Below are 72,089 nucleotides of genomic sequence, written 5' to 3'. Positions count from 1 at the left end.
GGAGGGTCTTGGAATGCAGAAACAGAAAAACCAGACCCTTATCGTCCTTCCCTCCCCCATGTTGTAACTATTAATGGATTTCAGGTCCTTCTGAGCAGTATAACCTGTCTCCCCTCCTACCCTGTAGGGAGAAGGTATTTGCCTTACTCTTCCCCTGCCCCACACCCAGTATATGTGCCTCATCCAATCAGCAAATGACCCGCAAGACCCCTATCCCACTCCTTGTTCCCTAGGTATAAAAGTGGGCTAAGGATCCCTGTTCAACGTTGGTTCTCCCTTGAGCTGGCCCGCTGTTCTAATAGCGTTCCCCACTCTAATAAACTTTATTTCCCTCTCATTGTCTCATGTCTGGAAATTCTTTTCCAATCCACGCCCGGACCATGACACATATGTTAATTCCAAACTCCTAATTTATAATTTAAGCATTTTATAGCAATCTTTAGAAAGAAATTCATTGACTCTTTATTTTCAGTTTTGAATAGTTAAAAGTTCCACAGTGAAGGTAGAAGTAGCAATAAAATTACTTCAAGATAAATAATATAATGGGGTGTGAAAATTTCTTAAATTAGGTAATAGTGAACTCTACCACATTTAATATTCTTACTGAGCATCCAGTATCTGAAAATTGGAGGCAATCAGAAATTAGTACCCTCTTCTTTGAAATTATATGTTTTTTACACCTAAGAACTAAATCTTTTAGTGTACTTGACCACCTTGTCCCAATATTAATTGTTTCTATGAAGAGATACATTTTTCTTTCTCTCTAACCACAGAGTCGGACACGACTGAAGCGACTTAGCAGCAGCAGCAGCAGCAACCATAATAAAACCCACTCATACTCCAGAAATCAGTTTAGATTTGAACAGCCTGAATGTAGTGATATCCTCTTACATAAAGCCTGCATCTCCCTGTCATTTGCCATCCATCATCTACTAAGGTAATTAATATATGAGCATATATTCAGCACCTGCTATATAGCAGGCAATGGATAGGAGACAGCAAACTTTTGCTGCAAAGGGCCAGATAGTAAATACTTTAAGCTCTGCAAGCCATATGATCTTTCTTACACCTCTTCGACTTTGTTCTTGTCTTATAAAATCAGCCAAAGGTAACATGCAAATGAATGAATATGGCTGTGTTCCAATAAAATTTTATTAATGAAAACAGGTGGTGGGTTGGATTTGTCCAATGTGATGCAGTTTACCGATCCCTAGAAAACACAGTCAACACTTAATGGTATATAGTAAGCAAATATAATCATAAGAATAAAAATTATAATGGGGAAATTTTTTAAGATGAGAAAAATACAAAGCTTTTAGAAGTTGGTTGCAAGTCCTAGACATCCGGTTAAGGGAAACATCTGGAAAATAGGGAGTGGGGAGGAGAAATAGTTGATCAGTTTATAGGAATTTCATGGTTTTCTTCAAAATTTAAAATCAATATATCAGTATTATATACTTTATGTTTTAAGAACAAAGTATGAAACATTCATTTTTGTTTTATAAAAAATTAACCCCAACATATAATGCAATATGTTCTATATCAGAAATATTAAATGAAAAGTCAGACTTTTCAGAAAAAAAGTTTATTTATATTTATAAAACTTGGAAAAGTAGTTGGCCATCTAAAATAGTTAAAAAATGATATTTCTGTGAGGTGAAGTTTATATCAACTAACTTTATTGTGGTAGTCATTCCACAATATGTAAATCTATCAAATCATCTCATTGTGCACCTTAAACTTACACAATGCTATCTGTCAGTTATATCTCAATAAAGCTAGCACAATATTTTCTGTAGGAGAAATAGGTTATTCTTAAATTGCTTTTTTCTACAAGGCATTTCAGGAATAATTTTTAGGTCAAAAGTCTCTGATAGTGTACTAGAAAATTAAATACATAAAGTTTAATTGAAAATGTTCTTTCCCCAAAATTCAACTATCTCCAAAACATTTATTAATACAAATAACCCAGGATTATAAGATTTGATGCAGATTTGAACACTGTGATAACATAATATTGTTGCAGGGAGGAAGGCAATTCTGACTCCATGTTGGAAACTATTCCTTTGACTTGCTTTTATTATTATAATCATACTCAACGGCTTGCCTGGAGGATGCTGCGCCTCTGCTTGACTGTAAACTAAAGTGCCTTTGTTCAGCCCCTGGAGAGATTGTTTGTCCCCGTCCACCTGTGAATAGAAGAGATTGGCAACCCTTTCTGAAGGCTGGACATTCCCTTGGAGATGTTTTGCAAGACTGAAGACCCTTTTACTTTACTTCCCCACTGTATCTCCCTCTCTGTTCTGCCTTTTGACTTGAGTTTCGCATTGCTTCTTTCTCTCTAATCTGTAAAAGAACCTGGCAACCAGACACCAAGAAGATGGTTATTTTGAGGCGCTAGCCTGCTAGCTTCTCAGTCTGCCAGCTCCCTGATGAAAGTCTCTTCCTTGTCTCAGCACTTCATCTCTTGGATTCATTGGCCTATCGTGCAGTGAGCAGAGCGAGCTTGGACTCGGTAACAATATGCCCAATGGGAAGAGAAGAGAGCAAGGGTAAAATATCATTCATTCTTTATATCATTATTTTTACTAAACCCTTCTGAGCAAATGTTGATTGGCAGTGAACTATATAAAAATGTAAAAGTGATGCGAAGCATCGCATAGTGTTGAGTTTCCAAGGAGCAGCTCTTAAATGTGTTAAAATGAATTATAATCAGTCTGATCAAGCTTATTAAGTACATGAAGAATCTCAGGTGGGAAAATCATCTAATTCAAACTTAAATACTGAAGTTAGATTTTAGGGATAAGAAGCTAAGAATTTATCACACAATGCCAATGCATTGAAAATAATCATTGAATACCTACTCTTGGCCATGCACTAAGCTAGAGACACAGGAGTGAAGAAGTAAGCTATGAGTATCTGTGCTCTTCTGAAGTTCACAGGCTATTAGGACACATAATTTTTAAAATAAGTGATTATGCAAATAATTATTTGCAATTGTGATAAATGCTTTCAAATGCAACATTATGGACAAATGAGACTGAGAGACTTGCCTTATTCTAGAGATGAAGGGGAAGTTAAAACCTGTACTGTTTGAGGTAAGAGAAGGGTAACATAATAGTCATATGAGGTTAAAATAAAAATATTGCTCAGAAATCAGGAGACTCTGCATGTCTGTCCAATGAAAATTCTCTTTGAGATGATGAATTTGGCCAGGGCTTATCTCTCCTACTCTGTGAACTTATGAAATGGAGACTTTGTCCTCAAATCTGATTCACTATAGTATGCACTTAGAAGATACTCTTAGAAAATCTGAAAATGAATGACTTTTTTGTTTTAATTCTGTTCAGGTTGTTAACCAAAATTTCAGAAATAGAGAACGGATTGGAATTTTAAAAACATGTTTATTTGGAGCTTGTTAGGACTGCAGCCTAGGAGACACAGATTGAAGATGCACTTGAATTCTGTTCCGCTCGACTATAACATGGGGGAGGCTTATAAAGGCAAAATCCACAAGGTTACAGTTATTTACATAAGTTGTTTATCAAGAATTATAATTAGAGCTGGCAAGAAGTAAGAGTGCTTGTTAAGTAATGGTTGGTTGGGGGTCTGAAATGGTTGCTTAGTTACAAGCAGAGACCTTGAGACCACAAGGTTGCAGCTGCCTGGTGATGTCCTTGATTCTGGTACAGTTCAAAGAAAATTCAAGTTCTCACTGTGCAGAGACATGTCTGAAACCAGATCCTTAATGTCTACCCAACTCCAGTTTTGAATGCCTTAGCTGTGATTAACTCCATTATAATTTGTCACCGAGTTGATAATTAGGTACAGTTGCCCTTACTGCTTCAGACTCTTCATTAATCACTATTGGTTTTCTTGAAGCTGCTTACCTGAAAACAAAATAAAACTAAATAGCACTATCTTAGGCCTCACTTAAGGTGATAAAATGTGTAATTGGGTTGTATGAGGGGGACATGATATTGCTTACTGGAAGACTGCATTTTCTGACCTGAATTCAAATCAGTAATTATTCTTCCCAGCAACTTGGGGTTAAAATGTCACAGTTCACTGTGCACTGACAAAGACAACCTCTTGACTAAATGTAGAACATTTGCTTAAGAAAACTGGCAATTGTAATTTTTTTCTCTGTCTCTTTGAGCTGTAAGTGTTCTACAACCTGGGAATGTCTTTTTCAAAGACCTGGGAGCCTTTGAAATGTAATTATCAGAAATGTTTCGCAAATTCTGTGATAGCTGAAGACTAGCTAAAATAAGTACCAGTTAGCAAAGGTGCATGCCTGCTTCATTCAGTCCTGTCTGACTCTGTGCGACCCCATGGACGTAGCCCATCAGACTCCTCTGTCCATGGGATTTTTCTGGTCAAGAATACTGGAGTGGGTAACCATTTCCTCCTTAAGGGGATCTTCTCAACCCACGTAACGAACCTGAATCTCCTGTGTCTCCTGCACTGGCAGGAGGGTTCTTTACCACTGTGCCACCTGGGAAGCCCCACACAGATATCCTAATCACACTGACGCACCTCCCTCCTACATCCTCCAGTATTTTTTCATTAGCTCACCCTAACCTGTAATATCTTTCTGCTTTTTTCTTCAGTGAAGCTGATTTACATCTCTCTCTTCTATTGCAATTTGTTCTTGTTCAGGTGCTAAGTCATGTCCGACTCTTTGCGACCCTATTGCGATTGTCTTTAATATATTCTCCTTTAGCCGTTTACTGATCTGGTGCAATTTTTCTTTTACAGCATAGAGAATGCTGTTTTCTTCCAATTTTATGTGGAATAAGATCAGATATTACAGCTACACTAAGGACCACAATCTGGGTTAAAACAAACATATGAGAGGAATGCAGTAATTTTTTTTTTAAGAGAGAAATTACATGGACTTTATGATTACAGTCTATTCTTAGTAAACTCAGTTTTTACACACACACACACACACACACACACATATATATATATATCCCAGTGCAAATAGTATGATGTGGGCCCAAGACGGATTTGACACAGAAGAAGAAAACTATTGCTTAACTATTTTCCTAATTCATTGTTTGTGAAAGAAATGGAAATTGATGTTTTGAATTCATGGTAGATCTTTTATGGGCTGTTGAGCACATATGCACAAGCACGCTGGAACATGTCTTGTGCAAAGAGGATGTTTAGCAGCATCCCTGGCCTTTATTCCCTAGATGACAGAAGCACCTATACTCTAGTTATGACACCAAAAATGTCTTCAGTCATTGCTAGATGTCCTCTGGGGCTTTAAAGAACATCCACCTAAGCACTACCTTTATTATCCTTTGTAGAACTCTGTCTCCAAGACCACCAAGCTCAATTAAGGAGGATCACTGACATGTCCCCTGGGCTGGATATCTGAATATTTGTCTGTGAAGTAAGAGGAGGAGAGAAAATAGTACAGGGGGGGAAAAGGGAAGAGGAGAACTAATTCCATTACAGATACAAGAATAGATTAATTTAAAAATTAGATACCTTGAGTTCTTGCACTTTTAACTTTCCAAAATGACCTCGTCTATATTTACTAATGTGTTTGATTACTTAGAATTGCCACCCATTTAAAGAGTTTCTAACTTCATATTATTTTGGCACATTTAAGAAGTATTTAAATAGCATTCTTAAATCTCACCCCTGCAAAACAAGAATAGAAATAAAAATACGGTCTAAATCTGTCAAGGATCAGAGTCACATTTCCTACCTCAAATGGAAGCAAATTAGCTCAGTACAGGTGATGAAGGCATGCATATGACAGCAGCTAGGGACGGGGAGGAAGCCATCGTCTCTGGATACAGATATTCTAGAAGTAGCAGTCATACAGAAACAATCTTAGAAAGAAGTGTCTCTGGATTCAGAAGATGTGAATTCTAGTTCCTGATCTGGCATATTCAAGCGGTGTGACCTTGGGCAATTACACTCCTTCATCCTGAATGTTCTCATTTAATTGTACAAAGACATACCCTGTTTTGAAGTACTTTACCTTTGATTTGGCACTGAGAATGAAATGAAATGCTGTGAATGTTTGGTTTGTAGCAGTTTTTTGAACACAGCTAAATGGGTCTCTCTTTACAAAACTTGCGGATATAGTCTGGGCTGCAATACTTATATTCATAATGAAGGCCTACAGCAATATAGTAATTACCTGTACTTTTCCGGAATATATAGTACGTATAGTAACTACCTGTACTTTTCCAGAATATATAGTACGTACTCATTTTCAGTACTATTTCTCATTTTTTCAGAAAATTTCTATCCCAGTATACCAAATCAGAAGTGATTGCACAAACTACCATTTATCAGTGCACTAGTTTCTTTATTTTTATTTTTTTAGCTAAAGTATAAAATATCTCTGGTAGCTTTGTTTGTTTGTTTTGGGCCCTGCTGCAAGGCATGTGAGATCTTAGTTCCCTGACCACCCCCCTGCATTGGGAGTGCAGAGTCTTAATCACAGACCACCAGGGAAGTCCCTGGTAGTTTTTTTAATAAAACATTTGAAGCCATTTTGGAAACAAATCAGCATGTGTTTACTAATAACCTAAGCAAACATTTCATTGTGTTTATTCCTATTGAGTGTACCAAGATGCCTCTATGTTTTATTGATACTCAGATATAGATCTACATATGATAATAAGGAGAATATAATTCAGTTTAACAATTGCCAAATGCCTCTTATTTGCAAGTGATTGTTAATAAAACAATATAAAGCCTGTCAACATTTTATTTAAAAGATTTTATAATTCTTGGTACAGATATATAAATATGTCCTAGACTTAAAATTAGTCATTCCTCTATTTCCAGAACAAAATATATGGTAGGAAAATACTCATAACTAAAGCCAAAAGGAGATTTTCACCCTGTGGCAAGTTGAGAAATACCGTTTTGAAAATTGTGGTGCTTTTAAATAAAAGCAAGAATATTGAATGTGTTAATTAACTTGACTATAGTAATCATTTCACTATATACATGTATGTCAAACGTTGTACACCTTAAATATATGAAATTTCTATTAAAAAAACAAGAATGCTATTTTTGAAGAGGGAATAGCAGTTATACAAATGTGATAATTTTAAATAAAATCAAGAACTCAGGTTTTGGAGGAGTAGGCAAGTACATCAAATTGTTACTCACAATAGTAAAACATGCTATTGAAATAAAATATATGTCTTGAATTTTCAAAATGTAAGTAACTTTTTTTTTAAATGTGGAAAAATAAGTTTTTGTAACTTCCATTTCAAAAATCACACTGTTTTTTCATTGTTAATGTTGACATCATATATAAGGTGATGATCTCCATGAATGATTTTTTGAAAGGAGTGGAGATCAACTAGGCAGAATAGTTGGCCTAATTATTGTCTTCATTTATTTGGATAAAAAAAAAAGTTTGACTTGATTAAATGTACTACTCAAACACACAAACTGAGATTTTTAATAAACAATGTTAAAAAATGAAAATTTTCCCTTAGTGTCAATATTTGTTAGTGTTATAAGAATTTAGAAGTCCTAATATATAAATATTTTGATAATTAGATAATTTAAATTTAATAAACCACATCTATAATGAGATAGTTTTTGAGATTTGACATAATTAAGAATAGTTTTATTTCAATGCTATTGGAAGACAATAAATATTTGGATCAATAAATGTTTATCAGCTTCAGAAAGTTCTTTCATATGTTGTGAGGACAGAAAAGAGCTCTAGAATATGAAGTTACTTGAATTGTGGGAGTTTTACAGAACAGCTGTTAATAATAATTGTAAGGGGACTTTCTAGACATGTAGGGGGGATCAGTTAGGAGTATGTGCTTTGCTGTGAATAGAAGTCCAAAAGAAATCTACAGATTTCAACCAAATGACACAAATTCTATTTCTTCCCCCAGGCATGGGTAAAGGAGGAAATGTGTGATGGTGATTTAGTCACCAAGTCATGTCAGACTCTTTTGTGACCCCATAGGCAGGTTCCTGCCAGGCTGAGGAACTATAAGATAAATAACTGACACTTAACTGAGTAGCAAGAATACTGAAGTGGTTTGCCATTCTCTTCTCCAGTGGACCATGTTTTGTCAGAACTCTCCACCATGACACGTCCAATAGCACTCACTTCACACTGTAGCAAAGTAATGCTCAAAATTCTCCAAGCTAGGCTTCAACAGTATATGAACTGAGAACTTCCAGCTGTTAAAGCTGGATTTAGAAAAGGCAGAGGAACCAGAGATCAAATTGCCAACATCCATTGGATCATAGAAAAAGAAAGAGAATTCCAGAAAAACATTGACTTCTGCTTCATTGACTATGCTAAAGCCTTGGACTGTGTGGATTACAGCAAACTGTGGAAAATTCTTCAAGAGATGGGAATACCAGACCGCCTGACCTGCCTCCTAAGAAACCTGTGTGCAGGTCAAGAAGCAACAGTTAGAACTGGACATGGAACAACAGACGGGTTCCAAATTTTGAAAGGAGTATGTCAAGGCCGTATATTGTCACCCTGTTTATTTAATTTATATGCAGAGTACATCATGCAAAATGCTGGGCTGAATGATGCACAAGCTGGAATCAAGATTGATGGGGGAAATGCAGATTACAGCACCCTTATGGCAGAAAACAAAGAGGAACTAAAGAGCCTCTTGATGAAAGTGAAAGAGGAGAGTGAAAAAGCTGGCTTAAAACTCAACATTCAGAAAACTAAGATCATGGCATCTGGTCCATCACTTCATGGCAAATAGATGAGGAAACAGTGGAAACAGTGTCAGACTTTATTTTCTTGGGCTCCAAAATCACTGCAGATGGTGACTGCAGCCATGAAATTAGGATGCTTGCTCCTTGGAAGGAAAGCTATGACCAACCTAGACAGCGTACTCAAAAGCAGAGACATTACTTTGCCAACAAAGGTCCATCTGGTCAAAGCTATGGTTTTTCCAGTAGTCATGTATGGATGTGAGAGTTGGGCCATAAAGAAACCTGAGCACAGAAGAATTGATGGTTTTGAACTGCAGTGTTGGAGAAGACTCTTGAGAGTCCCTTGGACTGCGAGGAGATCCATTCAGTCAATCCTAAAAGAAACCAGTCCTGAATATTCATTGAAAGGACTGATGCTGAAGCTGAAGCACCAATACTTCGGCCATCTGATGCGAAGAACTGACTCATTGGAAAAGACCCTGATGCTGAGAAAGACTGAAGGTAGGAGGAAAAGGGGATGACAGAGGATGGGATGGTTGGATGGCATCACCATCTCGATGGACCTGAATTGGAGCAAGCTCCAAGAATTGGTGTTGGACAGGGAAGCCTGGCATGCTGCAGTCCATGGAGTTGCAGAGTCAGACAAGACTGAGCAACTGAACTGATACTGAACTGAATAGCCGCTTTCTGTCAAAGGCTTCAGAAGTAATTTACACACATTGACTTATTTAAAATTTAAGTGTGATTTGCTTTTTGAACTTGTAATCAAATCAAATGGTTGCATTCTCAAATGACTGTACCAGCGGAAACCTAATTTGTTTCTTGAGTTGAATAGCCCTTCTCTTAATAAGAAGTCGAGATCTTCAACTGCTTTGCTCCCTCTTACACAGCACATATGACCTTGTGCTTGGTGGCCTTTCATGTCAGCAGATTTGTCTAGAATCATCACAAAACATCAGTGAGTTTTTAATAAAGTTTGACCTTCAAAGGGATGTTGCAAGAATTTCAGTCCTTTCCTCCTATGCGACTCATTGGCTCTCAGGCACATTTATCCATCTCCTCTCAGTAAACAGGATCTGCAACCAAGGGATATTAAGAGGGGCCTTTGATGCTAGGGTAATTATACTACATCTTCCAAGGCTAGAGGTGCCTCCTTTCTTCATATTTGCATAATTAAAATGGGGCATGAATAAAAAAGGGAAGGTAAAGAATAGGACAACAAAGCTCCGTCTAGTCAAGGCTATGGTTTTTCCAGTGGTCATGTATGGATGTGAGACTTGGACTCTAAAGAAAGCTGAGTGCCGAAGAACTGATGCTTTTGAACTCTGGTGTTGGATAAGACTCTTGAGAGTCCCTTGGACTGCAAGGAGATCCAACTAGTCCATTCTGAAGGAGATCAGCCCTGGGATTTCTTTGGAAGGAATGATGCTAAAGCTGAAACTCCAGTACTTTGGCCACCTCATGTGAAGAGTTGACTCATTGGAAAAGACTCTGATGCTGGGAGGGATTGGGGGCAGGAGGAGAAGGGGACGACAGAGGATGAGATGGCTGGATGGCATCACCGACTCGATGGACATGAGTTTGGGTGAACTCTGGAAGTTGGTGATGGACAGGGAGGCCTGGTGTGCTGCAATTCATGGAGTCACAAAGAGTCGGACACGACTGAGTGACTGAACTGAACTGAACTGAACTGAAAGAATGGGAAGGTGAAGGAAAGAGATAAAGAAGAAGAAGGAAAAGAAGGACAAAGAACTCAAAGATCAACTGTTATATAGAAGGATTTTGCAGTCTTTTCTTTAATAATGCTCAGGTACACTTTAAATGTAACACAGCCCAGCAAGCTGGATCAAGTTCTGTCAGTTTCCAATATTCTTAAGGCTATATATAAGGGTATACAGTGAAGAAAAGTGTTACGTTCCCTGACATTAGGCACTATGCCCTTTTAGTAACAATAAAAGTGATATTTAGTGAATTCTTCTCAGAATCACTCAGAATCACTACTCACTACCTCTAAAAAATATGCTGTTTTTTGTTTGTATGCTATTGATTTAAAAATAGATGGCACGTGATATACAAGAGAAAGATAAAGGAAATGGAAAATTATTTTTTTCTGTATCAATGGAAATACACGGAACCTATAAACATTTAAAAGGCAAAGATAAATGCTGCAAGGAAACATGTATCGGTAATGATCAGAAAACCAAAATACCTTCTATTCAAGTGAAAGTGAAAGTCACTCAGTCATGTCTGACTCTTTGTGACACCATGGACTATACAGGCCATGGAATTCTCCAGGCCAGAATACTGTAGTGGGTAGCCTTTCCCTTCTCCAGGGGATCTTCCCAACCCAGGGTTCGAACCCACGTCTCCCACATTGCAGGCAGATTCTTTACCAACTGAGCCACAAGGGAAGGCCTATTCAAGAGATAGAGGCTAATAGAACCAATTGGAATGACTGATACAGTAAAGATGAGGAGGCAAAAATTTAGAATTACTACCCCTGGGGTAGAAATTGCAGAGAACACAGTCACTTATGCTATGCTCAATTGATTGATTTCAAGAGAATAGTTAGTCAAATGATTTGGGACTATTTGACATCTGCAAAATCTCTTCACTCCAACACTTAGATTAGTATTTTATTGAGAAACTTGGAGAAGGTGTATATATACCAGGGGATGAGAACTGTGGAAAGATATCTTAGTATTCTATCACAAGGCCTTTAGTCTATAGGTCAATAATTTTTCTCCTGGAGGAACTCTTACAAATATTCCAAAAAACCCATGTGGGAAATGTTCATAAAATGGACAAAATGGAAACAACCTTACTGTATTAATTATTAACAAGGTAATGGGTATATGGAATGTGTTATTTTCATAAAATGTAAAAGGTGGAATTAAGCCAAATACTGAATCTCAGAAATATGTTGAAGAAATTTGCCAGTTATAGCAGAATTTATGAGGTAGGATATCATGTACAACAGATACTGCATGCAAAACATATCATATATATGTTAGGGGTATCAAAGCAAGTAACTCTTACAAATAGTTAACAAAAACCTAATACAGATAAGGACACAGGCAGGAATTTCACAGAATAGGAAACTTGAATTTAATATAAAAATATATTCTTACTAGAAATTTGGAAAACACAAATTGATACAATTAGATACCGTTTCACTCCCCTCTGAAGGCCCAAAACTATAAAGTGTGGAAGGCCTAGTATTGGTTGAGAACACTAATGGACATGCATATTGATGAAACTACTTTGGTTCAACAGTTGAAAAATGAATGCAATCCACAGTTCAACAGGTTAAAGAATAAATATCATATCATGATATCAATTGACACATAAGGCATGTGACAAAATCCAATATCTATTCATGATGAAAAGTTTCAGCAGACTGACAATAGAGTGGAACTTCTTCAATTAAAGAACATCTACAAAAAAAATCTAAGCTAAAGTCACCTTTAATGGTGAAAGACAGTATTTCCCCCTAATATGAAGAACCAGACAAGGATGCCCACTCTCACCATTCTTAATCGACATAGAACTGGGTGTTCTGACCACTGAAACAAGACATCATAATGATGATAAAGATAAGTAATAAATAAAAGGCATATAGATTGGTTGGAAAGGAAGAAATAAAGTTTTCACTATTTGCAGATGACATTCTTGTCTATATGGCAAATACCAATGAATCTACAAGGAAATAAAACCTAGAACTAATGAGTGAGATTAGCAATCTTGTAGAATACAAAATTAATGCATAAAAATCAATTGCATATGTATATATTAGCTATCAACATGAAGAAAATTAAAATTTAAAAACAGTATCATTTACAGTTACAAAGTAAATGAAGTATTTAGGTATAAATCTAGCAAATCACATACAGAATATGTATGCTTAAAATATCTGTGAGAAGTCTGCATCTATCCTGATCAATAGCCCCAGAATGCCTGGGCAGATAAAATGCCAGTCTCATTGTTACCACTGTGATTCCTCCTTGTTAGGGTCTCCTTTGCTGAGTGAATGGGAGAGTATTTGTGTGTTTCATAATAGCCATGATCCCCTTGATAGGTGTTTGCATATTTCTTAGTGCAGCGTGTGTGTGTGTATGAAGCTTAATGAAACATGTTATCTTTTTGAAGTTTAGCAACAGCCAACTATAGGTGCTGCTTCAGTTTTTATTTTTGCATGGTGATTGCAGAATGACCAGCATACCAGACATTAAGGTTGTTTAGATGAGACAGAGTGGAGAAATGCTCAATGTCTTCACAAAATAGTTACAATATCTTATTAATAAAATAAACCAAAGAAGACTTAAATAAATGGAGATACATACTGTCTTCAAGGATTAGAGGACTCAAATAGTGAAGATGTCAGTTCTCCCCAAATTGATCTACATATTTAGTGTATTTTTTTGTAGATATAGAAAGGCTTATGTTAAAATTTATATAGAAAGGCATAAGCCTTTGAATAAGTAGAATAATTAAAAAGAATAAAATGAGACGAGTCTTTCTACCCCAAATTAGCACCTATCATATAACTACAGTAATCAAGACAGTGTTGTATTATCAGAGGGATAGAATAGAGAACCCAGGGGTAGTTCACATAATATACCCAACCGATTTTTTTTTTTCCAAAGGTGCAAAAGCAATTTAATGGAAGAAACATAACCTTTTCAACAAATAGTGCTATAGCAGACAGACATCCCAGGGCAAAAAAAAAAATAACAACAAAGAATCTTGATGTAAACCTCACACCTTACATAAAATTTAACTTAAACACTGATACTGAAATGTTAAAAGAAAACTATAAAACTTTTTTAAATAGGGAAAAAATCTTTGGAATCTAAGGCTAGATAAGTGTTAGTTTAGACCAAAACCATGTTCCATAAAAGAAGACTGATAAATTGGATCTCATCAAAATTAAAAACTTTTGCTCTGTGAAAGATCCTATTCAGAGGATGAAAACACAAGCTATCCAACAAAGGACGAATATCTAAAATACTATACATACTATATAAAGAGCTCACAAAACTCAAGAGCAAAAAATCAGTAGATCCAATCATAAAATGGGCAAAAAGATAACAAGTGACATTTCACTGAGGAGGATATATGGATGGCACATAGTTACATGAAAAAATGTTCACCTCATTAACCATTAGGGGATTGCAAATCAAAACCACAATGAGCTATCCCTACACAACTGTCAGAATGGCTAAAATAAAAAATAATGACAATATCAAATGCTGGTGAGGTTGTGGAGAAGCTAGATCACTCGTAAATTGTTGGTGGGGATGTAAAATTGGTACAGCCATTTTGAAAAACAGTTTGATAGTTCCTTACAAAATTAAACATGTGATTACTGTACAACCCAGCAGTAAATCTCCCAGAGCAGTGAAAACATGTTTACATGAAAACCTGTACACTGATTGTCCATCGCAGCTTTATTTGTGATGGCCAAAAGTAGAAACAACCCAGATGTCCCTCAATGAGTGAATAGTTAAACAAACTGTGGTAATCCATATCGTGGAACACTATTCAGAGTGAAAAATAATGAAATATTGATATACAAAACAACTCCAGGGAATTATGCTGATTAACAAAAATCAATCCCCCAAAGATTACAAACTGTTTTATTCCATTTATATAACATTCTGGAAATTGCAAAGTTATGGAAATGAGGATGAGACTGGACAGGGAGGTGGTAGCTATAAAAGTCATCATGAGGGATCCCTGTGGTGATAAAATTATCCTTGACTTTATTAATTTCAGTATTTTGTTTGATAGAGCAGCAATGTTTCACAAGTTTTACCATTGAGGAAAACTGGGTAAAAAGTACATAGGATCTCTCTGTATTGTTTCTTATAGCTACAGATGAACCTATAATTATCTCAAAATAAAAATTTTAATGTAAAAAATAAGTGTAATTAATGGTTAAAATTTCATGCTCTAGATGCAGATTTATCTGGTTCAAATCTGGAGACTACATCCTGTCATCTTGGGTAAGTTCATGTATTTTCTTTGTATCTTAATTTTCTCATGTTTAAAATAGAAATAATGGTGGTGAATTAGTTGAAGGGGATTAAGAAGTATGAACTTCCAGTTATAAAATAAGTCATGAGAATGTAATGTACAGTATAGAGAATATAGTCAGTAACATGATATTTTGTGTGCTGACAGACAGTAACTAGACTCATAGTGGTGAACATTTTTTGGGGTGGTGAACATTTTGTAATGCATTAAAATATCAAATCACTATTTTGTACACCTGAAACTAATATAATACTGTAAGTTAACTTAACTTCATTAAATAAATAAAATAGGAAAAAAAATTTTTTTGATGGAGCAAAGGTGTTCTATTCAACATTGTGCAGGTATTTATACTGTCTTACAAGATAGCTATTTTCAGCAGAGATAAAATCAAAACTTACAAGTTATCAAGGAAACATGAGGTCATCCATATGAAAGAGAGAGGGTTGTAAATAATCACTTTTATCATATGGTTCATAAAAAGGAAGAGGGTACTTATCACAGTATAGAAAAACTAACGCAGGAAATGCCTGGATTCCTCAGCACCCAGAGAGGCTTGCCTCTCCTCTAGGAACAAGGAATTCCTGACAGATCCAAAACAGCACACAGGAAGCCTCCTGTTAAATGCTTCCTGACAATTCCCCCTATTTTATTATATTTGTATAAAAAAGGTCCTGACCAAATGAGTTTGGTTAGTATTAACCAACCTTATAGAAAGGTGACAGTATACAACAAATATGTATGTATGTTCATGCTTATGAAAAATTTAAAAACTTGCATGGGATGGATACATACCAACTGCAATATGAGGGCTACTGTTGAAGGTAAAAAGGGTAAGGAGATGAAAGGTAAAACTTTAGTTGTGCATATTTTATGTCTTTAGAAAATAAAGCTGCTGCTGCTGCTAAGTCGCTTCAGTCGTGTCCAACTCTGTGCGACCCCATAGACGGCAGCCCTCCAGGCTCCCCCGTCCCTGGGATTCTCCAGGCAAGAACACTGGAGTGGGTTGCCATTTCCTTCTCTGATGCATGAAAGTGAAAAGTGAAAGTGAAGTCTCTCAGTCGTGTCTGACTCTTCTCGACCCCGTGGACTGCAGCCTGCCAGGCTCCTCCGTCCATGGGATTTTCCAGGCAAGAGTACTGGAGTGGGGTGCCATTGCCTTCTCCGAGAAAATAAAGCAAGTAAATATATTTTATCTTTGTCATATGTTTTATACTGTGTATCTATTTTAAACTATTCTATATTATACTTGTTTTAGAAGGACATTCTATTATATAATTTAGAAATAACACATTTGGTGAATTCATTACATAATTAAGTCTTCAACATTTTCTAGAAATAAACTCTTTTCAGTGAATTCTCTTGATTTTCAATTACTTTATAACAGGGTATACTAAACTAATTTTGCTTTTTATTAATGACTGAAGAAAATATTATGAAATTGATTTATTTTATTGTGCTAAAAGTTAATAATATTCCCTGGTATTATTAAATTTTTCAGAGTTTAAATTATTCCCTGAATTCTCCCAATTGTAATGTTTTGACACAGTTGTTGATATTTCTGGTTTCTTTATTCTTGTCAACTGTCACTCTCGATAAGAGTCTTCTCCCATTTCCCTTTCATCTACACATATAATGTTCTCACTATCAGAGCAAGATATTAAAGTTGATAGGAAATGAACAGATCAACAATCCTACTTAATATTTTAGACATCGTTCTAAGTTAATAACCTCATTACAACTGCATATATCTTTCATTTGCCCACCTCCACACCCCAGCGAAAAGTGTTGCATAGGATGAGTTACACTTACTCTCTCACTTTTTAGACACTGATGTCACTAACTACTATGTCTGTGACTCTAATCAATATTATTAAAATCTGTTCCAAGTCTAGCTAAGTTACAGGGTACCATTTATTAAAATATGTTTTAGTCTTTAATGTTTATTTTTTCAGATAATTGGATAAGAACTCTGGCCTTAAATAAATGATAATCTAGTCATATTAGCCCATATATAATGTGCTAATATATTAATGATATCATTGTCCTTTTTGACCCAACTCACTCTTGCATAAACGATATTTATGGAGCTTCTGATATAGGCTAGGCATTATCTAGTTACTGAATGTGCAAAAATGATTGACATAATCCCTAATATTCAGATATTTCCCATTTTGGACATTATTATAAACTTTTTATTTTAAATTGATAATTTTAAAAATGGAAAGTTACAATTATGTTTATTGTTTGACTTAAAATGCTGAAATTGGTACAACATATCTCATAAGGAAGTAAATCTTAGATGACAAATTCTGATTAATTCAGAATACTCTAAAAGAAAGGACTATGTAAGAAAAATTTATTTAAGATCAAGCTATGCCTAATCTATTGTCTGAGGTACAAGAACCTCTCCTTATGAATAATAAGTAGTAAAAAGAAGAAAGATTTATAAATATAACAGCTTGTCATGTTTGTTACAGGAAATATTATTTACTTATTAAATATTTCTTTGAGAAATGTAAATTCTCAAAGTAAACATGTTTGTAAGTCATGTTTGTTACAGGAAATATTATTTACTTATTAAATATTTCTTTGAGAAATGTAAATTCATGCCTTAGGACTGACCTTATTTTAATTTGATCCACCACTGTTTCTATCTAAATCTGTCTATTCTCTCTCTGTCTCTCATATAGCTCCTTCTGCTAGTCAGAAAAGCTCAGTCCCCTGAGTCTCTTTGTTCCATTTGCAGACTTGCAAACCATAAGTAAATAAAGCATGCAACCAATAAACTTCTGCTCAAAACCAGTGTGAAGATGTGTTCTTCCACACTGTCTTATTCAGTTTGTTCTGCTGTAACAAAAAATACCTTAAATTGGATGTCTTAAACAACACACATTTCTTTCTTACACTCTTGGAGGATGGAAGTCTGAGATTATGGTACCAGTATGTTTGGGTTCTGGGGAACCTGACTTCTTTTTTTTTTTTCACATGATGGAAAGAGAGCTTAAAGAGTTCACTGGGGTCTCCATTATAAGTACACTAATCTCACTCATGAGAGATCCACTCTCATAACCTAATTACCTCCCAGAGGTCCCACAATGTAATACCATTACCTTGGGGGTTAGGACTTCAGCGTATGAATTTTAGGAAGACACAGACATTCAGTTCATTGCACATGTGTACTAGTAGAAGAAACAGAAGAGGCTTGAAAAATTTTATTATAATGTGGTAAGTGCTATGCTAGAGGGATTTTTGTGTTTGAAGTAGTCCTATGGTGGCTCAGATGGTAAAGAATCTGCCTGCAGTGCAAGAGACCTGGGTTCAATCCCTGAGTTGGGAAGATTCCCTGGAAAAGAGAATGGCTACCGTCTCCAGAATTCTTGCATGGAGCATTCCATGGACAGAGGAGCCTGGTAGGCTACAGTCCATGGGGTCACAAAGAGTCAGACACGACTGAGCAATAAAAAAGATAGGTTAACAAAAGGAGTGTATTTAATCAGACCTCCAGGAGTTCTAGAAGTTTATCTGGAAGAAATGATTCTTGAGTTGGGTCTCAAAAGTTGATATAATGAATTAGTCAGGAAAAAGATGATAGAAAGGTTTGTAAGAAGAGGAAACTTAGGAGAAATGACATAGAGTTATGTAGCTGCTGCATATCAAGATCTAAAGCAGTCCAGTATTATTTCTGTTGTACAAACTGAGTTCTGAGAAATAGTGAGAAATAAAGCTGGAGAGGTTACCTAAGACTTTTAGACTACCTAAGACTTTTTAACATCTTGGCAAATGCTTTAATATCAATGAAGAAGAACCACTGAAGTTCTTTAAGCATAAAAGTGGATTGACTAAGTTGAATTCTCTGTAAGTCACTTAGAAAGTGGAATGGGAAATGATTTGAAAAGTATCAAGCTAGAAGAAGAGATCATTTTGTGAGCTAAATCCAATCTAGAGTTAATGAAGGCCTGACTAGGAAAATAGCATTTGAAGATGAGAGGGTGGATTCAAAATATTTTTGTAATGATATTGACAGAATTTGGCAATTAGTAAGAAATAAGAGGGTGCTTCCCAGGTGGTACAAGTGGTAAAGAACCTTCCTGCCTATGCAAGAGAGATGTAAGAGATCCGGGTTCAATCCCTGGGTAAGGAAGATCCCCTGCATGGCAACCCACTCCAGTATGCTTGCCTGAATCCCATGGACAGAGGAGCCTGGTGGGCTACGGTTCATAGGATTGCAAAGAGTCAGACACAACTAAAGTGAGCTAGCATACATCCACTCACTCATGGAGTAAGAGAGACAGAATAGTTGTATTGGTTATTCAGTGCCACACAACAAAGTACACCCAAACTTAGCAGCTAGAAAGAACAATAACATTTATTATTTCACATAGTTCCTGTGGGTGAGGATTCTGGAGCTGCTTTACCTACATGGTTCTGGCTTGGGTCTTCTCATGTGGTTACAGTCATGATGTCAGCTAGTGCTGAGAATCAGCTGGCCTGTCCAAGATATCTCACTCAGATGTTGATGGCAAGAAGCCTGTGCCTTACTGGCTCCTGGCAGGAGGACTCATTTCTTTGCCAATGAACATCTCCATAGGGTTACCTGAGTATCCTCATGAAATGGCAGTTGGCTTTCCCTAACAGCCAGTTATCCAAGAAAAGGGAAAATATATAAGCTGAAAACATTTTGTGTTTGAAGTCAAACACAGTCATTTGTGCAATATCCTTTTGGTTGCATAGGTGCAAAATGACTACACATGGGCATGAATAACATGAGGCAAGACTCATTGTAGACACAGTGGTCAGTTATAGACCCCACATTTTTGTCTTCCATGTTTGGTTGGATTATAGTGACATCTACAAGATAAACAATAGAAGAGGAGCAGAGTTATTGTGGTTGGTTGTTTTGTTTGGTGTGTGTGTGTATGTGTGTGTTTCCAGAGAGTTAAAAGGTAACAGGTTCATTTTTGGAAATTATCAGTAATGCTAGATAATATGCTTCTGAAGTACATTAATATGCTACTGATGGAGAAGTAGATTTGACAACTATCATCATTTATTTTTTTTAAGTTTTTATTTTATATTGGAGCATACCCAATTAACAATGTTTTGGTAGTTTCAGGTGGACAGCAAAAGGACTTAGCCATAAATATACATGTATCCATTCTCCCGCAAACTACCCTCCCAAACAAGCTGCCACATAACATTGAACAAAGTTCCCTGTGCTGTACAGGAGGTTCTTGTTGGTTATCGATTTTAAATATAGCAATGTGTACATGTCCATCCCAAACTCCCTAACTATCTCTTCCCTCCATCCTCTCCTCCCTGCAACCATAAGTTTGGAGAACAATCAGCATTTAAATGGTACTTTATATTTTGAGATTAAGAAAGTTCATCCAAGCAGAGGATAAAAATGAGATGAAAGGAAATAACTTCATTTTTAAATGTGCAAAGGAGTAGAAGGTCATGAAAGGGATTAAACAAGATGATCAGAGAGGTAGAAATAATAAAGGTTAGCACTGTAGAAATAAAGGAAACAAATAGTTTAAGAAAGTGAATAGTCAGAAATGTCAAACAAAGCAGAAAAATCCAGTGAACTAAAATATGCCCATTGTATTTAACAACACTTTTGCCATTCATTATGTTGCCAGAGCAATTTCCTGTGGGAGCATGGAAGCAGAAAACATGTAACAGAGGGTTGTGTTGTGCTGTACTTAGTCGCTCAGTTGTGTGTGACTCTTTGCGACACCATAGACTGTAGCCCGCCAAGCTCCTCTGTCCATGCGGATTCTCCAGGCAAGAATATCGGAGTGGGTTGCTGTGCCCTTCTCCAGGGGATTTTCCCAACCCAGGGATCGAATCCAGATCTCCCGCATTGCAGGTGGATTCTTTACCGCTGAGCCACTGGGGAAGCCCATAACAGTGGGTTAAGCACAGGTAGATTAAATTCTCTTTAATTATGTACATGGAGAAGGCAATGGCACCCCACTCCAGTACTCTTGCCCGGAAAATCCCATGGACGGAGGAGCCTGGTAGGCGGCAGTCCATGGGGTCGCACAGAGTCGGACACGACTGAAGCGACTTAGCAGCAGCAGCAGCAATTATGTACAAGTTATATTCCTTTCTGGAAACAGAAACGCTTCAAAATATTTAAGAGAGAGGGAATTTAATATTGGAAGAGATTATGTAAGTGATGGAATCGCTGAAAAATCTAGCAGGAGATGATGAGGCAACTCAGAGATCAGCAGTCTCAAAAGTTGTGGCAACGCCTTTGCTGAAGGAACAAAGGGAGGAGAAGCCTGAAACCAGGGGCTCCTGGTGAAAGTTGTAAACAATTTTTGTAAGAACTGGAGCCACAGAGAAGGAGCAGCTGATGCCAAAAATGCCCCATTGGCAGTCAGAGAGAGTGAGAAATATCCTTTATTCTCCCTCCTTCTGATAATGCCTCCCGTTGGCAGAATACAGGTGAAGTTAGCTGACCGAGGAAACTAGGAGAAATATTTCTCCTGGGGTTAGTCCAAATGATATAAAATGGAAAAAGGGAGAGGAATGTATTTAAGAACAAACAGAGGAAAAACTGACATTAAGAAAAACCTGCCAACCTCATAAAGACAAATCAAATTTGAAGCTCCACCTAAGAAACTTTGTAGAACTTTAATGCGTGCTTAAAAATGAACTTCACTTAAAATGTTTCAAAGACTGAGACCCACGCTATAAGTAAAATAGCCATGAATTGAAGAACTTTTATCTCAGCACTTTTAATGTAGAAAGATTTAACCCGATCTGAAATAATTGAGCTTGATATTATCTCTCATAATTCAGGAAATCATCAAGAACTCCCTGCACAGAATACAATCATGAAAGATTCAGAATACATTTTATTTCTATTTAAATATTTCCTTTTTTGAGGCAGTGAGCTTTTCAGTTCTTAAAAATGTGGAATAGTAATAGAATGAGATGTGTTTAGATACACCACTGCCATAAGATAAAATAACAAGTAAAACATAATTTGATCATGCTATAGATACTCATCCATTAAAATGTTAAATATGATTGATCTGGTAAAAATGCAGTAGTATACAGCTGTAGTGGGCATTGTTGAAACCCTCGCAACACATTTCCCTTCTTTTGAATCCTAACAGAATCTTGATGTAGGTCAAACATTTAGTACTCTCAATTTCATGTACCTCAGAGGAATCTGACCCCACAAATCTCGTTGGTATGAGAGTCTGTTTGGCTTAAGCTAGTTAGCACATCCTACCTCCTAGAAACTGGAAAGAAGTGGGCAAATTACATAAATGGGTAATGAGGGAGTGATGAAAACATCTCTTGGAGTGCTGAAACACCAGAATTCTTTCTTCTTGAATTTTATTTATTTTTAGCTGCACTGGCTGTTCATTGCTACGTACAGGCTTTCTCTAGTTGCAGTGAGCAGGAGCTACTCTTCACTACGGTGCAGGGGTTTCTCATTGCAGTGGCTTCTCTGGTTGCAGAGCCGGGGCTCTAGGGTGCACAGGCTTCAGTAGTTGTGGCACACAGGCTTAGTTGCCCTGCAGCATGTAGGATCTTCCTGGACCAGGAATCAAACCCGTGTCCACTGCATTGGCATGTGGATTCTTAACCACTCAACTACTAGGGAAGTCCCCAGAGTTCTTTCTTATCCTCTGCAAATTGTTATATGTTGTTGTGGAGCCCAGAACTGCTATAGCTATCTTGTTAACAGACTAAAGAGGGAGAAGGGGGTTGGCTAGTGTCAAGATTATTTCAAGAAAATGAAGCAAAAGGTATTGGCATAAGCCAAACCTAAGCCTGACTTACAGTTTCACTGCCAGTTATATGGGCAAATAAAAGTCTTTATTATTTAGGTCAGTTTAAATTGTGTTTTCTTTCAGTGGCTGCCAGAAACATCTTAAATCAATGTACAAAGCATTGGGTGTATGTAAATATGCATATATATATATTAAGTTCCTAACCTTACTATATTTATACTTCATTCTTATATATATATTTTGTTCACTTATACATAATTTTAAACATTTGAAATACTAATAAATATTTTTAAAATCCTCACATAATAATCTGTATGCTATGTCTACTTATCAGCTCAAGTAAAAATAATATCTGATGTTATTATTTTTTGGAAATTAATAATTTTAACTCAATAAGAGTATTTGCCTTCTTTCACTTAATATTTTAATATCCAAAATCAAATGTTTCTTTACACTTAACCCTTTCTGCCTCTTTATCAATTGTCCTAACTATATACAAATGACAACTTCTGCTTACAGAGCCATTAACAAAGTAAAATTAATAAATTTTAGAGTTTAACTTAAAATTCCAGTAGTATGATAGCTATTAGAAAAGAAGTTCTCAACTATCTTGGAATAACTGACTCTTTTTAAAAATACAATGAAAGGCACTGAATTCCTCCCATGGAGGAACACTGTATAGTACATCAATATCTACAAAAACTTGCATACACTCGACTGGATTCTCCAACTGAATGATACCCATTCCTGCAATAGGGTATCATTTATTTAATAGCAAGATACAGTTTAACGGGAAAAAAACCCACTAGTGTTAATAAGGGAAACAATACTAGTGTTAATGCACATGATTTACAAAATTTTAAATAGGTCTAACAGATATCCTTACTTCAGTGAGGGAGAATCTCTTTTCAGGTTCATGGTTTGAAACATGTGATATACACATAAAATGGTATATTATTCAGGTTTTTAAAAAGATTTATTTATTTATTTTCCTTTCTGTTTCTGGTGTCTCCTTGTTGCTATGCATGGGCTTTCTCTAGTTGCAGCAAGTGGGGGCTACTCTTTGCTGTGGTGCTCGGGCTTCTCATTGTGGTTTCCTCTCTTGTTGCAGAGCACAGGCTCTACGTGCGCAAGCTTCAGTAGTGTGCTGTGTGGGCTCAGTATTTGTGGCTCCTGGGCTCTGGAGCACAGGCTCAATTGTTGTGGCACACAGGCTTAGTTGCTCTGCAGCATGTGGGATCTTCCCAGGCCAGGGATCAAACCTGTGTCCAGTGCATTGGCAGGTGGATTCTTTACCACTGAGCCACCAGGGAAGCCCCTATTCGGGTTTTAAAAAGAAGCAAATTCTGCCATTTGTGACAACATGGATGGATCTGGGGGATATTATGCTAAGTTAAATAAGCCAGATATAGAAGACAAATACTACATGATACTGCTTATAAGAGGAATCTAATATAGTCAAACTCACAGAAGCAGAGAAAAGAATGATGGCTGCCAGGGCCTGGAGGGAGAAGGAAACTGGGAGCTATTAGTCAGAGGGCACAAAGTTTTATTTATATAAGATGAAAAGGACCTAGAGATCTGCTGTACAGCATAGTTAAAAATACTTTATTGTATACTTATAAATTTGCTAAAGGGTAAATCTTATGTTAACTGTTTTATCACAATAATTATTATAAATAAAAAGGCAGTAGGAAACTTTTGGAGGTGATGGATAGCTTTATGGCATAAATTGTGGTGATGGTTTCATGGATATATACTTATCTCTACACTTAATAAGCTTCTCTGGTAGCTCAGATGGTAAAGAATCTGCCTGCAATGCTGGAGACCTGGATTTGATCCCTGGGTTGGGGAAGATCCCCTGGAGAAGGGAACAGCTACCCATTCCAGTATTCTGGCCTGGAGAATTATACACTTATTACGTTGTATACATGAGATATACACAGGTTTTTGTATGTCAGCCATACCACAATAAAATACTTTTAAAAAATTCCAGTTCTTGATTTGAAACATAGGCTTGGAGAAATGAAATATTGGATCAGGGATGAATATAAGTTCATTTATTCTACTTATCTTTGATAATGTGACTTGAATGTGTTTTGTTACTGGTCTTAATAACCATGAGTTGGACTATAAAGAAAGCTGAGTGCCAAAGAATTGATGCTTTTGAACTGTGGTGTTGGAGAAGATTCTTGAGAATCCCTTGGACTGCAAGGACATAAAACCAGTCTATCCTAAAGGAAATCAGTCCTGAATATTCATTGGAAGGACTGATGCTAAAGCTGAAACTCCAATACTTTGGCCACCTGATGCGAAGAACTGATTCATTGGAAAAGACCCTGCTAAAGCTGAAACTCCAATACTTTGGCCACCTGATGCGAAGAACTGATTCATTGGAAAAGACCCTGATGCTGGGAAAGATTGAAGGCAGGAGGAGAAGGGGACGACAGAGGATGAGATGGTTGGATGGCATCACCAGCACGATAGACATGAGTTTGAGTAAGCTCCAGGAGTTGGTGATGGACAGGGAAGCCTGATGTGCTGCAGTCCATGGGGTCACAAAGAGTCAGATATGACTGAGCAACTGAACTGAACTCAACTGAACTGGATTTATTTGGGGGATTTCCTTGGCAGGTCAGTGGTTAAGATTCTGTATTCCCACAGCAGGGAGCATGAATTTGATATCTGGTCAGGAAATTAAGATCCCACATGCTACATGTGGTATGGCCAAAAAAAACATTTTGTTTTTGTTTATTTGAGGTTAGAACTTTTTAAGACTTTTATTTGTATAATATGTAATTTATATAAAAGAATATGCACTTAGATACTGAGAAGAAGGGGAGAATGAATTTCTATTCATCATACCTACAATAAGTAGTTTGGGTTACTTTTGGACATATGATATTATGTATTTGTTTAATTGTTTGATAATAAACCAACATATGGTATTCAACTGCCTCTTCAGAGGCAATGGAAAAGGGAGAATTTAACTCTTCCTGGGAAAGGCTGTATGAATAAAGATGTCAGTATTTTTTGGCACATGGTAACATTTAAAGGTGAATATGTACTTTAAAGAAGAACACATCAATTTTGCTATACATATTAAAATTCCTATAGTATTGCTGTTTATAATATAGTTAAACATATGCATCATATTGTCTCTTGAAGGATAGAGCAAGATTAATCTCTAACTTTTAATAAATCCAAGTCATGAAGATAAATCTAAAAGCATGAATTTTCTACATTTCCATGTTATATGAAAAAAATTAATTCTTATTTATAAAAAAGGGATTAAATGTCAGATGAGAGTTTAAGTCTGTAATTTTTTTTTTAAAGAATCACTGTGAAGTATTAAGAAGATATGTTTTGAAAGAGCTTAGTAACTGTGCTTCCATGGGCCTCCATTTTTAAAGGCTATTTTTCACAGATACTGTTTTACCATCTGATACTTTTTTGACATTCATGCAGCAAATATTTCAAATGGGAAATTATATCTTGAGAGAATAGATAGCTAAAAAAAGAGTATGCAATCCTCTTCTCTTCTTTTCACAATAATCACAACTTGGCCTTTGATCTGACTTGAGACTCTTTATCCTTCTCTACAACACAGTGGGTGGAGGCTTATTCTGCTGGAATTAAGTAGGGCAAGATGCTGTGTGATAGTAATAACTACTTCTATCTCTCCTAATGTGAAGTTTTAAGATACCAACTATTTGGTATAGACAGATGTGTAGTACATTTTCTGGATTTTATCTCCATTTCTTTTTCCTGCCAGTTAACATACTATTTTTTTTTCTATAAAGCTCTAAAAGTTTCATGTTAGTGAACAGAAAATTTTCAAAGAGGTTTTTTTTTTTTGGTAAAGATGCTCCCCTAGTGATGAAGTGTTTGCGCTGGGAATGATAAGGGTAGTTTCCCTATTGTTCACACAGCAGGCTGTCATCTTTTTCTTCTTAATAGGGAAAGGTCTTATCCTCAGCAATGCTGCCTGAGTTTTTCAGTTACTTGGCAACAGTAATAAAAAAAGACACAAGCAATAAAGGACCCATCATCACCATCATGACAAATAGTAGTTCCTCAGCTGGTTTTAATGGCCATATAGAGACATATAAATTTCTTGCTTTTAAGAATTAAGCCCAGTGCAGAAGATCAGGTTGAGTCCTGATATGTGCAGCAATATAAAATATTTTAACTGTTGTATGTGAATTAGTATGTGGGAAAAAGTGAATAAATATGAGGCATTTACCTGAATAAACCAAGTATCCCTGGAATGCACAGGACAAAGAGATTTTTCTAATTTAAATATTGGAATGAATATTTTTGGCACATCCTTATGATCATGGCCAGCTGATATGGATATTATGAGGCCATTGACTGTATGTGTGATTATGTCTTTTGGTAAAGAATTAATAAATACCAATAAATACTTGGTTAAGAAATGCTGCCATTAATAAATGGATATTTAAAACCAATCAGGATGTGGGGGAAACCCAACATGAGATACAAACACTAACAAATGAAACTACCTATGATAAAAATCAAAAACACAACTATACAGAAGGTAAGGGGAGAAGAAAGAACCCAGGTAACTTTAGAAAACAGTAGCTTGACTGAATGCTAAAAGGAGAAAAACAAAAAAAAACTGTGCACAAATGTTATATAGTCAGTAAATGTGTTTCTCATAGAGGCATTGATAAGACATTCTGCAGCTAATTTATGTGAATACTAGACTTGAACAGATAAATAAGTTGTTAAAAATAAAACTAAGATTTATTACAATTAGAGAAAGAAATTACAGTTAAACTGGGGAGATTAAAATGATTCCTATGGTATTAAATTGGAATTTGAAGTATTAGTATAAACTCATTAAATACACACAGGTATAGAGATCAGTTCAGTTCAGTTCAGTCGCTCAGTCGTGTCTGACTCTTTGCGACCCCATGAGGCAGCACGCCAGGCCTCCCTGTCCATCACCAACTCCTGGAGTTCACTCAGACTCATGTCCATCGAGTTGGTGATGCCATCCAGCCATCTCATCCTCTGTCGTCCCCTTCTCCTCCTGCCCCCAATCCCTCCCAGCATCAGAGTCTTTTCCAATGAGTCAACTCTTTGCATGAGGTGGCCAAAGTACTAGAGTTTCAGCTTTAGCATCATTCCTTCCAAAGAAATCCCAGGGCTGATCTCCTTCAGATAGATATGTATATATACATGAGTTAATGCACAAATATTCCCTAGTCCTGGCTGCTGAGAAGACCTACAAACAATGGCATTCCAATAGTAATTAGCATACTTAGTGACAAGATCTTGTTTTTTTTTTTTTTCTTTTTTTAAGCATCATTCTTCTTTAAAAGGAACTAAGGATCCTTGGAGAGGTAGTTCTTTCAGGGCTGAGATGGAAAAAATCAAAATTAGCTTGGAATACCTTGTGGAAACAGGAAAAAAAAGAGAATGTTCTCAAAAGATATGAGGAAGGGAGGATTGTTGAAAGAATGAACTATTAGGAAAAGGACCTCTTAATGCCCAAATCTTTGAGCAACAAAATAAATAATTGTAATACTGGATTATAACCCAAAGAATAGAAAAAAATTCTGAGTCCATAATGATATAAATACTTAATTAAATAGATAAGTGGAAGAAACATGACAGTTCCTCCTCATAGTAGAGTTGCAATTAATAAGCATTTAAAGAAGGGAATGGAAGACACTATTAGCCATATATCACAGTTGTGATTATTTCATACTTAATCCCATGAACAGAGGTGTGGGCTACAGTCCACGGGGTCATAAAAGAGTCAGATAGGACTTAGTGACTAAACAACAGCAATAAATCTACTAACGGGTGCTAGAATCAGTCCGTTTGAGAAGAGAACGTACTTGCACTGTCTCAAAGCATCTCCCTCCAACATGTTTGTTGACTACAGGAGATATCATAGTAACTTTACAGTGGAAATGCCCAGCAAAGACCACCTTGACCAAGTGATCAAGGTCAGTGTCACCAGTAATAATGTGTATTGAAATCAGGAACCCTGTGATACGGTGTACTGTTGAAAGTAACAGCAGAATTTCTGTGGTTCTCTTTCCAAGGAACTGTGACCTCAGTCTAGTAATGAGAAGATACCAAATAGGCCTAAAGTGATGGACATTCCATAAAATACTCTTCAGGGCTGAGAGTGTCATGAAAAACTAGGAAAGACTGAAGAACTATTGTAGATTGTAGCAGTCCAGGGATAAATAACAACTAAATGCACTATAGAGCACTGATTAGGATTTTTAAAAGGATAATAGTGGAAAAAATTATGAAGTTTAAACGGGGTAGTTAATTTGCTTAATGCTGTTAACACAATGTTAATTTTCTTGTTCTAGGACATGTATGATATTACCTAAGATGTTAACATTGGATGAGCCTGGGTGAGGAATATATTGAAACTCTCTGTACTATTTTGGCAACTTTTCTATAAGTCTCAAAGTTCAGTTCAGTCGCTCAGTTCATGTCTGACTCTTTGTGATCCCATGGACTGCAGCACACCAGGCTTCCCTGTCCATCACCAACTCCTGGAGCTTACTCAAACTCATGTCCATCGTGTAGGTGATGCCATACAACCATCTCATCCTCTGTTGTCCCCTTCTCCTCCCGCCTTCAATCTTTCCCAGCATCAGGGTCTTTTCCAATGAGTCAGTTCTTTGCATCAGGTGGCCAAAGTATTGGAGTTTCAGCTTCAGCATCAGTCCTTTCGGATGAATATTCAGGACTGATTTCCTTTAGGATGGACTGGTTGGATCTCTTTGCAGTCCAAAGGACTCTCAACAGTCTTCTCCAACACCACAGTTCAAAAGCATCAATTCTTCGGCGCTCCACTTTCTTTATAGTTTAACTCTCACATCCGTATATGACTACTGGAAAAACCATAGCTTTGACTAGACGGACCTTTGTTGACAAAGTAATGTCCCTGCTTTTTAATATGCTGTCTAGGTTGTTCATAGCTTTTCTCCAAGGAGCAAGTGTCACTTAAAGCCATGGTGACATGGCTGCAGTCACCATCTGCAGTGATTTCGGAGCCCAAGAAAATAAAATATCTCACTGTTTCCACTGTTTCCCCATCTACTTGCCATGGGACTGGATGCCATGATCTTAGTTTTCTGAATGTTGAGTTTTAAGCCAACTTTTTCACTCTTCTCTTTCACTGTCATTGAGAGGCTCTTTTAAAACATTTTTTAAAGTTGCCATTATAAAAACATTTAGGAGGACTTCCACATTAGTTGCTATAAACAACTTTTAAAATAGGCAGAATATATGAGGTAACTGTAAAACAGCACAGGATTATGATCCCCAAAAGTAGGAAAACAGATGAGAGAGGCTTTCCAAATGACCCTGTATTTCTACCTAGAGACAGTGTCTAGACTGTAATACAAGGAGGATAAGCCACAACAGAGCACAGTGGACTGAACTAAGGACAGAGTGAGCAGAGTTTGGAAATAGGAAAACCACTGAAACTTGCAGGGCAAGCTGTTGGAGAGAAGAGAGCTGGGTGGAGTTAATCCTCCAGAAATCTGTAGAAGGTCCCCTTGGGTCTTTCACTGAACATTAATCTGCTCATGAAAAGGGAAATACTCCATGTGGCTGGTCAAAGTGCAACTACCAGGGGAGTTAAAAAAAAAAAAAAATCCTGGAAAGCAGTGAGCTGAACAACTACTGGAAGGCAAACATGGCTGGGAGACTTAAATCTTGAATAGCCAGAGGGACAGTCCTCTCTGAACACCCAAAGTGATTCAGTGGGGTTTCGGACATATCTAAGCTGTAGGAAGATCATGAGTGTAGTCCCATAATAATGGCTACCATACAACATCCTAACTGCCATCAAATCACGGACTGGATTTCTGAGGAAAGCTTAAGTTGGAACAAGAGGCCCCTTGTCTAAAATGTTTACGGCCACTGTAGACAAGTTAGATACAGTTTGTGTCATGGAATCCTGGCCTCTCTGAACTTCATATTCCCTCTCATGGACTCTGATCACTGTTCTTTCTCTGGTTCTTTCTAATATTCCTTACTAGCTGGAAGTGTTCTGTCTGAACCCATTCCCTGACACCTGGTCATTCCAATCCAATCCTTCTTTCTCAAAGTGAAGAGAAAAATTGTATTGACATTTCAGAATTCTAAAGTGTGCCCAGAGGAATTCTGGTAGTCAAGGCATCACTGAAGAAATCCCAGTTTCTATGGATGAGAGATTAAGTTAATTTTCTGCTCAACCTACTTAGAAAACAGGGAAATTAAAATAACTGTGAGACAATATATTTTCACCCAAAAGTTTGACCAAAATTTAAAGGTTGATAAAATAAAATTCCCATGAGAGTGCACACTGCATACATTAATATGTGAGAATAGGAATCAGTACAGCTCTATTTGAGCAGAGTATCAGCAATATTAATAAAAATTTACAATCATCATCTTCCTTCCAATTCAATCCAGCTTGCACTTGGCTCTGTATTTTCTATGAGAACATACATATTTGCCAAAGAATTCATGCAAGTTTTTTTAATCATAGCAACAAATGGGAAACAATTTTTGTGTCCATCAGGGGGAGAATGTCTAATTATGGCACATACACACTTAAGAATACTTGTGAGTAGTTAAAAGGGTGAGATGGATCTGTATGTGCTCCCAGGGAAAGATCCCACATTCGTTTTAGTAAGTGACAAGGGCAAGAGGCAGAACAATATGTACACTATTGTCCATGTATATCAAATAACTCACAGTGTATTTTTATAACACATATGTAAGAAAAAGTCTAGTCAATTTTGAAACAACACAAAATGTTTATTGTAGTTGCTTCTGAGGATAGGGGTGAATTTTAGAGGAATGTGATAGGGAAGGGGAATTGTGACTTATCCATACTTTTAGAATTTGGGGGCAATAAGAGCATTTGCACTATTACTTAAAACCAGAGTTTTCCTCTGGGGCAAGCAGAGACAAGAGGCAGTGCAAGAATATTTTTTTATCAAGGATGACACTTCTGCCACAGAAGAATTTTCTACCTCCTAGAAGGACACCTGAGTTTTTAAAAATTCTATGTAAATGTTTGCTTACACCGTGATTACTGTCATCTTTTCTCATCTGCTTCTTATGGAGGAAGCCTTGGTTTTGACCACCAAGGTAAACTTACTTACTGGTGTGTGGTCAGAGGACAGTCTCAAATAATTCAGCCCATTAAAATTCTCCTGAAAATGCCAGGGTGGTTTCGAAAATCTCCTCTCTAACCTCAGGGTTATTACACTAACGACCAGTAGCCTGCATGCCAGTTCAGTTGCTACAGTACTGTCTGACTCTTTGCGACCCAGTGGACCGTAGCCCGCCAGGCTCTTCTGTCCATGGGATTCTCCAGGCAAGAATACTGGAGTGGGTTGCTGTGCCCTCATCCAGGGGATCTTCCGGACCTGGGGATAGAACCTCGTGTCTCCCACATTGCAGGCAGATTCTTTACTGCTGAGCCACCGGGGAAGCCCAACGACCACTAGTTTCTGTGCCAAATCAGACTCTAGTCACCAGCAGATTTGAAAACACTGAGAACGTGGTGGGGGCAGCCAGTGGGGATGAGGAGGTGTCCGAACCTCCCTGCCGGAAGTGACCCCTCATGGGGAAAGAGCAGCTGCGGTCCCTGTGTCTCGGGTGAGGAACCTGCGGAGAGTAGGGATCCTCTGAGTCAGGCAGGGCTGGGCATCTGATTGGTCCATTCCTCTGCAAGCAGAGCCCAGAGTCCAGAGGAGGATGCAGAGAACAGCTGGCCGGAAGTCAGGTTCCAGTCTGGAGACAAGGGCAGAGGACTCGCCGGGGGATACCCAGGGAAGGGCGCTGTCACCGGGAAAGTTCTGGGACCGGACACCCGTGCTGTGACCCAGGCGGTCAGCTCTCCAGGAACTCTGGGGCGAGGGGTGGGAGGATTCCAGGGAAACAAGCCCCCAGACAACCCTTAAATTGGGTTTCATTCTCATTTTCACCTTCTTTCTTCAGACTGCTTTTAGTACTTTGGCCACAGCGTTCTTCTTTTCACTGCCAGAAAGATATTATGGAGCAATGTGAAAAGAAATGAGTTAATAGACACAAGGTCAGCCTCAGACCGGGAGGAGTGGAACAATATGAGCTCTGGAGGACTTCAGATCAGAGCTCCAGTTTCGCCCTGTCACTAGCAATGTGAACTAAGCACGTTACCAAATTCTGTGAGCCTCAGATTCTTCAGTGAAGTGTGTTTGATAAGCTCTGTCTTCTAGGACTGTTGGAATGTGTATAATGTATATAAAACACCTGGCACAGTGACTAGTGTGCATTGGAACTGAAAAGAGTGACACTTTTTGCCATGATTTTTTTTTGACCCCAGATAATACCAACCCTCCTGCTGAGATTTTTGTTTTGTTTTGCCGTTGCTTTAATCCAGGAGATGTCTGAAAATATGCAATACTATGGCATGCTGAATACCACGTCAGTCAATAATTCTGTTTAATAAGAAAACATACCTTGGTAGATCATGTCCCATAGAGGTTCTATTATTTAATTTGGCTACTGGGGACTCTTCCCTATCTGGATGCAACTCAAAGCTCCTAAAATGTGTGTCAAGAACTAACTCCTTCTCTCCCTCCCAGCTGCCTTAGATCCACATCACCCCATTTTCATTCACCTGCTGCTGCTGCTGCTAAGTCACTTCAGTCGTGTCCGACTCTGTGCAACTCCATAGACGGCGGCCCACCAGGCTCCCCCGTCCCTGGGATTCTCCAGGCAAGAACACTGGAGTGGGTTGCCATTTCCTTCTCCAATACAGGAAAGTGGAAAGTGAAAGTGAAGTCGCTCAGTCTGGCCCGACTCATAGCGACCCCATGGACTGCAGCCCACCAGGCTCCTCCATCCATGGGATTTTCCAGGCAAGAGTACTGGAGTGGGGTGCCATTGCCTTCTCCATTCATTCGTCGAACCCCTACCAAAATCAAGCCTTGTTATGTACTAAGTCGTGTCCTTCTCTGCGACCCTATGGTCACACCACCAGGCTCCTCTATCCATGGGGATTCTCCAGGCAAGAATACTGGAGTGAGCTGCCATTTCCTACTCCAGGGGATCTTCCTGATCCAGGGATTGAACCCGAATCTCTTACATCTCCTGCATTGGCAGGTGGGTTCTTTACCAGTAGTGCTACCTGGGAAACCCTCCCTTAGGGCTTGCCAAATTGTACTCAAATTAACCCAGTCAAAATACCTTATTAATGAGGCAGGCTCTGTTTCTTCCAGTCCAGGGCAGAGAGTGTGACATGGGCAGAGTGACTTCTTGGCATCCCACCTCAAGGAAGTATCACCCTGATTTATCAGAAACTCCTTGGTGATGACGTGGTTAAAACACCTAGTTTGTGCACTGTATTCTCTGGCACTGGAACAGGAGCACAGGATACCTTCCATTCCCTCCCTAGGTGGAGATTTCTCTCTAGTTAATCCATGATCCCAAAGTAACTGCTGAAAGCAGTTCTCCTTTCGAGGCTTAATTGCTCAACTCTGAGACACACAACCCAAGGGTCTGGCCTTTGCTCACCACCCTCACACACCCGCTCTGGCCCACCACCCCTTAAAATCACCTCCCATTGAAGAACTTGAGGTTTTTCCAAGGCTCCAGCTTGTATTGTCTCAGGACATTTACCCTTGAGTGCTCTCATCTGGCCCTCCCCTCCAACCCCAATCATCCTTCTTTTCACTTGTCTTTTTTGTCTTAGAGGCATCCCACCTCATGGTCTTTCTTATATGATAGCTGCTGCTAGACTCTAATCAAATGGGAAAGGCTCAGCCTTCTTTTTCTTAATCCCCCCACCTCCATACATACTAACATGGAGCAAAGAGCAACTGCTCAATTAATGTTTAAGGGGAAACAACAGTGAACAATTTAGTATGATTTTATTTCTCTTACATTGTTGAATAAACAAAGCAAGTTCAGGTATATAACTTTTATTTTACAAAACAGGAAAATATAAGGAATAAGGGAAACCAAGAATTCACCATCTTTTATTTCTCTATTTTTTTTTTGATCCCAACTATTTTACCTCTAATTTCTTTTGCATTTCTAAGGAAATGCCTATTCCAATGCTATCTTTTCTTATTCCAGATCACTAAAAAAGATGGAAGGTTTTTTTTTTTTTAAATTTAACAAAATAGCAAAACTATTACTCTTAAATTTCATAAACAGCATTAAGTATGTAACCAATATCATTCATACATTTAGATTCTGAACTAAAGTTTTTTTTTTTAAAACAACATTTGAAACATTTTTTAAGCAACATTTAAAAACATTCAACAACAAAACATAAACCTGTAAGTTATTCAAATATGCTATGCAGTGTGATCCCTCCAGGTGCCCACACTACTTCAGGACAATGCTTCAGATTTCACTGCAGGTGAGAGAAGCTGTGTCGGCCACTGCCCCCAGAATGCACATTGGCCAGGGCACTGGTGCGAAGCATGGCTGCAAATCTGGCTCGGGCTCTCTCTTCTTCATCTCTCAAAGCTTCTTCATACCAGGATGGGAAGGCACTGGGGACCGTATCATGAATGTTGGCCAAGAATTCAAGAACTTTCATTTTGCTGGTTTCCGCATGGGCTCTCGGGCCCCACAGGAACTCATAGCGTGGAGGATCACTGTTGGGCACCTGGCGGTATTCCAGGTACCTTTCCTGCACCAGATCTTGGGTGATGAGCTTCTTGGGATCCCCATGGATGAAGTGCTTCCTTCCAGCATATATCCCCATCACATTGAGCACCTCCCAGACATCCTCCTCAGTGGCGCAGTTGCCCTTCATGAAGATCACACAGAGGATGGTCATAAGGAGGCCAGTCTTGGGCATGATCTCCTCACCCCGAAGCCTGCCATCACTGGTGCGCTGAAATTTGCTGACAAGGGCATAGCAATGAGTGGTGGGGTTGACTTCCTTCACCTCAATGCCAAAGGCCAGCACCATCAGCTCAGAAGCTTTCCTGAGGATCTCAGTGAAGTGCTTCTTGTGCTTTTTAATGACATGCTTAATCATATCTTCTTTGGTAATAGACTCTCTCAGATTATTCTTGCGCAGCAGAAATTGCACCAACAGAATTGCCTTCTCGTCTAGAGGCGTTCTACAGGAAAACTCAGTGCTGGGTAATGCCTGGGAGGTGCTTGGTTTTTCATCTTGGCTGTTAGCACCATCATCAGATCTGGTGCATGAAGCACCTGCAGAAGTAGTGGTAGTGGAAGGGGATCTTCCAGACCCCTGGGATTTTCTACCTGACCCGGAAGCAGGAGAGCTCTGGACATTGCCACTAAGCGGAGGGGTAGGGGAAAAGGGGAAGTCTTCTTCCTCTACTGCAGAGGCCTGAGCATCTTGGAGATGCTGAGCCTCACTCCGGGCCTGTTGGCGTTTCTCACGGGCACGGAGCTTACTCTTTTGCCCCCGAGGCATGATGACACAGATCAGGGACAGCAGGCAGGAGTGTGGGCAGGAAGACAGACAATGAGGGCACCTGGAGGAGGGAGGAGATGCTGTGAGTGCCTTCAACAGGGAGATTCCTCCCTGGCTTTAACCAAGACCACCTTTGCAGGTTTGTGTGAGGTTACTGCTCTAGAACCCACAGGGCTCCCTGATCAGCTTGCCCCCTGAGACTCCTTCACAGTTCACATTTAGAATCATCCTGTCAACTGTTGGCAGGGCCCGGCCATCCTCCCCTCTGCTGCTCTGAAGCTAAACTGCTTTCAAAAATGGCCTTCCATCCCTGAGACCCTCCCGTCCCTGAGGAGGAAATGAAGGAAAGCCTTAGCTGGCGACCCCTGCTGGGGCCTGCCAGAACTGACAACAGGCGCAGGGTTTGATGGGACCCCTTTTGTCTTGGACTATTAGGGTTTTCAGTTGTCACTCATGTCTCCCCCCGCTCCAACACAGCACTTCCGCCCCGCCCCTCCCCTCCACCAGACCGAGAGCCCTCCCTCCCTCCCGTAGTTTGACAGCCCGACCCGGGGCCTCCCAGGAGAGACCACAGGGACAGTGAGTGTGTGTGCCTGGTTTAGCGTACCCTTAGTCCTTGCTCAGGCTCCTCTCCTTAATTCCAAATAAAGTCCGGGATGTTTTCCGCTTTTGATCTGAGACCATTAGCCTCAGATCAAAGGCTTCACTTCCTGAGACCTCAAGGTAGAGGGTGTTGGGCCTAACGGCTATGCCACGAGCCTCTTTGCGCATGGCAGATCAGAGCGGAGTTCTGTGATGACACCTCGGAGTTCTGTGATGACACCTCTGTTCTAGGGAGACGTATTCCCGCAATTCTAAGCCTCGCCTCTCCCCTCCAGAGACCTGAGACTCTGGAGGTGGAAGTCAGCCTGTACCTCCTGCTGACAGCTCTGCCCTGGGCTTCCCAGGAGTGAAAGCAGGAACGAGGCTGTGTGCGGGTCCCTCTCTATGTGGGGGTGGGAGTGGGGCGGAGATTTTTGCATCATTCCTCAAGGTGGAGGCAGGGAGTAGGGTGTCCTCTTAGCTGCTTCTTCAAAGGCTTCCTGGGTAATGCTAACTCTCTGAAAACTCTGAACTGTTTCCCTACTGCAAACCTTACAGAAAATAGCTAAGTCCTAGACTAGATACCCTGGTGGCTCAGACGGTAAGGCATCTGCCCGCAATGCGGGAGACCCAGGTTCAATCCCTGGGTTCGGAAGATCTCCTGGAGAAGGAAATGGCAACCCACTCCAGTATTCTTGCCTGGAGAATCCCAAGGACGGAGGAGCCTGGTAGGCTACAGTCCATGGGGTGGCAAAGAGAGTCAGACATGACTGAGCGACTTCACTCTCACTTTCAGGCTAGATATCAGACGGGAAAGTTGCAGTGCAAGGCAGGTTCCCAGGACACACAGTAGGCCGTAAGAGAAAAAGCACATTGGCCCATAGCCATTTGTTCGCCAGCCATACGTAGACTTTGGGGAAACGTCTACTCTAAAAGTTCTATTTTCTAAGGATAAGTTACAGAGTTTTGTGAGACTCAGATCTTTTATATTACTAACATTGCACAGTCCAGTGTGGCCACTTTAGTTTTTGACTTTCATTCATACTAAGAAATATATTTACATTGCTAGTAAGTGGGTGTATGTATGCATTTTTTTCATGAAAGAATACCTACCCTTGTTAAGTGTGATTCATTCTTTATATTTGATCATAATAGTAACTTTTAAAAAAATATCAGTCCTCATCCTCTAAAGAGGTTTCAGGTGGTTACTGCACAGCCTCTGGACTCATACTGTTAAAAACAACACCAAACTTTGGTTGCCACCCTGTCAGATGGGCTCTGAGGAGATGCCTCAGGTTCCTTCAGTGAAGCAGTAGAAATCCATGGTCCCAAGTCACAGTGAAAGAAACCACATGCTGAATCTTAAAATCTTTCCTCCAACCTATCCTGTTGTCTGCCTCTCTTGCAGGCTACAGACCTGTCTCAACTTCAGGGCATGCCCCCACCTGCCCACACTCAGGTTCTAGTTCAACACAGACTTAGTCTCTCCCAGGGGCTTCTCATTTATGTTGTTTTGTTGCTGGTATTGTTCTTTTCATTCTGGTTTTTATAGTTTCTCCAGGATTGAGTTTAGGAAACAGCAGCCCAAGTCTGCTTGCCATCTTGGAAGCTACATATGAAGCAGTGTAAAAACATGCTTAGGCTGCTGTAACAAAATACCACCGACTGAGTGTTTTAATAACATAAATTTATTTTCTCACAGCTCTGGAGGCTAGTAATTCCAGTTAGAAGTGCTGGCAGACTCAGTTTCTGGTAAGAGCTCTCCTCTTGACTTTTTGCTGTTCTCACAGGTTGGGTGGCATCACTGACTCAATGGACATGAGTTTGAGTGAACTCCAGGAGTTGGTGATGGACAGGGAGGCCTGGCGTGCTGCGGTCCATGGGGTCGCAAGAGTTGGACACAACTGAGTGACTGAACTGAACTGGAACTGAACACAGGGACTCTTCTCTGTAAATACACAGAGGGAGAGTGATATCTAGTATCACTTCCTCTTCCTTTAAGAACAGCAGCCTAATTGGATTATTGCCCCATTGTTATGACCTCATTTAACCTTAATAATCTCCTTAAAGACCCTGTTTTCAAATACAATCACAAGGGTGGGTTAGGGCTTCAGCATATGAATTAGGGGCGGGGGTGGGGGGGTCACAATTCCCTCCAGAGCAAGTAGTAAATTTGTAAATAGTTTAAGGAGAATTGGCATATTTACAGTATTCTTTCCCCTATGAATAAACCTAGTGTTCTTTATTTATTTGGGATTTTTTTCTCTATCAGTACATTTTTATAGTTGCCTCTAAAAAATTGTGTACATTTTTGTTAAATTTATTTTTAGGTAAGTTTTGGATATTACTGCTGCTGTTAAATTTTCTATTTAATTATTCTAATTAGCTATTGATTTTGTGTGGCCAGTCTCCTAATTTTGGTATAGTAATCTTATATACAACAGCTTTTGGAGTCTCTTACTCACTTGAGTATTTTGTGCACTGGTTCCTTTGGATTTTCTAATTAAAGGCTCATATTGTTGCCATTTATTATCTGTCTTTTCAACGCTGAGTGGCCGGTTAGTTCCCCATATGGTCCACAGAACGAACTCCATTTTGGGGGATTCCCTGGTGGCTCAGACGGTAAAGAGCCTGCCTGCAGTGTTGGACACCTGGGTTCGATCCCCGGGTCAGGAATATCCACTGGAGAAGGAAATGGCAACCCACTGCAGTATTCTTGCCTGGAAAATCCCATGGATGGAGGAGCCTGGCAAGCTACATACCATGGGGTCGCAAAGATTCGACATGACTGAGTGACTTCATTTTTTTCAATATTCCTTCCTCTTATTTATTTTGATATTCTTATTCCTCTAGTTATGTATTCCAGGCCACTTTTAAACAGTAGAAATAGTACCATAACATCTGTGTCTTTCTTCTGACTTTGATGCTTCTAACATTTCATATTTATCTAAGTTTGCTGTAGATTTTAGGAAATGAAAATTCTCTTCAAATGTTATTTTACTAAAGGCTTTTTACTGTGGTGTTAAGTATTTTTCAAAGGCTTTTTCTACACCCCTGGACATGATCCAATGCAGTTTATCCTCTAATCTGTTAATGTCGAAAAATTCCAGTTGACAATTTTTTGTAATGTTATAATAGCTTTGCATTTCTTGAACTCATCCTCTCTATTCACTTCTATATTAGATATGCCATAAATTTATTTACTGTAGTCGATGCCTCTATGTAAGTGAGATTAGCTCAAGTGAATTTTTTTTTTCCCTTGGGATGTCATTATCTGGTCTCTGTATCAAGGTCAGCACACCTATTAAAATGAGTTTAGTGATTTCTCATCAACAGATTACTGGAGAAAGAAAATGTGGTATAAAGATATGATATTTAGAATGAAAATTTTCACTGGGGAAATTATTAATGATATACAACCACACAGAGAAGAGTAAAATGAACCCAATAAACCTGACACTCAGAATCAACAATCATCAATAGTTAGAAGTTAAACACGATAGTTTAGTGGTAACTGTTGATCCAGTTAACATTTGTTAGGTTTTAACTTTACAGAATTTGAAATTTCCAGATAAGGAATTTAAATAAATTTGAATACTATTCTATTTAAAATAAAATCACATAAAATGCTCAGTTAATACCAGAGAACACACACACACACACACACACAAAGGATATAGAAAAGAGCAAATGCAACAAATAGAAAACAGTTACACAAATAGTAGGTTTTAGTAAAAGTATATCAATAATCACTTTAAATGTGGATACTCTAAATACACCAGTTAAAAGGTAGAAATTTTCAAATCAGATAAAAAAGACTCAACTGTATGCTGTCTCCAAGAAACCCATTTGTATATCAAGACTCTGATAGGAAAAAGCAAAGAATGAGGGATGTTAGGACAGTGAAACTCTTCTGTATGATACTGTAATGGTGGATACATATCATTGGTATCTGTCAAAATCTTTAAGACCTGTACAATACAGAGAGTGAATCCTAATGTAAACTATTGACTTTAGTTAATAATATTATATTAATATTAGTTTATTAATTATAATATAGATACAGATGGACAGATATATAAATAATTATCTATATGTGCATAGATGGGCTACATTACAGACATTTTCTAAGCTGTATCTTCTGAGAGGGCTTAGAAGCAAAAAGACTAATAGCAATGGAACAACATGAGCAGGAAAACAAACCTAATATTGGATTATAACCCAAAATATAAAATAAATATCCACGAGTTTATATTGCCATAAATAAGTGACTGAATAAATAAATCAGAGAGAATAGAAACATCTTATGTAGAGAATAATACCAAACAATTTATATAGCTATTCCACTTTCAAGGAGAGGGGCATAACCCCCCACCCCTTAAGCGTCGGCTGAACATAGTGATTTAAGAGTACTGTATGGAAAGGAGAGTGAAAGAGTAATTATACAGTAGAGAAATTTGACAAACACTACCTTAGGTAGGTGAACAAGGTGAGATCATCAGTTGTTAAGTCATGTTGATAATGTATCCTTGATATGATGAAAATGACAGTTTATTCCTGAGGCCTTCCTCATCAGGACCCATAATGCCAGTCTAATCATGAGAAAAATATCAAAGACATACCAAAAGTAGGACCTTCTTAAAAATACACTGTCAAGGTCATCAAAAATAAGGAAAATATGATAAACTGTCACGTCTAGAGGAGCCTAGGAGAAGTTATGTCTAAATGCAATGTACTATTGTTGATGGGATATTGGGCCAGAAAAAGGACATTAGGGGAAAAAATGAAGGAAAACTGAATGAGGTATGGACTTTTGCTACTAATAAAGTATCAATAGGTTCAGTGAGCTTCCCAGGTGTGTGTGTGTGCATGCGCCTGTCCATGTGCTCAGTTGTCTTCGACTCTTCGCAACCCCATGGACTGTAGCCCACCAGGCTCCCTGTGTCCATGGAATTTTCCAGTCAAGAATACTAGAGTGAGTTGCCATTTCCTACTCTACGGGATCTTCCTGACCCAGGGATCAAACTTGTGTCTCTTGCTACTCCTGTACTGGCAGGCCAGTTCTTTACCACTGAGCCACCTGGGAATCTGTCTGCCAATGCAGGAGATGCAGTTTCGATCCCTGGGTCAGGAAGACCGCCTGGAGAAGGAAATGGCTACTTACTCCAGTATTCTTGCCTGGGAAATCCCATGGACAGAGGAGCCTGGTGGGTTACTGTCCATAGGGTCTCAAAGAGTCAGACATGACTGAGCATGTACAGACATGTCAATCCCAAAGTTTCAATCTGCATTATTTGCAGTGATTCTCTCTACCCAATCTGTAAAATGTTTATACACCAAGGGCCATATGTCTACCCCAGAGAGTATCTGGTGGCAACAGACCACTGAACAGATATCTGCGTTACAGCTGCAAAGAACTCAGGAGCCCAGGGAGGCAGTCTAAGGTAAGGATAAGTAAGTAGGTAAGTGTTAGTCATTGAATTGTGTCCGACTCTTTGTGACCCCCCATGGACTGCAGCCTGCCAGGCTTCTCTGTCCATGGAATTCTCCAGGTAAGAATATTGGAGTGGGTAGCCATTCCCTTCTCCAGGGGATGTTCCCAACCCAGCAATCAAACTTAAGTCTCCTACATTGCAGGCAGCTTTTCTACTGTCTGAACCACCAGGGAAGCCCAAGGTGGGGATAGCATCTAGATTATTTTTTAATGTTCTAGCTCCAGCTTCAGTGCTGCAAGGGCTCTGTACACAGAGAAAATGGCTTTTGTCATCAGGCATGAAGACAGCTATCAGTTCTGGTACACTGGCCAGGATGCACAGAACCACCAAAGGAGTGATAAGGGGTACGTCTCTCAGTATCTCTCAATATTCGTTAATAGTATCACTGAATGGCACAGGGGAGCTAGCTGTACTCTGCCTGACGGTGAGCAAGGAGGATTCTAAGGTAGGGAGGGGTATCAGGCATATCTCTAGTCATTTCAACCAGTAGATCTTCCCACTCAGATTGCTCTAAAACTTTAAGCTGATAATGATTCATAGATTTTCCAAGCCTTTTCGCAGAAGTTGTCCACGACCCTCCAAGGTTCCACATGTTCTCTCCTTTTGTTCCCTTTACCACTATGTGCTGAACTCCGAATTCAGAACTCTGACTGCCAGCCTGCCCTGGGCTATCAGGACTTGGTTTAGTATGTCACCCTTCTCATGGACTCTGGAAATTTCTTTACCCACCATGCCTTCTTGGCATTACTAGTTGAAGATATCCTGTCTAGACTCTTCTCAGGGATCTAGTCATTCTAACCAGATCCTTGCTTCTTAAAGTAATTGGCAAGAATCTTACTGACAAAGAATTTAAAAACACACACCCAGAGATAGCCCAGTACTCAATATACTTTGCAAAAATCCTGCTTTGTATGGATGAGGAATTTATTAATGAGTGATAGTTTTCAAAAAATAATTAGAAAATGGAAATACAAAATAACATTGAGGATATATATTCACATAAAAGATTGACCTATGTTTAAAATTGATTGAATAAAATGCCTGTGAGTTTATGATACTCACATACATTAATATGTGAAAGTATACATTGGTACATATTATTTAAACAGAATAGCAGTGATATTCATAAAAACTTACAATCAACACAGTATTTCTACCTCAATCCAATGTTTATTTCTATGTCTTTCCTATAAGAAAATAGCCACATTTGCCCAATAACTTATATTTAATGATGCTGGTATCAGTTCTATTAATTATAGCAATAAATGGAAAACAACATATGCGCCCATCAGAAGGAGAATGGTCAATTATGGCACATACACACTTTAGAATTTTTGGAAGTAGAAGAGTGAGATAGATCTATCCCTGCTTTCATGGAAAGATCCTGCACTCATTTCATTAAGTGACAAGGATGAGTAGCAAAATAATACATACATTATTAGCCATGCATGTTAAAAACTCACATTGAATTTTCCTACTTTATACTATGTAAGAAAAAAGCCCAGAATATATTTTAATGTAAATACAACATTTAAAAATTAGGGTTACTTCTGCATAAGACTGAATTTTAGAGATTGAAATAAAGAATGGGATTCGGATTTATCCATATTTTTCAAAAATTTTTAACATCAAGAACATATGCACTATTTCTATTGTAATTAGTATATTTAAATAAGACAGGCAACAGAAATAGTAGTGTATGTTATTCATGTGGTATCAGCTAGCAGGAATGTAGGAAGAAGCCTGAAACCTGAATTACAACACTACAAAAGTTTCTCTGTCCTATACATAAAGCTTGCCTTGAGTTAGCCAGTGTCTCTGCTGTCAGGTAACCCAAGGATCTAGGCTGCTTCCACCATGCAGATCCATATCTCAACACAGACTTTGCATGTTTGCTGCTGAATTGAACAGAAAGCATCGAGGTAGCACACTGTCAAATGCCTTGATCTGAAAAGAACAAACATCTTTCTGTTCATATGTCAGTGGCAAGGGTAATCACAAAATCCTTTCTAACACAAGTGGACTGGACAATTCAGTGTCCCCATGTGTCCAGGGAGCAGAGCAAGACAAATGTGATGAGCACGTTATAGTCTCTCCACAAACAGAGTAGGAGATTATCAGTAAAGTACACTTACAATTTGTATATAAAAGCCCTCTTCATTCTTGGAGAAGTTTCTGAGAAAGCAAAAATTGCCTTGAAGCACTCCAACTTTTTCTAGTGCCCACTATGTGACAGATGTTTTCAGATACAGTTCAGTTCAATTCAGTCTCTCAGTTGTGTATGACTCTTTATGACCCCATAGACTGCAACACTCCAGGATTCCCTGTCCATCACCAATTCCCAGAGTTTATTCAAACTCATGTCCATCAAGTCGATGATGCCATCCAACCATCTCATCCTCTGTCATCGCCTTCTCCCAATTTTCTAAATGACACTGTAAATCTTAGCAGGGAAGGGTCACCTTTGGTCACTAAATAGTACCATTCTGCACTTACTTTTAGAGTAGTCTCAATCCACTGAGACTTCTCTTCTTCCTTTTGCTGCATGGTCAAAAATCACAACTAGTGAGCCTCTGCTGCCCATCACCTGATGAACATGCCTGAACGCTTGTACAGGTGTCTTTAGGCACAGTGGAAAACCAGGGTTTTCCTCTGAGGCAGATACAGACAAGAGTCAGGAAAATTATGGTTTTTTTTTTTTTTTTTCTTTTTTCTTCTGAAAGGTGGCATGTCTCCTGGGGAGACACTTTCTGCATTTTTGGTAGACTGAATAATTGCTCCATGAAGATGCCCATACCCTTATCTCTGAAACCTGTGAATATGTTATGTTACATGGCCAAAGGCACTTTGCAGATTTGGTAAGGTTATGCAACCAACTTTCAAATAAAGATACTGGATTACCTGGATAGACCAAATCTAATAACATGACACCTAACAAGCAGAGAACTTTCTCTGGCTTGCTGCAGAAGAGAGATGCAGCAGACAGGGAAGTTAGAGAAATGCCAAGCATGAGAAGGATTCAGTTTAATTGCTGACTCAAAATATATGGGCCCACATGTGAGGACTGGGGAGAGGCCTGGAGAAACTATGGCAGGTCCAGCTAATAGTCAGCAAGGAAATAGGGCCTTGGTATTATTATCACAAAGAACTAGATTCTGCCAAAACCTGAATGGTTTTGGAAGGAAATTCTTCCCAGAACACTTAAGGAGCGGTCTGGCAGCTGAAAGCTTAACTTGGGCCTTGTGAAACCCAGAACAGAGAAACCAGCAGAAGCAACTTGGATTTCTCACTCACAGACATGTGAGATCATAAATGTGTCTTGTTGTTGACTGCTAAATCTGTGGCAATTTGTGGAATACTAGCATAACCTCCTGGAAGGGCTACAGGGTCTGTTAGAATCCAGTCTCTGCAGATGGTTGTGACACAGTGACTTCCTTGGTCCTTCATCCACCACTTATAAGGGAGGCTTTTGTTCTTGGCCAGTTAGTTAAGCTTACTCATCAGTGTGCAGATTCAGTGGCCAGCCTCAAATGAGTCAGTAGATTAAATTCTGTGTTTTTTCTAACCTCATCTGCCTTCTAAAACCTTATTTTTGTTGTTTAGTCTAAGTTGTGTCTGACTCTTTGCAACCTCATGGACTGCAGTGCACCAGGCTTTTGTCCTTTACTGTCTCTGGAAGAACCAGAAGATCCTGTGCCTAATCTACTCATAAGCCAATTTGGAGAAAAAACTTTGAGTATGGTGGAAGCACCCAGAGCAGATGAGCAGACTTCTAAACTTCACCTCCACGCTTAACAATAGTGCTTGGGGCTGCCGCTTTCAGAGAGATTCCATGCTGAGGATGGGACAGATAGGGGATGTCTGCACGGAGTTGGAATGCTCTAAATCAGGGGAAAGGTGGGTGATTCTGGGCTTTCTGTTCCACTGGGAGCAGAGTACAGCCTTACAAAAGGAAGCAGGGGAGAGCTAGACAGTAGGTCAGGATCCAGATACGGACATAAGCGTACACTGGGGAAAACTCGGGAAGCGTCATGTCATTTGGAAAGGGCTGGATCTGGTACCATGTCTTTTTGTATTTCCCAGGAGATACCATACAGCAATGAGAAGAGACATGAATTAAAAGATAGGAAGTTGGCCTCAGGTTGTGAGTGGTGGAACAGTGTAGGCTGTAGAGGAATTCAGATCAGGGTGCTAGTCCCAGCTCTGTCACTTACATGCCAGGTGAACTGAAGAAAATAGCAAAATTCTGTGAGCCTTAGATTCTTCATCTGTGAAATGGATTTGATAAGTAGTCTTCTTGCTCTTGGTTCACATACATTCATGTAAATAGGAATATTGGAATGTGACTTATATAAGACACTGGCACAGTATCTGGCATGCATTGATTGGATTTTGCTAAATTTTAGTTATTACTGTAGTTATTTTCCCCCTAAAACCTACAGACCCCCCGTTTTTTTTCTTAAATCCAGGAAATAACATAGAATTTGTAGCTCTCTAGGATATGGCACAAGAAATCAGCCAATATGTTGTCTAGCATGTTAAACTAAGTTACTTGCTATATAATTTTTCTTAGGCTATTTATTTCTGGTGTGGGTGATTCTACCCAGTTTGATACAACTCAAAACTCCTGGAATTTGTGTCAGAGTTTATTTCCATCCCTCCCTTGTATCTTCCCTTCCATCCCAGATACTTGTCTTTGCAATTATTTTACCTCCATCACAAATCTAGTTCTTAAAGAGTTTACCAAATTACATTCCAGAGAACTTAATTAAAATGTCCATTTATTGGATGGACTATGTCTCTCCCAGCCCAGGGCAAAGACTGCCAGCACAGTGGCTTCAGAGCATCCCACCTCATATAAAACCACTAAACCCACTATGCATGCATGCTCAGTCACTAAGTCATATCCGACTCTTTGTGACCCCAGGGACTATAGCCCACCAGGCTCCTTTGTCCATGGGATTCTCCAGGCATACTGGAGTGGGTAGCCATGCCCTTCTCCAGGGAATCTTCGTCACCCAGGGATCAAACCCGAGTCTCCTGCATTGCAGGCAGATTCTTTACCATCTGAGTCACCAGGGAAGCCCCACCTCATATAAGTAACACAGTTGTTATAATATACACAAATCACCTATTTTGTGGACTGTGTTCTCCCACACTGGAAAAAGAACACCGGACCTCTTCCATTCCTGCCCCAGGTGAAGATTGCTCTGCTTTGTACATGATCTTGAAGTAAGTGCTAAAAGCAGCTTTCTATTCCAGGCTTTAGTCTTTTAATCTGAGACAGAGCATCTGAGATTTTAGTCTCTGCCTACCACTCAGACTCACGTGACCCACCACCCAGCTTAATTAAAATTACCTCCCACTGAAGGACTTGCAGTTTCCCAAGGTCTCAAACCCCTTTGCCACAGGGTATTTAGACTACTCATGATTAAAACCCCCAAGTCCTCACACCATCTTTTGACTTGTCCTTTTAGTTGTAGGGGATATCTTACAATATTCCTTACAACATAGCTGCTCCAAGACTTTAAAATTCTATAAGAAGGAATGGTTCTTGTTCACCTTAGTATTCCCCATACTAACAGGGAGCTTTGCAAAGATTAGATGTCTAATTATTGTTGGAGACAAAAAAATGGGCCACTGAAAAAGAAGTCTATTTATTACAATATTATTTCTGCTACGTTCTTGAATAAGCTAAATATATCCAGCTTTCTCTCTCTCTCTCTCTATATGTATATATATCATCTTATGAAACAACAAACTAAAAGTAATAAATGAAACCAAGAATTTTTATCTTTATTAATTTCTTGACCACAACTATTACAATGCTGAGTTTTTCATATTTCCGAAGTAATGCTTCATCCATTGCCATGTTATCATATTCCAAATTACTAAGTAAGGTAGAACTTTTCCAGTTATACAAAATAATAAAACTCTTACTCTTAGATCTCACCCATAGCATCAGTGTTTGAACAATATCACTCAGAAATCTGGATTACAAAGCTACTTAAATCTTCTATTAAAAGGAACAATATTTTTAAAACTTTCCAAGATACTGCATAGAACACAAAAACACAAATATGTTATGCACAGTATTGTCTGCAGCCCCGCCCCAACCTTCTACTACTTAGAACATGAACTTCTTTTTAACAACAAAGTAAGGAATCTGCCTCAAACTCTCTTGGAGCGGGAGGAACTTTTGGCTATGGCACTGGAGCGGGCCTTGGCCAGGGCAGCAACACGAGCCTTGGCTAAAGCTCTTGCTTGGGCTCTCTCTTCCTCATCTCTCAAAGCCTCCTCATACAAGGATGGGAAGGCAGTGGGGACCATATTATGAATCTTAGCTGTAAACTCTAGCACTTTCATCTTGGTGGTTTCGGCGTGGGCTCTTGAGCCCCACAGGAACTCATAGCATGGAGGATCACTATTGGCCACCTGGCGGTACACTAGGTACTTCTGCTGCACTAAATCTTTGGTAATGAGCTTCTTAGGCTCCCCAAAAATGAAGTGCTTCCTCCCGCTAAATAACCCCATCACATTCAGGGTTTGCCAGACTCGCTCCTCACTAACACAATTGCCATGCATGAAGATCACACCCAGAACAGCCATCAGCAGGCCTGTCTTGGGAATCTCGATCCGATTCAGCAGCCTTGCATCGCAGCTTACTTCCATTTTGTTGACAAGGATGTAGATGTGCCGGTAGGGATCCACTTCCTTCAGGTCAAGGCCAAAGATCATCTCCATGTGCTCAGCAGCTCTCTGCAGGATCTCAAGGTAGTGATTCCTATACATCTGGATCACTTCTCTCAGCATTTCTGCCTTGCTAATAAACTCTTTCATATTATACTTATACAGCAGATAATACACCATTATAACCACCTTCTCATCTATATTGCCTCTTTGGATGGACTCAGTGGAAGTACTTGTGGCTCTCTGAAGACCCTGTGGATTGCAATATGACCAAGCAATAAGTGAACTTTAGGAAATAGCTTTGCAAGAGGATAAAGAGGAAGGGAACTCTTCTCCCACTCCCACAATGGCCTGAGCACCTACCAGATTCTGGGGCTCAACTTGGGCCTGGTGGCGTCTCTCACGGGCACGATGCTTACTATTCTTACCCCGAGGCATGATGACTTCCAACGAAGGCAGCAGGCAAGTGGGCAGGTGACTCAGTGACCTAAAGGAAAGATGAGATTGTTGGGCCATGTCAACAGGTAGATAGATACCGTCTAGGCCTCTACTGAAGGCCGGGTCTACAAGTTTCCTTGAGGGCAATGTCCTGCGAGCCCCTTATTCTCTCATTTGCCCCTGCCCTGAGGACTCGCTGGATATAACCAAGGTGTGCTTTAGCTCCTACTTCCCAGATCCACCTGGGGCTCACTGGGGCTTAGAACAGTGGCTCTGTTCTGAGTTAGGGAACAGAAAGTCATCACTTCACTTTTGGCAAGACCTGACGTTCCTGTGTTCTACTGGTCTGATGTTGTCCCCTTATTTCAAATTCCTTATCACTCTGAGACCCCAGAAGTGGAAATGAGCAGAACTTCATTGGACTACCCTTGCCTGGGGATGCACAGGGAAGAAAGAGCCAGCAGAGCTTTGTGGGACCCTCTCCATCTTTGGGTGATTAGGGATCTCAGTCCTCGCTCAGTGCCCTCACTTTGGATTCTGGCAGGGCCTGAGACTCCTCCCTCTGCTGACATGAGACCAATACTCAAAGGCAAACCCTCAAATCCCTGAAAGGCCTGAGGAGGTGGTTAGGGACGCCCCAGTCTAACCCATCTGCCCGAGGTACCGTCGGGGATAATGGCCTGGATAGGATTCTCTGTGACCCGCACTGTTCAGAGGCAGGTGGTTCCTGCAGTCCTCACTCGGGGCCCTCACAGACACTGTTGGAAAAGCTTGGATTGCCTCCCTTGGAAGGACCACGTGGCCGCCATCTTGGACCAGGCTCTGCCTTGCAGAGACCGCCCGAGGAGCACGTGAGGGTATACCTCGGCCTCACCCCCTTACCCGAGGCGGCCCCGGGCTGACAGCAGTGGAGGGGCTTGGTGAGGCCCGCTTGGTCATGGGGCAGGTGTTCCGGAGACCTCACCCGGCACCTGCACCGTAAAATGCCGAAGGGCCAGAAAGTTCCTCCCTTTCCTGCCCCAGGTACCGTCGGGGATAATGGCCTGAATAGGATTCTCTGTGACCCCCACTGTTCAGAGGCAGGTGGTTCCTGCAGTCCTTACTCGGGGCCCTCACAGACACTGTTGGAAAAGCTTGGATTGCCTCCCTTGAAAGGACCACGTGGCCGCCATCTTGGACCAGGCTCTGCCTTGCAGAGACCGCCCGAGGAGCACGCGAGGGTATGCCTCGGCCTCACCCCCTTACCCGAGGTTGCCCTGGGCTGACAGCAGTGGAGGGGCTTGGTGAGGCCCGCTTCGTCGTGGGGCAGGTGTTCTGGAGACCTCACCCGGCAACTGCACCGTAAAATGCCGAAAGGCCAGGAAGCTCCTCCCTTTCCTGCCTTGCGGCTGCCTTCCTTCCTTTCTTATGCATTCACTTCCCCCGGATGCCGGATGCACGCAGCCAGGCACCTCATGACCGGAAGCCGCAATCTCTCTGGCCTAAAGTGCTAGAGAGGCGCAGGCTCTAGTAGGACGCCTCCTGTGGTCTGGAGTGTAGTTCCTCAGACCTCGCTCAGTGTTGGCGCCTTTACCCCGCCCCCTCACCGCCCCCTCACCGCCCCCCCCCGCCCCGTCTCCCCACCCTCCCACCTCCCCGCCTACCTCGCCCATTCCCACCTTCCCTTACCCCCACCTCCCCGCCCACCCACTTCCCCCCAACCCCCACCCCACCTCCTTAGTTAGGGCCTGGGACCGGTCCGGCTGTTGTTTCTGAACCAAAACCAACACCCTGCTCAGTGCCCTCGTCCCCCACTGCCACCTCGGGAAATTTCAAAGCTATTTAGAGGTCCCTCCGCCAGATGATTCCTGTCCCATGTTCTCCCAGGGTGGGCCGAGAACAGGGCAAAACTCTTTGAAAACATGTTTAATTTAGATGGACCAGTCCCCTCACTCCCAACGGCTTTACCGTAATCCCCGGCAGAGCCTGGAACTTCTCCCTGGACTCAACGAATGGGCCCCTCAGACAACACGGGCGGAAGTGGTCCTAGGTCAAATTCTTGCCCCACCTGGGCTCCCCGCCAGCTGGAGACAGAAGGGACCGGGCTCTGCGAGGTCCTCTAAGTTCCGGGCTGGTGGTTCCCTCAGACCTTGCCCAGGGTCCTCGCCTTTCCTTTCCCGTCCCTTTGCTGGTTTGAGTTGATACCCTGGTCCCACCGCCCTCACCCACCTCAGTCCCCTCAGAGGGAATTTTAAGGTTCTTGGAGGTTGCTACATTAGATGATTCCTGCTTGAATCCTTTCAGGGCTGATGGCAGGAGTGGGACTCTGGGAGCCTCTCCAGTCTGTGATGGGTGGTACCCTCACATCTAACTAAGGATCTTTGCTGTAATTCCAGGCAGAGCCCAGGGTGCCTCCTTCAGCATTCAAGAGACTGCTCCCCTCAGATCAATGCCTTCATTTTCCTGAAACCCCCACGGAAGATATCAGAGTGTACCACTTCCGGCCATATTTGCCTGGGGCCTCCCAGGACTGATGGGTGAAAGGGGTGGGGGGAGGGGAGTTCTATGGGGTCGATCCATAGGGGCCTCTTCGTCTTTTTTTTTTTTTTAAACTCCTGTCTGATACTGTGTATCCTTCCTTTGGTTCAGTTCAGTTCAGTTCAGTCGCTCAGTCGTGTCCGACTCTTTGCGACCCCATGAATTGCAGCACGCCAGGCCTCCCTGTCCATCACCAACTCCCGGAGTTCACTCAGACTCACGTCCATCGAGTCAGTGATGCCATCCAGCCATCTCATCCTCTGTCGTCCCCTTCTCCTCCTGCCCCCAATCCCTCCCAGCATCAGAGTCTTTTCCAATGAGTCAACTCTTCGCATGAGGTGGCCAAAGTACTGGAGTTTCAGCTTTAGCATCATTCCTTCCAAAGAAATCCCAGGGCTGATCTCCTTCAGGATGGAGTGGTTGGATCTCCTTGCAGTCCAAGGGACTCTCAAGAGTCTTATCCAACACCACAGTTCAAAAGTATCAATTCTTCGGCGCTCAGCCTTCTTCACAGTCCAACTCTCACATCCATACATGACCACAGGAAAAACCATAGCCTTGACTAGATGGACCTTTGTTGGCAAAGTAATGTCTCTGCTTTTGAATATGCTATCTAGGTTGGTCATAACTTTCCTTCCAAGGAGTAAGCGTCTTTTAATTTCATGGCTGCAGTCACCATATGCAGTGATTTTGGAGCCCAAAAAAATACTTAGCCTTAAACCAAGACCACCCACACATGGCTCTTTAGATTTCGAAGGGTGAGATGAAGGGACTTCTGAACCTCATAGCCATACTGGAGCCTTCCAGAGCTGACAGCAGGAACAGACGACTGTGCTGCCCACATGTTCTGGGGTCCCCCCAGAAATCAAACAAAATTATCATCTTTACTTATGTTGGTGCCTGGGACCTGCTCTCCCTTTCCCTGAGCTGCCCAGGTGCAATGCCCTCAACCTTCTGAGTCCCCAGAGAGGAAACTCAGAAGGGACTACTTTAGGTAATTGCTGCACAGAAGTTGTCAGGAAAGAAAGCAGGGGTGAGGCTCTGGGGTCCACTCTCTTCTGGGATGTGGGGTCCCCTCAGACTCAATCAGAAACCTTACCTAAACTCCAAGCAGAGGCAGGAACTCTTCCCTCTGCTGACCTGATGCTGCCCACTTCAGATCAAAGTGTTCACATCCCTTAAACACCAGAGACAGAATGCAAGGGAAGCCATTTCCAGTCACCCTTTCTGGAGATCCCCAAATCTGACAACAGGGATGGGCCTCTGTACGGTGGCACCTCCTGTTCTGAAATGGCTGGTCCCTTTGACCTCATTCAGAGCCCTCACCTTTGTTAGAACCTAGGATTCCTCTATCTGCTGGCCTGAAACTGACAGGCTGGTCACTGTTATCACTGCCAAGTTTGATTTTACTATATTTACTGCAGATCATGTGATGATTTCAGGAATGGCTGGCTTAGAATCTTTTTATTATTAATTCTATTAGATTGGGATTATTACCATGAGAGAGATATAGCTTTGGACTCCACATATATCTGTCATCCCCAGTGCATTTAACAATGAACTACATCAACTACAATGGTTATCCATCTGTCTTCTAAATGTTTGCACTGTGGACCAGCACCCTACTCCAGTCAGTAGCTGGTAGCTACACAGACCACCAAACACAGCCAGAGTGCTTCTGCCCTCTGGTGTGCAAAGAAATCAGGAACCATGGAGGCAGATTGAGCTGGAAATAACACCAGAGTTGTTTTTCAAGGCATGTCTACACTCAGTCTTAATTCCCAGTCACTGAGGTAATTATCCTGAAGGAATTCCTTCTCCATTTTCCCCCTTCCTTGTAGCTGCATACCCTTTTCTCTACGCATTGGTAATACTTGCCCTATTTTAACTGATCTGGATCACCAGCCAATCCCATCCACTGCACAGCCTCAGCCTCAGCAGCAGGAGGGCCACATACACAGGGGAGAAATAGCTGTCTGTGTCAGGCATCAAGACAGCTCTCAGCCTGGGACACTGGCAAGACTGCACAGAACCACCAGGGTAGTGAAGAGATGTACTTTCCCACATTCTGTCAATAACATCACTCAGTGGGTGATACAGGAGAGCTAGCTATACTCTGCTTAATAGTGGGTAGGGGCATTCTAAGGGAGGGTGAGGTATCAGGCATGCCTGCCTCCTGAGAAACCTGTATGCAGGTCAAGAAGCAACAGTTAAAACTGGACATGGAACAATGGACTGGTTCCAAATTGGGAAAGGAGTACCTCAAGGCTGTATATTGTCACCCTGCTTATTTAACTTATATGCAGAGTATATCATGTGAAATGCCAGGCTGAATGAAGCACAAGCTGGAATCAAGATTGCCAGGAGAAATATCAATAACCTCAGGCATGCAGATGACACCACCCTTATGGCAGAAAGCGAAGAGAAACTAAAGAGCCTCTTGATGAAAGTTAAAGAGGGAGTGAAAAAGCTGGCTTAAAACTCAACATTCGAAAAACCGAAGATCATGGTGTCTAGTCCCATTACTTCATGGCAAATAGAAGGGGAAACAATGGAAACCGTGACAGACTTTATTTTCTTGGGTTCCAAAATCACGGCAGATGGTGACTGCAGCCATGAAATTAAAAGATGCTTACTCCTTGGAAGAAAAGTTATAACCAATCTAGACAGTATATTAAAAAACAGAGACATTACTTTGCTGACAAAGGTCAGTCTAGTCAAAGCTATGGTTTTTCCAATAGTCATGTATGGATGTGAGAGTTGGACCATAAAGAAAACAGTGCCAAAGAATTGATGCTTTTGAACTGTGGTGTTGGAGAAGACTCTTGAGAGTCCCTTGGACTGTAAGGAGATCCAACCATTCAATTCTAAAGGAAATCAGTCCTGAATATTCTTTGGAAGGACTGATGCTGAAGCTGAAGCTCCAATACTTTGGCCACCTGATGGGAAGAACTGACTGATTGGAAAAGACCCTGATGCTGGGAAAGATTGAAGGCAGGAAGAGAAGGGGATGACAGAGGATGAGATGGTTGGATGGCATCACCGACTCAATGGACATGGATTTGAGCAAGCTCTGGGAGATGATGAAGGGCAGGGAAGTCTGGTGTGCAGCACTCAATGGGGTCACAAAGAGGCTGACATGACTGAGCAACTGAACAACTGGTCGTTTCATCCAGTGTATCTACCCACTCAGAACACTCTACAACTTCAAGGTGACGATGATGGAGAGATTCCCTAGCCTTTCCATGTAAACTGTCCAGTACCTTCCACCAGATTCTCTACCTTCTCTCCTTCTTATATGTTTTCTACCTTTTGGTGACAGCTCCCTGACTGTATACAGCTCCCTGACTTTCAGCTGCCCTGGGCTCTCTGGACTTGTTTCAATATTTGATCTCTCTCAGACTCTGGAAATTACTCCTCTGATCCCACCATCACCCATCCCAACATCCTCCTGATGCCCTTCACTCATTTAGTGATGTTTTTTTTCTGTCCAGGCTCATTTCTTGGTACACAGTCATTCTGATAAATCCTTGCTTCTCAAAGTAAAGGGAACATTTACTTGGCATATCAGAGTTTGTAAAGCATGCACCTAGGGGAATCCTGGTACTTAAGATATCACTGAAGAAATTTTGCTTTATATGGGTGTGTGAAGGAAAAAATTAATTTTCTGCTCAACCTATTAAGAAAAAAATCTATTTAGAAAATACAAATTACAGTAACATGAGATGATATATTTTCAATCAAAAGTTTGCCCCAAATTTAAAAGCTTGATGAAATAAAATTCCATTGAGTGCTTAATTTATTCACATACATAAATAAGTGAGAAGATAATTTGGTATAGCATTATTGGAACAGAATATCAGCAATATTCATAAAAATTTACTATCATCACACTCGAAGGAAGCACTTTGATCTAATTGTACTTTTGTATGTCTTTCATATGACAAATCATGCACATTTACCCAAAAATTTATGTTCAATGATGTTGGTATCAGTTCTATTAATCAAAACAGCAAATTCGAGACAACTTGTGTGTGTATCAGGAAGAGGATAATTAGATTAATCATGACACATACATACTTTGTAATTCCAGGGAGTAGGTAAAGAGTAACGTGATCTATATATACTCTCACAGAAAGATCCCACCTTCATTTTATTCAGTGACAAGGACAAGTCAGAACCATAGTGAGATATTTATGATAATACTATCTATGATAGTGTTACATATGTATTTTTAAAACCCACAGTGTATATTTCTAGCACAGGTATGTAAGACTGGCCCGGAATAAATGTTAAAATACTACACAGAATTTTTAATGCAATTACCACTGGGCAGGGATGAATCTTTAAGGAATGTGGTAAGGAAAAATAATTGTGATTTCTTCCTATTGTTAGAATGTTTTGGAAACAAGAATATATGTCCTTATTTCCTTTGTAGTTAAGATATTTAAATAAACATAACAGAAATAGTAGGTGTGTATTACTCAGATAAAGTTTTTGTAAGATATGATAAGAGAAGTGATTTCTGAATGGCTTAACATAAATTTTATTTCTTGTGCACATAAAATCTGCTGGGTACTGGCAGTGGAGGAGAGGGTCTATGTTGTCAGATAACTCAGGGATCCAGGCCACTTCCATCATGAGCTACCACATCTCAACACAGGCTCTCCACGTTTGCTGCTGAATGAAATAAGCATGGAGTTGTCCTGTGTGTGTGTGTGTGTGTGTATTAATTGCTCAGTCATGTCTGACTCTTTGTGACCCTATGGACTGTAGCCTGCCAGGCTCCTCTCCTCTGTCCATGGAATTCTCCAAGCAAGAATACTGGAGTGGGTTGCCATGCCCTCCTCCAGGGGATCTTCCCAACCCAGGGATCGGACCCAGGTCTCCTGCATTGCAGAAAGATTCTTTACCATCTGAGCCACCAAGTCCTGGAGTTGGCCTACCGGTTCTCAAATACCTGGGTCTGGAGGTGACAAGTATATTTCCACTCATATTTCAGTGTCAAGGATAGTCACATGACCATTCTTAACTATAAGTGATTGAGCATGTAGTCTTCATATGAACCAAGGATGGAGAGCGGGACACAAAGTGAATGAGCACTTGCAGATGTTCCCATTAACTGTTATACAGTATCTGCTCAAAAAAGAGCCACTATTAAAATTTGTTATGACTGTAGCCCTTGTCATTCCTGGAGGATTTTCTGAGATCAAATTCCCTTGCAAATCAGTAACTTTTTCTAGTGCCAGTATGTGACTGATGTTCTCAAATATAGGTTCACAGCCGCTTTCAAAAGGATCTCGTAAATCTCAGCAGGGAGGTGCACCCTTCTTCATTCTTAGCACCTTTCTGCACTGACCTTTTCAGTAATCTCTGTAATCTCAATACACTATTTTCCTTCTTCCTTCTGCTGCATGAAAAAAAATAATACTCGAGTCCCTGCTATTCACCACCTGTTGAACATGCCTGAATCGTGTACAGGTGTCTTTGACACACTGGAAAATCAGAGTTTCCCTCTGGGGCAGATACAGACAAGAGGTAGAAGAATGATGGTCATTTTTTTTTTCTTATTAAAGCTGGTATCTCCACCAAGAAGACATTTTCTACCTTTGTGTTAGACTCAATAGTTGTTCCACATAATGCCCATAACCTTACCCTGAAATTTGTGAATATGTCATGTTACATAGCCAAAGGTAGCTAGTGTGTGTAATAAAAATTATGGAATGAACCTTAAAAATGGGAGGTTATATTGAATTATCTGGGTGGGCCCAATTCAACTACATGAACCACAAGAGACAGATTCAATGTGCTGTTTCAGAATCAGGGGCCCATTTGCAAGGACTGAAGAAAGGCCTAGAGGAACTATGGCATCTCCAACTGATAGTCTGCAAGGAGATAGCCTCATTCTTATAACTACAAATAAGTGAATTCTTCTTAGAACTGGATTCTGAGAGCAACCTGAGTCAGTGTGGAATGCGATTCTTCTCAGTACCTCCCAGTGAGAACCCAGACTCTGACAGCTTGAATTGGGCTTGCATAACCCTGAACAATGACCACAGCACAGCCAACCCATATTTCTCATTTACAGAAATATGAGATAAATGTGTGTCGTTGTAAGTTCCTTAACTTATGGCCATTTGTCTGCGATAAAAACATACTAAATGTTCCTAAAAATCTGAGTTTGGGGTAATGCAGTTCCTACAGATGGTTGCTACACAGTGATTTCCTTAGTCCTTCCTCATCCTGCCACTTAGGAAAGAAGCTTTGGTTCTTGGCCACTTAGTTAAGCTCATGCTTCAGTGTAAGGATTCAGTGGTCAGTCTCAAATAAATCCAAGGTTAAAATTTCCTTTCTTACTAACTTCATCCACTCTCTAAAATCTTTTCCCTAACTTTAGGGTTATCTTTCAGTAACCTGTAGATCCCGTGTCAAACCAGACTCTACTCACAAGTCAACCTGGAAAAAAAAACTTTTAGTGGAAGTGCCTAAACCAGATGGGTGTGTGTGTGTGTGTGTGTTAGTCGCTCAGTCATGTCCGACTCTTTGTGACTCCATGGATTCTAGCTCACTGGGCTCTTCTGTCCATGTGATTCTCCAGGCAAGAATACTGGAGTGGGTAGCCAGTTCCTTCTCCAGGGGATCTTCCTGACCCAGGGAGTGAACCTGGGTCTCACACATTGTAGGCAGATTCTTTACCGTCTAAGCCACCAGGGAAACCCATGTCTAAACTTCACTGTCGAAGTAGCCACATGAATGGGGCTATTGTTATCAGAGAGGTTCATAGTCAGGGATGGGACAGACAGGGGACATCTGCAGGGGGTTGGGAGGCCCTAAGTCAGGGAAAAGGCAAGTGATTCTGGGCTTTTTGTTCCACTGGGAGGAGAGAGCAGCCTTATGAAAGGATACTAGACAGCAGGTCAGGATCCAGACTGTGACAGGAGAAAGATGCAGGGCAAGAGTGATGTTATTTCTGAAAGTGCTTGATTAGGGCAGAGTCAGCTCCCAGGGAATTCTGGAGGGGGGGAATGGCAGGAGGAGCCTAGGTGAGTTAAGTTCAGAGCCTAGACTGTATTGTTTTTAATTTGCATTTTCATTTATTATACATGGGGTAGTACATTGGCAATAGGGTCCTTCATTTCATCGCCTGAGAGACACTGTGGAGTGTTGAGACTAGAACTGAACTAAGAGACAAAACTGCTTCATTCAAGGAGTGTAATAGTGAAGGCCCTAAATGAATTCAGACCAGAGGTCTAGTCCCAGTTCTGACACTCATGAGCCATGTGAAGTCAGGAAAATTGTGAAGTTCTGTGAGGCTTTTCTATGAAGTGAGTTTGATAGGCCTTGCTGTGTAGGATTCCTGGGATATATGTAATACATGAAAGCACCAGGCATGGTGTCTGTCAAGTATTGGGTCTTTTGCAGTTATTGCTATTATTATTTTGATCCCAGATCCTACCAAAATCTGCTCTATGGTCTATTTAATCCACGAAATGACCAAGAATATGCAGAACCCTATGATATGGCACCAGAGAAGGCAATGGCAACCCACTCCAGTACTTTTGCCTGGAAAATCCCATGGATGGAGGAGCCTGGTTGGCTGCAGTCCATGGGGTTGCTAGGAGTCGGACATGACTGAGCGACTTCACTTTCACTTTTCACTTTCATGCATTGGAGAAGGAAATGGCAACCCACTCCAGTGTTCTTGCCTGGAGAATCCCAGGGACGGGGGAGCCTGGTGGGCTGCTGTCTCTGGGGTCACACAGAGTTGGACATGACTGAAGCAACTTAGCAGCAGCAGCAGCATGATATGGCACAATAAATCAACTAATATGATGCTTAACAAGTAAAACTAATATATAAGTTGTTGAGGTTATTTATTGTGTAAAGGAGTTTTTCAGGCTTCCCAAGCAGTGCAGTGGTAAAAAATCTGCCTGCCAATGCAGGAGGCACAAGAGATGTGGGTTTGATCCCTGGGTGGGGAAGATGCCCTGAAACAGGAAATGGCAACCCACCATAGCATTCTTGCCTGGAGAATTCCATGGACAGAGGAGCCCAGTGGGCTACAGTTCATGAGGTCTCAAAGAGTTGGACATGACTGAGCATGCACACTCGAGCCCACATGCACATGCGTGTGCACACACACACACACACACCGGAGTCTTCCCCAGTTAGATGGAACTTAAGGATTCCAGAATTTGTGTCAAGTACCAATTCCTTCCATCCCTTCCAACCCGTTTCCCATTCAAACCACCTCTATTTTCATTTATTTCAATCCCATTAAAAATCTAGCCCTAACCTGGAGTTTGCCAAATTGCATACAAGACAACCTAATGAAATGAACTTCAAATGTAGTGGACTCGATCTCCCAGGCCAGAGCAAAGATGGCTAGCACAGTGGCTTCTGACCACACACGTCTATATATATAGAGTATCACCCGTTTCTCAGAAATTCCCTGGGCATGACGGGCATAAAACACATAGTTCATGTGCTGTGCTCACCTGCTCTGACAAAAGGACACTAGAAAGATGCAGGTCACCTTCCATTCTTATTCCAGGTGGAGAATTCTCTCCAGTTTATCCATGACTCAAATGTAACTGCAAGGAGTTTTCCATTTCAGGCTTTAGTCTCTCAACTCTGGACCCACTTTCTGAAGGTTTGACCCTTGCCCACCACTCCCACACCCTCATTTGCTCTACCTCCTAGCTTACCACAGCCTGACTCCCATTGAAGGATTTGCCATTTCTCAAACTCACTTGCCTCAGAGCGTTTACACTTGACTGTTCACGTCTGGATCCTCCAAAGTCCTCTCTTCCTTTTGATCTGTCCTTAGGTCTCAGAGTCTCTCACCATCTTTACTTTACAGCTGTTGCTAGACTCAAAAATTCTATGGGCACGCTTGGTCTTGTTTATCCTGATGTCCCCAGTAGTAGCCTAGAGCCTGTCAAAGAGCCTGCTCACGGAATGTTTGAGAAATAGATGAGACAGTGTGAAAGAGATCTTATTTATTATGATGTAAGTAAAGTAAACACATTCAAGTATATTATATCTCTCTTAGTTTTACAGAACAGACTAAATGTGATAAGGCATGTAAAACTTTATCACCTTTTACTTTTTTTTGTATTTCTTTTTTTTGGGGTTTTTTAATGCATTTTTTAAATTATCTTTTAACTTTACAATATTGTATTGGTTTTGCCATATATCAACATGAATCCGCTACAGGTATACACGTGTTCTCCATCCTGAACCCTCCTCCCTCCCTGTACCATCCCTCTGGGTCATCCCAGTGCACCAGCCCCAAACATCCAGTATCGTGCATCGAACCTGGACTGGCGACTCATTTCATATATGATATTATACATGTTTCAATGCCAGTCTCCCAGATCATCCCACCCTCTTCCTCTCCCACAGAGTTCAAAAGATCTGAGCCATTTTACTGCTGATTTCTTTTCACATTTCCTTGGAAATGCCTAATACATTGACATGTTATCTTGTTCTTAATAAGTAAATAGGACTTAAAGTTTCCCAATTTATTCTATAAAATAGTAAAACTCTTACTTTTAAACCTCATAAACATCAATACATGTCTGATTTATATTATTCATAAATTCAGATTCTGAAGCTAGTTAAACTTTCTACTAAAAGGAGCAATATTCATGCAAATTTATCTACATAGAACAGGAACACAAACATGTTATATACTCTCTTTTCTCCAGCCCTTCCCCAACCTTCCACTAGTGAGAACATTAGCTGTTCTCTTCAAATTTTCCTCAGCCTTCACTTGGTGGAGGAAGAGCTGTGGGCTTTGGCCCAGGTGCGGGCACGGGCCAAAGCAGCGGTACGAGCCCTGGCTGAAGCTCGAGCTTGGGCTCTCTCTTCCTCATCTTTCAAAGCCTCCTCATACAAGGATGGGAAGGCAGCAGGGACTTTACCATGGATCCTAGCTACAAACTCCAGCACTTTCATCTTGGTGGTTTCAGAGTAGGCTCTCGGGCCCCACAGAAACTCATAGACTGGAGGATCACTATTGGCCACCTGGCGGTACTCCAGATACTTTTTCTGCACTAAATCTTTGGTGATGAGCCGCTTCACATCCCCATAGATGCGATCCTTCTTCTCCTCATATAACTCCATCAGATTCAGCACTTTCCACACTTGCTCCTCAGTGGCGCAGTTGCCCTTCGTGAGGATCACACCCAGGACAATCATCAGCAGACCAGTCTTGGGAATCTCTCTGTCATTACCTGTCTTTTCATCACAGCCCAGTTCCAGTTTATTGACAAGGACATAAATACCCCTGTTGGGATCCGTTTCCTTCACGTCGAGGCCAAACAGCAGCTCCAGATGCTCAGAGGCTTTCTTGAGGATCTCACTGAAGAGATTCTTGTGCTTGTGGATTACCTTTCTCAGCATATCTCTCTTGGTCACAGGCTCTTTCATTTGATACTTGTACAGAAGGTAATTCACCAACAAAGGAACCTTCTCGTCTACAAGATCTTTGGAAGACTGCTCAGTGGTATCTTTACTCTGAGAGACTTTTGGCGTTTCCTTTCCTTGATCGGTGGCACCTTCACTAAATTTTGCATCTGAAACAGAGGCAGCAACAGTGGTGGTGGAGCAGACTTTGCCAGGCACTTGAAGACTGCTGGATGTTCCAGTGGCAGCTGAGCTCTGGGGAACATCTTCAAAAGAAGGAGATGGGGAAGAAGGGAATTCTTCTTCCTCTGGTTCAGTGGGCTGAGCTTCCACCAGATCACTGGGCTCTTGTCGAGCCTGGCGGCGTTTTGCACGGGCGCGAAGCTTACTCTTCTGACCCCGAGGCATGATGATTGACAGTACGTGAGAAAGAAGGTAAATGACTCTATCACCTGGAGGAAAGAGGACGAAATGGTGTGAGCCTTCAGTGGGGATAACAGCCCCCTCTGCAGGTTTCCTTGCAGGCACTGCTCTAGAAACCCATAAGGCTCCTCTTCCCTGATCAGCCTTTCCCCTGAAGACTGTGTAGAAGTAACTAGAGTTCACCTTTAGGCTGCAGCTCTCCAGCCCTACCTGGGTCCTACTGGAGCTGATACAGAGTCTGGCCAGTCCGGGCCCTCTGGAGCCTCACCTATTCTGGAGTAGCAGGCGTTTCTGTCAGTTCACAATCAGGGCCGTTACCTTGACTTCTGGCAGAACCCGAGGTCCTGTGCTTAACTGCTCTCACGCTGACTCGTCACTCCAAAGCCCTTACATCTCTGACATCGTGGAGGGGGAACTGAAAGGGGACATCACTCTGGGATGGCAGCAGTGACAGAGCTCTCCGGGACTGTCTCCACCCTAGGAGAATCAGGATTCTCACCCCTCACTCAGAGGCCTTACCTTGGTTTCTTGCAGGACCTAAGACTTCTCCCTTGGCTGACCTTAGACCTACCCCTTTGGAGCAAGGCCTTCACCTCTCTGAAAAGTCCTAAGAGAAGTTTAGGGAGGTCTCACTTATACATATCTTCACCAGGAACTCTTGCCAGGGATGACATCACATGTAGGGCTCTGTGAAACACCCTCTGTTCTGTGATGAGTTGTCCCCTCAACCCTCGGGTTCCTGATAGTAATTCCTCCCCTTGACTAACTGGTGTCTTCCCTTCTTCAGGTCTGAGGCCTATAATAATCAAACCAAGGCCCTCATCCCCCTGGTATCTTGGAATATACAGTGGGGGTGGGGGGCAGACTCAGTATGACAGGTCTCTGAAGGGCTTCCCAGGGCTGGTCACAGAGGAAGGGCCTGACTCGGTGTACCACCCTTCAGTCCTCCCTATGACTTCTAGAAGGGCCTGGCTGGATCAATTCCTTGTAATAGGACCCTCTTCTCTCTGTGACCACTGAGGATAAAGTGAGAGATGTCTTAGCTTGACAGCCCTGCTTAGCTTGACACCAGGGCTTATAACAGGGTGGCGCTCTGTGGGGCCCCTCTTTGTCTTAAGGGAGGACTTCCTACAGTCCTTGCTTAAGGTTCTGAACTTAAAGCCACCCCAAGGACTCCTCCCTCTGCTAGCCTGAATAATCTAGCATTAGACCAAGGCTATTATACACCTCCCTTCCTCCCCCCTCTGCTCCCCACCTCTTCACCCCCGCCCCCTCCCCAAACACCCCGCCCCCTCCCCAAACACCCCGCCCTCGCCTCTTCACACCCCCGCCCCCTCTTCAAACACCCCCTTCACCCAATCCCCCTGGTCCCCTCCCCCAACACTCCCATCCTTACCCCCGCATACCCCCACTAACTTCCCCTACCCCCTGCACTCCCCTCCCCATGGGAAGGTGAGGTGAGGGGGCATGTGGACCTTATGGCCCTGCCAGGAACACCCAGGGCTGACCACATGGACGGGGCTCTATAGGCTCGGCTCAGGGGAGGCCATTTCCCCTAAAATGCAAACAGGGGCATTTATTGACTCCTGGCCAGGCCTGGTATTCCATTCTCTACTGGCTTGAGACAGGCATCCCCCTGGTCAAGTATCTTAACCTCCTGGAGTGGCCAGACGGGACATTAGGTGTGCCGTCACCCATACGTGGGGTCTGACGGGACCAACTGCCGCGACAGGGAACCCAGGGGATGCCTCTATTATGGGAAAGGGGATGTTCCGCCGAACTCACAAAGGGTTGTTCGTTGATCCTGAGAGGCCCTGCATTCCGCTGCTGGCTTGACGCCAACACCCTGGTCCAATGTTACTATTTTCCTAAGTTCTAGAATATGTCGGCAATATGTCGGACGATCCCTGACCAGCGTCTGACAGGACCCAAGATGGGGCAGAACTTTAGTGCATACGGGGCCTTCTGTCTTTTGAGTTAGAGGGTCCCTCAAACCTTACCTTAACTCTGGTAAAACTCTACCCCTGGTAAAACTCGGACGTCTCTCTCGACCGACCGGATGCCACGCTTCTTCCACCACACAGTCTCACTGCCTAACCTCTGGAGGCGGAAGTCAGTGTGCCGCACATCCGGGGACCTCGGCCCACGCACCCCGTGCTCTCCACGCCCACCGCCCTGCCCCCCAGGCTAGAAAGCAGAGGTGGGGCTTGAGTCTGAAGTGTCTTCCATTATGGATGGTACCCAAAGCCCTCTCTGTGGAGTTAGGGCCTCATTTTGGCTCCTGATGGATTGATTAAAGGCTCCTTGGGAAATGCCACCTCCGTGTAAGCTCCGGACAGTTTCTCAGACTCTTGCCGACAGTGGGTGATGTGAGATGAAGATGCTGCCGCGCGTGAGGTAGGGGGACTAGAACGGGTTCTGGGCTGTTAAGAAAAAATTGCATAGCAATGATGGATCTCGTCACTTGTAAATATACTCTCCTGAGTCTGTTAGAAAAATCCTACTTTCTATAGGGAAGAGTCAGATCTGCATAATTTTAGGAACCCAGATCTTTTTATCTTACCTAACATTGCACAGGATAGTGAAATTGATTGCAATTTTGACTCTCATTTATGACGAATATATTATATATCTATTCTAATAATTGCTGCTTTGTACGCAAGGCCCTTGGTTTTGCTACAATTGTCTGTACACCAGCTTTTGAAGTCACTTATTCATTTGAATTATCCGTGGCCTTTTCCTTTCTATTTCTGTAAAATGATGATCAGATTTACAATGAACAATTTCTGTTTCTTTTTAATAGTTCTAGCATTTATTTATTTTTGTATGCTTATTCTCTGGTTATGCATTCCAGTCCAATTTTAAACAGAGTTGGTAGCGTGCTGCTTGCTGTGTCTTGTTCCTTACCTTAACAGTAATGCTGACATTTCGCATTTAACATTTCGTTTACTGTAGATTTTAGGAAATGCAAATTCCCTTCTAATGTTAGTTTGCTACATAGTATTATTATGCATTCATGTTTAATTCTTCTCAAAAGCTTTTTCTGCATTTCATCACATGGTCAAATTAATTTTGAAATTTTATCTGTTAATGTGGTAATGTTTTAGGCAGTTTTTTCCTAATGTTATATCATCATTACGTTTCTTGGATTCAGCTTCTTTGTTTTTCCGTTTAATTCACTGCTGTATTTAAACTTCTATGGATTTATTTAGGATCGTTTCCTGTGTGGGGGGTGAGTTTGGCTCAAGTATTCTGTTTTCAGGGTGTCCTCAGCTGGTTTTCTTATCAGGGAGAGCTAGCCAGGGAAAATTATTTAAAAGATTTCCCCCTTTTTTTTTTTTAATGCTTTTGATGTGTTTACATAAGATGGTGGTTAATTTTTTGCTTATTATATAATTTGATAGACCTGTCTTGTCCTGAAACATTTGAAAGTGTTGAGGAGAGTTTCAGTTTGTATTTCTCAACTAGAGTTTTCTATTTCTGTTTGGACCACTTGGATAATTAATATTTTTTCTAAATACTTGTCTGTTTTCACTGAGGTTTCAAATTTAATGGCAACATGTATGTTATTTTTATTGGAGAAATTCTCAAACATACACAATGGTAAAGAAACTAGTGTAGTAAAATTAATACACCTGATATCAGAATCAACAATCATCAATACATACTCAATCTCATTCCCATTTATACCCTAGGTACCCCAATCTCTGCCACTGAAATAATGAGAAACAAATCCTAGATATAATATCCTTGCATCTTTAAATATGTCAATACCTGTTTCCAAAAGATAGATATTCTTTATGAAGCACAAACCAATTACACATATCCTACCTTAAAAACTAACTATAATATCAACAAATGTCCATTTATTTTTCACATTTACCTGATACTTTTAAGTGTTTTGCCCTTGAATTAGGGTCAGATGAAGTCTATGCATTGTCAATGTTTTTTTGTCATTATGCTTTCTTTTATGCTTTATATTTTTATGCTTTTAACTTATAGATCTTATCCTCCCCTCCCCCCATAGATACATTACTTCTTTTCTTTGTCATTTATTTGGTTGTTGTTGGGGGGAATAAAAACCTCATCATATGTTCAGTCCAGTTTCCTATGGCTTGGATTTTGCTGATTGCAACATTGATGTCCTTCTCCCCCTGTATTTCTCTAAATAGATTGAAGTTGGATCAGATTAAGGTTTAACTTTTTTATCTCTATTTTTTTTTTTTTTCCCTATGGAAAGACCACTGCATGGGTGGTACAGTGAACTTTCATTACTAGGAACCGAATGTATGTCTCTGTTTGTACTGATGTTTGCAGTCTTTGAAGAGTAGCATTTTGTTCATTTGATAAGTCCTGCCTGAGTCTTTGCAGTAGACTGCAGCACGCCAAGCTTCCCTGTCCTTCACTGTCTCCCAGAGTTTGCTCAAATTCATGTCCAGTGAGTCAGTGATGCTATCTAATCATCTCATTCTCTGCCTCCCTCTTCTCCTTTTGCCTTCAGTCTTTTCCAGCATCAGGGTCTTTTCCAATGATGTGGCTCTTTGCATCAGGTAGCCAAAGTATTGGAGTTTCAGCTTCAGCATCAGTCCTTCCAATGAATATTCAGGGTTGATTTCCTTTAGGATTCACTGGTTTGATCTCCTTGCAGTCCAGTGGACTCTCAAGAGTCTTGTCCAGCACCACAATTCAAATGCATCAGTCCTTTGGTGCTCAGCCTTCTTTATGGTCCAACTCTCACAGACACATATATGACTACTGGAAAAACCATAGCTTTGACTATGCGGACCTTTGTCAGTAAAGTAATATCTCTGCTTTTTAATATGCTGTCTAGGTTTGTCTGGGCTTCCACTGGGGCTTCCCTGGTGGCTCAGTGGTAAAGAATCTTACCTGCCAATGCAGGAGACAAGAGACATGGGTTTGATCCTGAGTCGGAAAGATCTCCTGGAGGAGGGCATGGCAACTCACTCCAGCTTTCTTTACTGGAGAATCCCATGGACAGAGGAGCCTGGAGGGCTACAGTTCATAGGGTCGCAGAGTCAGACATGACTGAAGCGACTGAGCACTAGGTGTGTCATAGCTTACCTTCCAAGGAGCAAGCGTCTTTTAATTCCATGGCTGCACTCACCATCTGCAGTGATTTTGGAGCCCAAGAAAATAAAATCTGTCACTGCTTCTACTTTTTCCCCTTCTATTTGCCATGAAGTGATGGGACTGGATGCCATGATCTTAGTTTTCTGACTGTTGATTTTTAAGCCAGCCTTTTCACTCTCCTCTTTCACTCTCATCAAGAGGTTCTTTAATTCCTCTTCACTTTATGCCATTAGAGTGGTATCATCTGCATGTCTGAGGTTGTTGATATTTCTCCCGATAATCTTTATTCCAGGTTGTGGTACATCCAGCCCGGCATTTTGCATGATGTTCTCTGCATTTACGTTAAATAAACAGGGTGACAATATACAGTGTTGTCATACTCCTTTCTCAGTTTTGAACCTGTCTGTTGCCCCATGTCTGGTTCTAACTGTTGCTTCTTGACCTGCATACAGGTTTTTCAGGGGTCAGGGAAGATGATCTGTTATTCTCTTTAATCATTTTCTACAGTTTGTTGTGATCCACAAAGTCAAAGGCTTAGTCAATGAAGCAGAAGCAGATGTTTTTCTGGAATTCCCTTGCTTTTTCTATGATCCAATAGATGTTGGCAATTTGATCTCTGGTTCCTCTGCCTTTTTCTAAACCCAGCTTGAATGTCTGGAAGTTCTCCGTTCACATACTGTTAAAGCCCAGCTTGATGGACTTTGAGCATTACCTTGCTAGCATGTGAAAAGAGCACAATTGTACGGTAGTTTGAACATTCTTTGCCACTGCCCTTCTTTGGGATTGAAATGAAAACTGACCTTTTCCAGTCCTTGTGGCTACTGCTGAGTTTTCCACATTTGCTGACATATTGAGTGCAGCACTTTCACAGCATCATCTTTTAGGATTTGAAATGGCTCAGCTAGAATTCCATCACCTCCATTAGCTTTGTTCCTAGTGATGCTTGCTAAGGCCCACTTGACTTCACATTGCAGGATGTCTGGCTCTAGGTGAGTGATCACACCATCATAGTTATCTGGGTCACGAAGATCGTTTTTGTATAGTTTTGTGTATTCTTGCCAGCTTTTCATAATCTTTTCTGCCTTCATTGGGTCCTTACCATTTCTGTCCTTTATCATGCCCATCCTTGCATGAAATATTCCCTTAATACCTTCAATTTTCTTGAACAGGTCTCTAGTCATTCCCATTCTATTGTTTTCCTTTCTTTTTTTGCATTGTTCATTTCAAAAGGCTTTCTCTCTCCTTGCTATTCTTTGGAACTCTGCATTTAAATGGGTATATCTTTCCCTTTCTCCCTTGCTTTTCATTTCTCTTCTTGCCTCAGTGATTTGTAAAGCCTCCTCAGAGAACTAATTTGCTTCTTGCATTTCTTTTTCATTGGGATGATTTTGGTCACTACCTCCTGTACAGTGTTACAAACCTCTGTCATAGTTCTTCAGGCACTCTGACTACCACATCTGATACCTTGAATCTATTCATCACCTCCATTGTATAATCGTCAGGGCTTTGATTTACATCATACTTGAATTGCCTAATGATTTTCCCTATTGTCTTCAACTTAAGCCAGAATTTTGCAATAAGGAGCTCGTGATCTGAGCCACAGTCAGCTCTAGGTCTTGTTTTTGCTGACTGTAGAGGTTCTCCATCTTAGGATGTGGAGAATGTAATAATTCTGATTTCAGTATTTACCATCTGGTGATGTGCATGTGTAGAGTTGTCTCTTGTGTTGTTGGAAAAGGGTGTTTACTATCACCAGTGTGTTCTCTTGGAAAAACTCTATTAACTTTTGCCCTGCTTCATTTTGTACTCCAAGGCCAGACTTGCCTGTTACTCCAGTTATCTCTTGACTTCCTACTTTTGTTTTCCAATCCCCTATGATGAAAAGGACATACTGTTTTTTGTGTTAATTCTATAAGGTCTTGTAGGTCTTCATAGAAACGGTCAACTTCAGCTTCTTCAGCAACAGTGGTTGGGGCATAGACTTGGATTACTGTTATGTTGAGTCATTTGCCTTGGAAACGAACCAAGATCATTCTGTTGTTTTGGAGGTTGCAGCCAAGTACTGCATTTTGGACTGTTTCGTTGACTGTGAGGGTTACTCCATTTCTTCTAAGGGATTCTTGCCCACGGTAGTAGATATCATGGTCATCTGAATTAAATTTGCCATTTCCGTACATTCTTGTTCACTGATTCCTAAGATGTCAATGCTCATTCTTGCCATCTCCTGCTTGACCATGTCCAATTTGCCTTGATTCATGGACCTAACAGTCCAGGTTCCTATGCAATATTGAGCTATTAGTAATTGCCCTCTGCTCTTCCCCAGTAGCATTTTGGACACCTTCCGACCTGGGAGGGCTCATCTTCTGGTCTCATATCTTTTTGCTTTTTCATACTGTTCATGGGGTTTCATGGCAGTAATACTGGAGTGGTTTGCCATTCCCTCCTCCAGTGGACCATGTTTTGTTAGAACTGCCCATTATGACCCATCTGTCTTGGGTAGCCCTGCACAACCTGGCTCATAGCTTCATTAAGTTATGCAAGCTCCTTTGCCATGACAAAGCTGTGATCCGTGAAGGGGGAAGATTAGCATATTTATCCATTAATTAATTGATAGTTGCATAATATTAATTTTCTCTATTATTTCTTCCAAGTTTGCTAGATGACATATATATCTATGTAGAAACCTATCCTTGTCCTCCATTTGGTAATGATATTTATACTATTCTCTTAGAATATTTAAGTTCTTTTTGCATCTATGTTTTGTACAGTGTTATTTAATTAATATAACTTCTGTTTCTTTCCTTTTTAATTGATAACTATAAAACTGTCAGTTGTATCAATCTTTTCAAAGAATAGGCTTTTGTTAGTTGGCTTCATTATCTTTTAATTAATCATTGCTACATTTTTCTTCATTATTTTCTGCATTGTATTTTGAGAGGTTGAATATTATGCTCTTTCTCTAGTTTCTTAAATTTTTTTGCATGTTTTAAATATTTCTAATTTTTTACCATTATGATTTTAGTTTCAAATAACTGTATTTTTATTTCCAGATACTGTTTTACTTCTTTTTCAAATTAGCCTGTTCTCTTCCCTAATTTCTTATTCTTATGGTCTCTATGCTTTCTATTGTCTTTAATGGATTTTATTTTTATATATTAGTTTCAGGTGTACAACATAATTCAATTTTTATATACTGTGAAAAAAATCACCTCATTAAGTCTAGTTTACACCCATCACCACATATAATTACATTTTTTTTTCATGTGGTGATTTTTCTATCTCTTAGATACATCACAGCTCACCTTACTCCTTTATCTGGAATTGATTCCTAATATTTATTGGTCTTAATTAGCCCAATCCCAAATGTAATAATAATAAAAAGAACAAAGTAACATCTCTTTGTAATTAAGTCTAGATAAGTTCTAGAAGAGTAATTTTTGAAGCCAGAACTTAAAAAAATCACATTTAAATAGTTTTAACTATATATAAGGTTGCTAATAAACAGAAGCAGTTGCTGTGAAATTACCATAAAAGTACAGGAAATAAATTACTTAAAATGAAAGAGAATAATAAACTAATTTATGGCAAACATGTTTATGTGACCTCAAGGCATAAGTTCCAAAGAAGAGAGTCAGGTGTGTGACATATTTGTATATTGCCTATACTGTGTTACAGAAAGATAAGCTTTTTAACTGTACATCTCACAAGTAGATGATATTTTGCTCAAAACTGACTACTCTTTGAGATTGCTCACCACGTTGGTCACTGTGCTTTACCTAGGCATTTGCTGTTTTCATTATCATATAGATCATATTTTGATATTCACATTGATTTTTGTTAACCACAAACCAGCTATTAAGATATAACTTATTTTAGCAAGTAATTCATGAACAGCCATCCTTACTCCATCTCTACTACTTCTATTATCCCTCAACTCCATATCTCATCAGTGATCCTCTACCCATCAGCAACAACCCAGTGTCTTATGATAGTATCTCACGTATATTCTTAGTATTCACCATATTCTTTTTTTTCTTTTTCTTTTTTCCACCGCATTCTTAATCTCTGCCCTATTCATTAAGCTTTAACCAGTTATGGACTCTGTTTTCATATCTGTCTCCAGGGATTAGACTTGAGAATGAGCTGTGATTTTTGGCAATATAGAATTAGTTTTAAAGAACAACAAAAAAAATACTTCTATCATCATATAGCTTAGATATGGCAACTATCCATGTTTTTGTTTTATTTTTTTGCTTATCTTTACTTTTAGCTTATCTTTATTTTTTAGCATACTGCCTAGAAATTAGGGACAAATGTTAGCACTGCCTTTTTCGAGTTTATAATATAAAAACAGGAATAATAGAAGAGGAAGCACAGATTTCAAATATTCTCAACTGATAGTATTGTAATGAGTGTCCAAAGTCTCTTTTTTCATGTTGACTTATATGGGTTTCTAGGGTTCGTTCCTAATCATGGCATCATGCTGATACT

The 72,089-nt window shown here is 40.6% G+C and overlaps 3 protein-coding genes across 3 annotated transcripts; all 3 read right to left on the bottom strand.

Moving 5' to 3' along the window:
* Nucleotides 1-34,902: 34,902 nt before the first annotated feature.
* LOC113887988 (melanoma-associated antigen B10-like) lies at nucleotides 34,903-35,949 on the bottom strand. Its single transcript, XM_027535363.1, has one exon. It carries the CDS (start codon nucleotides 35,947-35,949, stop codon nucleotides 34,903-34,905), a length of 1,047 nt encoding a protein of 348 aa, XP_027391164.1.
* Nucleotides 35,950-48,197: 12,248 nt separating this feature from the next.
* Nucleotides 48,198-52,515, bottom strand: LOC113887987 (melanoma-associated antigen B10-like). Its single transcript, XM_027535362.1, has 4 exons — nucleotides 52,408-52,515; nucleotides 50,400-50,635; nucleotides 49,080-49,203; nucleotides 48,198-48,968 (listed from the first exon to the last, which is right to left on the bottom strand). The coding sequence occupies exons 1-4, from the start codon at nucleotides 52,513-52,515 to the stop codon at nucleotides 48,198-48,200; spliced, it is 1,239 nt and encodes a 412-aa protein (XP_027391163.1).
* An 8,930-nt stretch (nucleotides 52,516-61,445) lies between these two features.
* LOC113887985 (melanoma-associated antigen B10-like) lies at nucleotides 61,446-62,492 on the bottom strand. Its single transcript, XM_027535361.1, has one exon. It carries the CDS (start codon nucleotides 62,490-62,492, stop codon nucleotides 61,446-61,448), a length of 1,047 nt encoding a protein of 348 aa, XP_027391162.1.
* Nucleotides 62,493-72,089: the final 9,597 nt, after the last annotated feature.

This window comes from Bos indicus x Bos taurus, chromosome X (assembly GCF_003369695.1).
Source record: "Bos indicus x Bos taurus breed Angus x Brahman F1 hybrid chromosome X, Bos_hybrid_MaternalHap_v2.0, whole genome shotgun sequence".
In the NCBI taxonomy this organism is placed as follows: domain Eukaryota; kingdom Metazoa; phylum Chordata; class Mammalia; order Artiodactyla; family Bovidae; genus Bos; species Bos indicus x Bos taurus.
This window is presented reverse-complemented; position numbering and strand designations above follow the sequence as displayed.

Bases quoted from the DNA above. Each gene is read 5' to 3' on its own strand.
- LOC113887987 (XM_027535362.1), bottom strand. From the start codon at position 52,515: ATGTGGGCAGCACAGTCGTCTGTTCCTGCTGTCAGCTCTGGAAGGCTC. The intron at 49,204-50,399 runs GTAAGGGGGTGA...TCTTTCCTTTAG, and splicing joins TCAGCCCAGGGCAACCTCGG to GTCACTGAGTCACCTGCCCA. The intron at 48,969-49,079 runs GTAGGTGCTCAG...TGCAATCCACAG, and splicing joins AAGTTGAGCCCCAGAATCTG to GGTCTTCAGAGAGCCACAAG.
- LOC113887988 (XM_027535363.1), bottom strand. From the start codon at position 35,949: ATGCCTCGGGGGCAAAAGAGTAAGCTCCGTGCCCGTGAGAAACGCCAA.
- LOC113887985 (XM_027535361.1), bottom strand. From the start codon at position 62,492: ATGCCTCGGGGTCAGAAGAGTAAGCTTCGCGCCCGTGCAAAACGCCGC.